The sequence below is a fragment of the Nicotiana tomentosiformis genome, chromosome 12 (assembly GCF_000390325.3).
Source record: "Nicotiana tomentosiformis chromosome 12, ASM39032v3, whole genome shotgun sequence".
Classification (NCBI taxonomy): domain Eukaryota; kingdom Viridiplantae; phylum Streptophyta; class Magnoliopsida; order Solanales; family Solanaceae; genus Nicotiana; species Nicotiana tomentosiformis.
Window position 1 is genome coordinate 119,256,190 of NC_090823.1, and position 72,089 is coordinate 119,328,278.

Sequence of the window (72,089 nt, forward strand, 5' to 3'; positions counted from 1 at the left end):
AGTAGAAGTATGTGAAAGAGTTGCTTAAAAGGTTTAAAATGGAAGATTCCAAAAAAATTGACACTCCTATAGCAACAGGCACAAAATTGGATGTAAATGAACCCGGTTTATCTATTGATTAGAAGTTGTATAGGGGAATGATTGGCTCCTTGTTATATCTCACTGCTAGCAGACCTGGCATTATTTTCAGTGTAGGCCTTTGTGCTAGATTTCAGGCAAATCCAAAGGAGTATCACTTAACTGCTGTCAAGAGGATATTGAGAAAGCTAAAAGGCACCACTAACTTTTGTCTATGGTATCCAAAAGCAAGTAATTTCAACTTAGTGGGATATGTTGATGCTGATTATGCAGGTTTTCTTGTGGATAGAAAAAATACCTCAGGTATGGAACATTTTCTTGGCTCATGTCTTGTGTCTTGGGCCACCAAAAGGCAAAATTCTGTGGCCTTATCTACTGCTGAAGTTGAGTATGTTGTTGTTGCCTCATGTTGTGCTCAATTGTTGTGGATCAAACAACAATTAATGGACTTTGGAATTAATGTAGGTTGTATCCCCATCTTTTGTGATAACACTAGTGCAATTAGTATGACCAAGAATTCGGTTCATCACAAAAGAACTAAGCACATAGATGTTAGGCACCATTTTTTGAGTGACAACTATGAAAAGGGTTTAATCACTATGGAATTATGCGCTACTGACAAGCAAATAGCTGATATCTTCACAAAAGCTCTAAGTAGATATCACTTTGAAAGGAACAAGTTAGAATTAGGGATGATTAAGATCACCTAAAAGGAACCAGTTCTAACTCAAAAATTGGTTAGAAAATTTGTGAATTTTATACAGAATTAGATTAAATTTTGCTCAGTATCATACTTTTACTAGTATACTCTTGTTCCATGTGCTAAAATGTATCATTAATATCTAATGATATTATCTTTATTTTCTTGGAAAATTCAGACTACACAAGAGATCTCTCAGTGAAGAACCTGGTTCATAGAGATTACATGGTACGTACTCTCCACTCTGCATATTTTGAAATAATTATATTTGAATTATGATCAAAAGGAAAGTCCCATTTAATCCTAACCTTCCTTGAGCTTATCCGTTATAAAATGAACCAGTTTCACCCAAAGAGAGTCCCAAAATCCAATACGTGCTTAGATTCTAGGGAGAGTCCTCAACGTCTTTTCAAACTGACTCCTAGTTTGATTAGACTTCTAAGCTTCTGAAAAATATGTCGTTATCCAATTAAATTCTTCCTCTTTATATTGATTTGGCCTTAGCTGTTTCTTCACTTCTAAATTTCCAGCCGCCAAATAATTCTCTCTATCTTCTCTCATATAAACTCAAATATACCCATCTTCTCTCATCCTCTAACCATCAATGGCTAGCATTTCTGAAAATCCCTCATCACCACCCAAAGAATCCACACCCACACCTTCAACCACACCCTCAACCACACCTATCTCTAAGAAAGGAAGATTCAAAATGTTTGCTCGCAAAGTAGTCGTTGTAAGAGAACAAATCAAGAAAATTAATGAGCAATTGAGGGCAAGTCAGGCAGAAGAACCCCAAAAATATAAAGATTCCTTCAAGTCTGCAATTGAGGGGGAAGAAACCATTTCATCTGCAATAGAGCAGGTAACATCTGGTCCAAAAATTACGTCTGAGACAATCTTTGAGGTTGTTAAAAATCTGAAAAATAAGTTTGTTTTGGTAGGAACTATGGTTGGAGTTGAAATAACTGATTCTGGAAAACTGGGTGGTAAAAATAAAAAGAAAAAAGAAAAAGAGAGTGTGGGTTCTCAAGGTGATGTGAGGGGAATGCGAAAAGGAGTGGCTGAATCTTTACACACTCCTATTGGTTTGACTGAAGAAACAGGAGCTATGGTAGTGCGGAGCGAGAAATTTGCTGGAGAGGAAGAAAGTTTGAGAGAAAAAAGGGGTAGTGGGTCTGGAAAAGCTGCTGAGGGGTTGGTTAGGTTGGGAAAGAATGTTCAAGAACCTGTTCCATCAGTACAGGAACCCCTCGAAGACCTACTGAAATACGTTTCTGATAGCTATAATCCAAAAAGGAAGAAGAGTTCGTTAAAATCCCTGAAACTTTAGGGCAAACAAGAAGAGAAAAACTGCATCTTCTATTGTAGAGAATCCTCCCTCAAGAGGAAGAGCTACAAGGAGTCAAAAGAAGCAGAGTGAGGCTGAACTTGAAAAGGCCTTGAAAGAAAGTAAAAGAGAAGTTGCTGCAAAGGGAAAGAAGAAAGTGAGTGAGCCTGTTGAGGTAGTTGAAATTGAGGAGATGGATCTGGTCCTTCATAATTAAGAGGAGGCAGAAGAAATGGAGGTTGTGACTCCAAAGGCAAAGAAAATAAAGACTTCCAAAAAAAAAGTCTTCTTCGAAGACAAAGTCTATAGAGCCTTCTACCTTGGCAAAAAGAACCAGCCAGGTCTGCCATGAAGTCTAGAAAAGTGAAAATAGCGGAGGAAGAAGAGAGTGAAGAAGAAGAGGAATCTGATGAAGAGTAGGACAAGATGGTTAAGTTTGGAAAAAGAACCATCTTGAAGGGTAGACTCCTCAGGGACTTGGAGGAGGAAGGCATAATGATGCTGTTGGAAAAACTACAACTGCAGGATTGGAAGGACATGGTCCTTCATATGGATGGAAAGCTTTCCAGAACTAAGATTGTGGAGTTCATGGAAAATTATAAGATAAAAAATGGCAGAGTCACCAGTGTGGTAAAGGGGGTGACTGTGAGCTTTGATGACAAGGAATTTGGAGAAATTATGGGAGTACCTGCTGAAGCGTACAATGATTACAAAAAGTTAAAATGGCCAAGCCTAGGAAACCTCTACACCTCATTTGCCATTACAAGGAAGTTTGCTGATAATGAGGAAGAGCTTCAGCCCAAGGCTATATACAAAAGTGATATAAAGTCACCCCACAAAGTGTTGTTTTAATTTGTTAACAAGGTTGTGCTGCCCAGGCAAGAAAGAAGGCACATTGCCACATTCATGGACCTGGTACTTATGGAATGCATGGATAGTGGGAGGCATATCAATTGGCCTGGGTTTATTATCCAACTTCTTGATAGGGTTCTAACTGGCACCAAAACTCATGCCATACCCTATGGTTTCATTCTCACGGCTGTATTTTCTCACTTCAAGGTACCCCTCAAGAAATGGGATGTTAGTACAAGCAACGATCATTTTGGAGCAAACACCTTGACTGTTTGTGACTATGAAGTCCATATTGCTGCCAAAGAACCTGGTTCATCCAAGAAGGTGCCTGTGAACAACAAAGTAAGAGCCTTGGTGCAAGAGAGTGGGGCTAAGGATGCTGAGATTGAGAGGCTGAAAAAGAGGCTGGCTGAAGTAGAAAGTGAGATGGATGCTCTCAGGGCTGAGCTTGCAAATGAGAAGGAGAAGAATGAAGGCATTCTTCATGATATGTTAAAGCTACTTCAGGCCAGAAACTAAGAACCTGGTCCTTCCCAGCCTTGAAACCTTTCTAGCCTAGTTAGACAAACCAGTGACCCAAATGGGATTTCTTTTTGTTCTTTTTGCTCATGATCCAGTATCTTTATTTTTCTTTATGCTTTGTGGATGAGTAGTATCAATGTTAATCAACTATTTTTGTGCTCTAACTGTTTGTTGATGCTTCTTAGATAGTTAATATCATTAGATTGATTATGATTCTTGACTCCATGATTGCATTTGAAGTAGCCTCAGTGGCTATGAGTAATATCTATTAAAATCTGGTTATCTAACATAATTATGCAACTTTTCGATGATGCCAAAAGGGGGAAGATAGGTTGTGCTTTTTACTTTGGACTGTGATGTTTATGACCTAATGAACCTGGTCCTTGATGATTTGTGACTTTAAAATGGAAAGTGTTCTAACATTGTGTTGATATTGAGCTGAGTTGAAACAAGGCTTATGCTTATGAAAAGTACAGAGTTTGTCATCATCAAAAAGGAGAAATTTGTTGGCCTAAGTGAAGAAGATACAAAGGAAATCAAGAATAAACCATGTCCATACATAGTATACACAGACACAGACAGATTCAAGCACAAGGCATGCACGTGAAGGAGATAAGCTTAAGTGATTATATCTGATATCTCCTGAACGAAAATGTTGCATAAGTGATAAGGAGAAGGACTCCTTACTCGAAGAGAATTCTATTCTAGATAAGGGAGGAGTTAGAAGTTGAAGATAACTAGAACTATTCCACCATGGAAGAGTATAACATTAGAACTCTAGCTATTTCCTATTCTACTAATTCTATATATTGCAGAATTGTCACGAAAAAAAATCCCACCACAGGCGTCGTGATGGCACTTAGTCTCTAAAACTAGATAAGCCGATTACAATTACAATTCATGCCATTTGTTTTTGAAATAGATAATCGAATACACGTGTCGAAACCAACAACGGAAATAATTCTAACAACCTCCCAAGACTGGTAATACTGAGTCACGAACTCTAACTGAATACATGCAATGATCTCAAGGATCGAATATACAATACTGTTCGAACAAGAGTTGATAGTACAATAAAATAGAAAGACTCCCAGGGACTGCGACGACCAAAAAACTCTACCTTAAATCCTTGCGATCACACTCTAACCTCTGTCCGAACCCGATATCTCCAATACCTGGCTCTGCACAAAAATGTACAGAAGTATAGTATGAGTACACCACAGTCGGTACCCAGTAAGTATCAAGACTAACCTCGGTGGAGTAGTGACGAGGTACAGTCAAGACACTCACTAGTCAAATAACCTGTGCAATATAGCTGAATACAATAGTACTGAAAAACAACTAGTAGTGATAGCAACAAAAATCAACCAGTGATATAAACAGCAAGGCAACAAGAACACCATAATTATTGCTCAAACAAATAATATACACAAGTACAACCAATTAATCAAGTCCTTCAAATATATATCTTTCACATATAACTCTTTCGAATAAATACCTTTCGAATATACTTCTTTCAAATAAATATCTTTCGAATATAAAATTCTTTCAAATCAATATCTTTCGAATATACTTCTTCCAAATAAATATCTTTCGAATATAAATTCTTTCAAATAAAAGTCACTCTGTGACACCTCATTTCATAATCATAAAATATGGGTCTCAGCCCACTATCATATTTTTATAACACGGGTCTCAGCCCACTTTCATGTTTTCGTAACACGGGTTCAACCCACTTTCATGTTTCCATGGCACCTCGTGCCCATATTTCTATCAAAACCGTACGGACAACTCACGTGTCAATTATAAAAATCATCATATTTTTTCCGGCACCTCGTGCCCATATTTCATATTTGTTGCGGCGTGCAACCCAATCCCATATAACATTAATCATACCTATTGCGGCGTGCAACCCGATCCCATGTAACATAATCCGCTCGGCACTAGCCACATGCTCACAATTTCAATATAGATCAGACTATCATCAAGTATTCAAGTTTACCGAAACAACAAGACAAGTTGCACAAGATATAAAAATAAACACAAGAAAAATCACAACATCACATGAAAATTACCAACACAATAACCCCACATTATCACATAAAAATTATCAACACAATAACCCCACATCATCACATATCATCCCTGACAATAGCCACCCTTGTCTCTCCTATAGCCACCCTTATCACTCCTATAATAGCCTCTCTTATCTCTCCGTCCTGACAATATCAATAGCTACCCTTATCGCTCCTATAGCCACCCTTATCGCTCATATAGCCAGCCTTATCGCTCCTATAGCCACCCTTATCGCTCCTATAATAGCCTCCCTTATCGCTCCGTTTAATAGTCTCCCTTATCACTCTGCCCAGACAATATTCCAACACACATAACAACAGTGAAATGTCATCCTTATGCCCACATAATGTCAACAATAGAATGCCACCCTTTTACGCCGTATAACAATAACCCAAATCACACAACAATTCATATAGAATATTATCACAACAGCACAACATCATCAACTCGTATTTACAAATTGCCCGTAGGCCACAACCATTCCAAAGGTACAACAAAATCAAGTAATTTCACAACAGATAGTCCACAACTCAACACAATGTATATAAAATCTCAAAAACAACCACAAGGATAGGAAAATAACTTATCATATGACAACGCCTTCTTTAATCCAAATTTTAGATAAATATATAAATGCCTCAATTTAAACTTATTTAATTAATTATTTGCAGATAAAAAAATCCATAATATGATTATTTTCAAGAAATATCAAATCAACAAACACACGGAATTCACATAAAAATTCAAGTAGCAATCACACCAAATTATCATATAAAATACAACCTCAACAAACAAGGAATGAGGCATGATAAATCAAGGATTTACTAAGTTCTAATAATTTTTCAATTTAATACATAAGGGCATCTACGAATTTCAATCGATATAATTTGCACATATAAACCAAGTGCGTACTCGTCACCTCGCGTACATGGTTTTCAATTACACAATTTCCACATAAGACTCAATGCCTAAGGGGTAATTCCCTCGCTCAAGGTTAGGCAAGATACTTACTTCGACGAAACTAAGTCAATACTTTAAATGATCTTCGCGAGTAAAGCCACTTTCGGATGGCTCAAATCTGAAATTCGCCCCTTAATAATACTACGATGATCCAGCACACTAAACAAATTTCAATCTACAACAATGCAACACAATTGCACCAATATTAGTAATCAAATTTCCAGATTTTTGGCCATTTAGGCATTTTATCAAACACCTAGAGTACATAGCATTTTACTACCTCTAGTAATGGTGTTTCTTCATCCAACAATTCCTCCTTCCCACCAACAAGAGATACTAAACCATTCTTTGTCTATAAACAACCTTCTTTAGCACCATTAAAATCATCAATGAACTCACATCCACCCAATTATTGGTAATAATTCATTACAAAATCTCTACAACACCCAATAATCTAGTTTAAGTATTTATGGCTCCCAATCACCATCCAATAAGTGTTAATACTTATTTATTGCTCACATACTCATAATAAATCCATACATGTAAGTCTAAGGGTAAAGGATTACCTTTTTGGAAGAAATCTTGCAAAACCCTCCTTTGAGTTCTTGAAGAATTTTCTTGAAAATCTAAGTATTTTATGTGTAGATTTCATCAATACTAGTGTAGAAATGATGGAATTTCATACTAAGATAATGGGGATTGCTTACCTTGAAGAAGAGAGGAGTTGATGGTCTTGAGAGAGTGGAGAAGAGCTCCAAAATCCGTCCAAGTAAAATGGGGAAATTAACCCCGAATTGGCTTAAAAAGAGCTGAAGCTATGGCGCGTCTACTCTAGCGAAGTGTGCACTTTGCTGTCCACTGCAGGTAAGGGAAGACAAGATCCGCGTCTGGTCTGGCGAAGCGAGCTTCGCTTCGCTGTCCGCCAAATTAACTAGGTGGTATAACTTTAGTAATTTGATCATAACTTTTAGTAGGAATGTCCAAATGACGAACGACTTGATGCGTTGGAAACTAGACTCAAAGGGCTACACTCTAGGTACAAAATTCATGGAAAGTATCTTTACATTATGAGAGTTATACCCGTTCAAACGTAAGTGTTGTATAAATTAAGATACTTTTTCCACTTAATATTTTCCAACTTTCACCAATTAGTGCCGAAACCTTAGACCTATCCAAATGCAAATCCGGGCATACGCCTAAGTCCAAAATCACTATCCGACACTAACGGAACCATCAAAATTCTGATCCGAGGTCGAATACTAAAAAAAATCAAATTTGGTCAACTCTTTCAACTTAAGAATTCAAACATGAAATTTATTCTTCTGAACTAATCCCGAAACACCTGAAAATCAAAACCGACGATTCACTCAAGTCATAATACATCATATGAAGTTATTCAAGACTTCAAATAGTTGGAAGGAGCGTAAATGTTCAAAACGACAAGTCGGGTCGTTACAAGAATGTTCTCATTGTACAGGTACGCACAAATGCTGAAGTTAAATGTGAGTTGAGAGCAAAATAACAAGGCATTTTGCAAGCAATTCTTGTGTGATTCAAGTGTGCGAACCTGAAGCTACATGAACCAGATAGAAAAACCAGTTACAAGTGTTTGTCTTTTATTCTAGTTTCATTGTAGTAGGGCTTTTGAGTTGTACCTTTTAGCTTTATCTAGAAGCAATTGTACTAGATACCCTGAATGTTGTATTCAAGTTAGAGTTAACTTGAAGTTGTCGCAACAACTAGAGGTTGGTTGCCACAAAGGGTTAGAGGTAATCCTTAGGTTTACAAAGAGCTTTGTAAATGTTATTTTTGGTTTAGTGATTTAGTGAAGTGTTGGGAAAAATCTTACTGGGTAGTAGGTTGTGATTTTTTTACCTTTTGAGCCAGGTGTTTTTCACGTAAAAATGTGTTCTTTACTTTTCACATTTATTATTCCGCAACAGTAGTATAAGAAACACATAGAAGAATCATGTTCTTCTATAATTTGTGCACACAAAAAATTAGACAACACACAAATTACTCGGATGTGGTATTGCAGTTCAAAACATCATGCACAAACTTTTAAAGCGATGAAGGTGCTTGCAAAAAGTTTACTTTGTACCAAAAACTGTGACTTATTTTATAAAAAACGAAAGCTTTTCTGATGCAGACGAAATGCTTTATATAATTCGATCTAAAGTAGCTGATTTTGTTTAACATTTTTGCAGGAGAGTTTTTTTCCAAAAAACGGAATCAAGTATTTTGCAAATACCGTTTTTAGCCAAACAACAAGAAAAGGTTTAAATAGTTTTCAATTTTAAATTTTTTTAAAATATTTAAACTGATTTTCTTTTCTTGTTTTTTTTCTTTTGGCAAAACATCTCCCTCATATTTTGGTACTGGTAGTTAAACTTTGATTACGACTACAATCTACCAGTGCTCCTCTGTTCAACATTTCGCACACAGAGCAAGTGAGAGGGGAGCTTCTAGTTGGATAAATCAGTTCCTCTCATACTCATACTTGAGATTTTCCAATTTATTTATTACATCAGTTCTGTTACCTTTTCCTCCAATTCATTTTCATATAATTAACAATTGCAATTCATCAAAGTTCCAGAAACTTCCACTAAGCATGATCTTCTCCACATGAGAATGCGTCCCAATATGTTGCTACTGAAGAGACAACCGTCGAATTCTTATAGCCGACTCCAACAATTGTTTGTGACTGAGACATAATAGTAGTCGATGTGTATCTTGTAAATTAGGTCGATGATAATCGTGGTTGCGTGAAGGATTTGAATTGAAGGAGGTCCGAAATGAGCACGGAAAGGCAGGCGGCGGTGACGGTTCGGGACCTGGTAGAGGAAGCTAAGAAGCGAGTTGTTTTTTTGATCATATGCGCCATTGGACTGTCCTATCTCATGTCTCGTAAGTGTTCATTCCCCCCAGCTCCTTTTTTTACCTTTCAGTTTGATCAATTTTCACTGACGAATTGCTGTTACTATTTCGTTTGCCGTAGTTCGTAATTGCTGTCATTTTGTTGTATTGAGCCGAGGACAACCTCTCTACCTTCATAGCTAGGGGTAACTGCCTATTGTTGTTGTTGATCATAGGTTTTTATTTACATGTCTAAATCAGCTATAAATTGAAATTGTCAAATTAACAATTGCTATGTGAATACGTGCCTCTAGCTGTACGAAGTGTATGTTTTGAATAAGGGCTTACCCATTTATGAAATGTTACCTCACTGATGGGGTGACTGGGCATATTTCTACAAAGAGTCTGCTTTTACGCCTTGTGACCATACTAATAACTATTCATAGTTCAACGATTTAGGGTTTTGGAATGTGGTTCAATGGTAAAACCAAGAGGAGGAAGGGACCTTTCCGGTCGTCACTTCACCTGGTAGTTATGATGCTCATCTCGGGGCCTACCTAATACAGATGTCCCTGAAATAGGTAAATGGTTGATTGCAGGGGCGGGATGTAGAGTGTAACATATGGGTTCAACAGGACCCAGTAGCTTTGGCTCAAACTCTGTATATGTATTAAGAAATTCACTAAATATGTACAAATATTAAATTCCCAACTCAATTATTAGCACTTGAGGTTGCTGTCCTAAAATCCCAAACTCATAAAGTTCAAATCCTGATTCCACCTCTAGTTGATTGGAAAGCTTAGGCAGTAGTAGGACATTCCATACAGATCTTTCTGAACCATGGTCCTCTCAAATCCCATATTTTCTTGGGTAGGTAGGGTGAATTCTAAGGTTCTGTGTTTCGGTCATAAACATAGTTTGATCATGTTCATAATGATGGATGCGGAAGTATGTAATTGAAGAGTGGCTCATTCACCTCCTCTCCTCTTGAATTTACTCGATCTCGCTGGTCATTCCCTGTATTTTGAACTATGTTTCAAGTATTTGACCTTGCAAATTCATTGCTTCCCATTGAACTACTCTGGTAAAAAGAGAGAAACGCAAGTCATGCGGTAGCTTGAATCTGCTAGAAATTGAGCTAGCGAAACTCTAAAAGCCCAAGTATCAGAGGGGTGACTGCTGAAACTAACTATGAAATGACAATTTAGGGTCACTTTAATGGAGAACTTCCTTGTGGCCTTTATAAACAAGCTTACTCATTATGAAGAATGAATTACTAAAATTTAAATGTTGCAAACTTGGAAAACCAAAAAAGGAGGGGGGAACAAATAAAAGAACTGCGCCTCAAGTATATTGATCTGTATCGGCTCGATATTGTTGGACTTTGAATTTGCTACTTGGTGTGAATTGGGGATGTTAAATGTTTCCTTCCAAGAGCACGTTGACAGGGGTGCACCAGTAAATGATCTGGTTTGATTCCTGACATGTGCACAAAGAAGGACTCGCAACATGATTACCTTTTTCTTGATCACACGGGTTTATTCATCCAAAATATGATCTTCTTTCCACTTTTGTTTGCTGTGCCCTGATTGTTGATTAAGATGAAGATGATTTCTATCTAAATATCCTGCATGCTGAGAAAAGTATTAGGTATCCCATGCATGTTGAGTCGTCGACAGAAAGAAACTTAAGGGTTCTTTCTTCACTATAAGGGCTACTGTGCCAAAAATGAAGTAGTTGGAAAAAGGTCCAGATCCCACATGTCATTCCCTTTCTAATTTGATTAATTTAGAAGTCTAATCTGTTTACAATGCAAGAACATCTAAGCCTACCAGATAGCGATCAAATTTATTTCTCTATTTCTCTCTCCCCTCCTTTAGGACGCACCACTGCTGATCATTTTCGCGATCATTTGGATAATGTGTGGAATCACTGACGGAGGACATTAGTTTATGAAATTCATTTTTCGTGGAGAGAAATATTCTGTGTTTCTCTAACATGCATTTTTAATAGAAAGAAGTCATTGTTCCTTTTCTTTCTTGATTTGCGACAGAACATTTATAAATACTGTTGATGGTTATCTTAAGATCTAGTGCTTCTCCCGTCAAATATTTTGACCCTTTGGAGAAAACAGAGATTGAGAAGATAAAAGTTAATAAAATGTATGGAGTTTGGTAAATTGCTTAAAAGATGTTATACTATAAAATTGTGCAAATATATATTTAAATAATTTATTTACACAATAATGTGAGGTCTGGGATGCTAGATATTGCCATTTCAGAAAAGGAATCAAATAGCTTTGGATGGAAAATGAAGAAAATAGGTCTAATTGATTCTTATTTTTAACAGGCGGTTAGATACTTCTGATCCACACAGCTAAAACTTTTCTTAACTAGATCTATACACCATCAGATTCACAAAATGTAGCAAACTGTCAGAAGAACTGCAAACATAGTTGCCAACTAAGGATTCAACACTAGAATTCAGAATCTCAACCTGACAAATCAAGAGTAGGAAAACTGTTTAGTACATTCTGAACAAGCTTGTAAATAATAGCATAATTAAGTTTTACATGAACTGGTTTCCGAATTTTTAAAGCTCATACAAGAACCCAAAAACCTTTTGGATATCAGCAAAGCAACCAATCAAAGCTTTAAACTCCAGGGCAAGTAGTTCATTGCAAATTAAGAAACATAGCAAATAATCAGTTAAAAATGAGCTTGAGAAAAAAACATACTCATTTCACCTCACATTGTTTCAATATGCCATTTGAATATGACTCTTGAGAGAAGAAAGCACCCTTCACCTGAATAAGAGTTTGGAGATAGAGAGGACGAAAGTTCTGAATAATAGACCACAAAGCAATGAGAAATTGACTCGAGACTGTGATAAGTCCCATTTATACAGGGCTGGATGTCCTAGAGAAAATTCACAAAGTTAGGTGAATAAAGGAAGAGGAAAACAAAAAACTATCAAGAAAAAGTTCCTAAGGACTGGAAATTAATTATATGAGTAATTATTCATGTGCCAATTTTGCATGACGCATAGGATTCACGATTCTCTTATAGTTTACTAGATTGGATACCATTTCTAGGTCCACATAACTCAACCAATAGATTGATGCAGGAAGGGTAGTGAAGCCAATCTGAATAAAGAATACACCCTATAATATTTATGAGTGCAAGACAGTAAAAGAAGTAAAAAATATTGCCTTAATCACATGGCATATTTCTTTGCAACTTCGCTGAATACTTAAAATATGAAGGGTCCAAGTTGAGAAGCTTCCATTTGGAGGAACTAGTACAGATAAAGTGCAGGTGAAAGTAGTCTCCTTTGATTTTTGACCGATGAATAACTACTTAATTAAGATTGTGAAACATGCATGACTGGTCAAGCGGTAAAGCCGTAAAGTCACCAGAGGCATGAAGATATGTTCTAATACCATGTGTATGCATTTTGCCCCGATTTAATTCTATATAAAATGTCTTTTATATTAGTATCTTTCTCTTGAAGTGAAATGCACGTTCAGTCTGGAAACAATTTCTTTCAATTTGCAGGAAGACTTTACCTAAGTCTACTGAAGGATTTGGATCCTTCTTCCGTGTGCTCAGAGAAACCATTTTTTAATATGGTTCGAGCATTTCGGTTGTTGTCATGGACATTCGTCTTGGGTATTGAGTATGATGAGTAATCTACTTTGTTGATGTAGTGGAACAATTGTTGATGCAATTTCTGCACTTAACTGCTTCAAATGTTTCCCAGTTATAAAGTTTCTTGTGTTGTGGCCACCCATGTAGGAGTTAAGTCTAAAAACCTACCGTTTTGTATTGCCGTCCTGACAAAGTTCTCTGTTTCTGTAATCATCTGCATGCATCTTGAGAGATATTCTCTTTTGTTTATTCTTATAACTGCAGTTTGACTAAGCCTGGGTGTTTGCAATCTGTTCAGTCCATTTCAAGTTAAAATTAAAGTTGGCCCTTCTTTAGAATTTACTATGACGGCATGCCTTATAGTCTGCCTTCTTCTCTCTATTTTCTCACCCTTGTCATGTTTCTATTGTTTTGCTTCGCAGTAACGAGCTCCTCAGTTTTTATCAACTTGCCTGCTGCTGCTCTCTTAATTGTTTTCCTTCGTTATCTGTCTCTTGATTTTGATGCGCGGATGAAAGCTGCTACATACAAAAGAAAGTCATCCGTATCAAACAACACTTCTCAGAGGAAACATATTGATGCTCCAAGAGCAGTTAATGAGAAGGTCAATTGGAGGAAGAAAGTAAATTCACCTGTTGTAGAAGAAGCAATAGATCACTTCACCGGACATATAGTTTCTGAGTGGGTCACAGATCTCTGGTACTCCCGCATAACTTCTGATAGACAGGGACCTGAGGAACTTGTGCAGATCATGAATGGTGTACTAGGGGAAATCTCATGTCGCATGAGAACTATTAATCTTATAGATCTTTTCACAAGGTTTAATATTTTAGTTCCTGGATGTTGCTGAAGATTTCCCTTTAGTTACTTATTATCTTAAGGAAGTCAGCAACTGAAAACATGCAGGGATATTATCAATCTAATTTGCACTCATTTGGAGCTGTTTCGTGCAAGCAAGATGAGGATTCAGAAGAAACGGCCAAGATCCTTGACAATTGAAGAGCTAGATGTGGAACTTAAACAGGTGTTGGCTGCAGACGACAAATTACATCCTGCTTTATTTTCTCCGGAGGCTGAGCACAAGGTAATTTCATTTTTTTAATCTCCTAACGACCGATAATCCATTGATATCAATCCCTTTTGGTTAGGATGGTTTTATTTATCTTATACTAATCTTATTCATCTGCAGGTTCTCCAGCATCTCATGGATGGTCTTATTTCATACACTTTTGAGACAGAGGAGGTGCAGTGCTCTTTATTCCGCTACATTGTCAGGGAGCTTCTTGCTTGTGTTGTAATACGACCAGTTTTAAATTTAGCTAATCCAAGGTAACTGCTTCCTAGATCTTGCTTGTTGTAGTCAAATTTTGTTTCTGTTCTTTATTTGTTCACAAACTTTTGTCAGGTTCATTAACGAGAGGATTGAGTCTCTAGTTGTTTCTCTAAAGAAGGCTGATAAAGGAACCACAGGAACAGAAACAGAACCACAGTCCACACCGGTTGGATCGGGTAAAATATCAGCAGATCATTTTTCTCAGGTTATAGATCCTTCTGCTAAGGGTGTAGAACTTGTACAATTGAAAAAAGACCAATCTAATAATACTGAGGAGCATGTCATGGACAGTGTGAATGTAACAGATTTGTCAAAGGACCCTTTACTTTCGATTGATCCTCGGTCTACTCAATCTTGGAGTTCTTTGCCATCAGAAATCGCTGCAGGTGACGGAAGAGGTATTCAAAGACACCACTCTGGAGGAGAGTGGGGTGAAATGCTAGATTTGCTTTCTCGTAGAAAGACCGAAGCCCTTGCTCCTGAAAATTTAGACAACATATGGGCAAAAGGCAGAAACTATAAACGGAAAGAAGAGGCCAATCTAGCATCTGATACACTCAAAAAGAGTTTATTGGTAAGTGCACCAAAACTTCTGGGACACTCAAAGGAAGCTAAAGAGAAAGTGAGTGAGAGAGAAAACAAGGTTGGAGCTAAGCATTATGTGAAGGACAATACTTCCTTGCAGGGTGATTTGAACAGACCAAGTTATCCTCCAGATTGCTTGTATCAAGAGGAAAATGAACATTACTCAGATGACCTTGAATCAGAGAGCAGTAGTTCTTACACTACTGAAGATGAAGAACCCAGCACTGTGACGGGTCTTGACTCTCCTGGCACTCAAGTGTGGGATGGGAAAAATATAAGGAATGTCAATCACATTCATCATCCACTTGAAAATAATGAAGGCCATAAGAGAAGAAAAGGAAAATTTAGTAAAGCACATATCCGTTCTAAACACTTAAATAGAGTACTGTCTGGGCGGAAAAGGTCTAAAGTAAGCATCCAAACAGGGCATGCGTGGCAAGAGATACAAAGAACCAGCTTCTTACTGGGGGATGGGCAAGATATATTAAATTCCAAAGAAAATGTGAAACCAGATGGCTTAAGTGATGACTCTGAGACAGAATTATTCAGTAGAATTTCTAGTGACACAACTTCATCTGCATCATCATCTGCCTTGTCGAGAAGCGTTTTGGAAAATCATAATATGGGTCCTCATTCTGCAAAAGGTTCTGTAATTGCTGATTCTTTTTTGAAATTAAGAAGTGAGGTATAGATTTGATTGCCATCCTTTTTCCCATGTTACTTGACTTTCTGGATAACTCGAAGGGTCTTGGATGTCTACTGAATTAGCCTTTTTTCGGTTGCAGGTCCTGAGTGCAAATATTGTAAGAAGTGGCTCCAAAACTTTTGCTGTTTATTCCATATCTGTTACAGATATGAACAATAATAGTTGGTCTATCAAAAGAAGGTAGAGTGATGTGAACTTTATGCTGTTAGGCATTGTGAAGATCGCTCTTTCGTATAGATTGTAATCTGAAGAGTCTCTAGCATCAAATTTAACTTTTGGCTGCTGGTTGCAGGTTTCGACATTTTGAGGAGCTACACTGGCTTCTTAAAGAGTTTCGGGAGTACAATCTTCATTTACCTCCTAAGCATTTCCTCTCTTCAAGTCTGGATGTTCTTGTCATTCGAGAACGGTGCAAATTCCTTGACATGTATTTGAAGGTGATACTTTAACAGATGGCATCTGAAAGTCCCTTTCTAAGCCAATCAATATTACGTTCTTCTCTAGATCAAAGTGCATCATGTTATACACATTTGCTATGATATCAAAATAAAGTTGAAATGTTATTCTCACTCTATTTTCCCCCTTTCATTATTGTTATACTTTTGCACTTTATCTTGATCTTAGTTCTTTAATAGTACTTGGACTTTTCATCTCTGCCAAGGAGTGTCTTTTGTTCCTGAAATCAATGAAATACCACCGGTTCTAGTACTATTTGGAAGTCATGGGTTGCCAAGAAAAGTTTAAGATTAATCAGGAAACTGGGTTTTGGTATATAATCCTCTAAAAGATCTTGTTCACATTAGTTTGCTATAGCTTTTATTTATTTTCTCTAATGTTGTCTTTATTTTTTATTTGGCTTCTCTTTCTGCTTTCCTCAGAAGCTTCTGCTGCTCCCAACTGTTTCCAATTCCATCGAAGTATGGGACTTCCTCAGTGTAGATTCCCAGGTTGAAAATATTTTCAGTTCACAGATTTCTTAGTCTTGATTGATTTTTGAACAAAGAGAGTTGATTTTACCTTCTTCTTTCTTTTTTCTTTTTTTGGTTATGCAGACATATAGCTTCTCAAACTCCTTGTCCATAATTGAAACATTACCAGGTGAGTAAATTGAGTTTGCATGATGAGGGGGAAACAGATGGGGCTTTGTCTTATGTGTTAGTCATAAATAGTTTATATGGATATTCGATTTCAGTTGACCTGGATGGCACTGTACGTCAAACGAGTAAAGAACCTCCACCTGGTATAAGCTCTCGAACCGATCTCTTATCCTCCAAGGGGGAGCGTTCTAATACTGAAAGCAAGAATCCAACTTTAAGGATGGAGCAAGATCATTCGGTACATGAATCAGGATTAAGGAAAAATTATGTCGCACTCTCTCCTCCAAAAAGACCTCTCAAAGAAACTTTTGAGGATTCAACTAGGGACCATAAGGTGCATACAAATAGAAAATCAACCCCAAACATGCAGACGTCATCAAAACCAGTTGAAACTAACTCACATGCATCACCTGAATCTCTCGTTGATGCTCTCATTGATCCCGCCTTTCCCAGTGAGGTAGTTACTAGCGACTTGTCTAATTTGCTAAGCATATATGTCCTTGCATTATTGAACTCTGAAGAATAGATTTCTTATGATTCGAATTGATTATGGAAAGATAAGAAAGTTATTTTATTTAAGGATACTCTTTATATTTGTTATATTTTCCTAGTAGTGAGTTGGAAGCAGTTTAGCCTGATAATTATCTAAATTTGCTCTAAACCTCATTTTTGTTTCACTGTAGTGGGTGCCACCAAATTTAAGCGTGCCTATATTAGATCTTGTTGACGTCATTTTTCAGCTCCAAGATGGTGGATGGATCAGGTATCATTTAGTCATTTACATATGCAACTAACAAATTAAGCTGTTGGACTTGATTATAAATGCACTTGTGTCATGGACTTCACTGGACCTGTTGACTTGTGTGTGTGTGTATTTTAGGAGGAAGGCGTTCTGGGTGGCTAAGCAGGTTTTACAATTGGGAATGGGTGATGCATTTGATGATTGGCTGATTGAGAAAATCCAGCGTCTGCGCAGGGGTTCAGTTGTTGCTGCAGGTATCAGACGTGTTGAACAGGTAATTTTCAAGTGTCATAACTTATTTGTTTATTTTTTCTGAAAGAGAGATGCTAATGACAATTCAATTTGCATGTGGACTAGTAATTATTGTAGCTCACTGGATAAGTACCATTAACTCTAGAATTCCTCCAACATTTCTTAGTTCGAGAAATTCTTTTGTCCTATTTTTATTCTTTTCTGATCGCGCTCTGTGTTCTTTATTCCCTTTTCTTGGAGTGGGGGTGGGGCATTTAGTATGCACAGCCATCAGTCATCCCTGAACTTTATTGCTGTATCTTGCACAAATGCCTTCAAACGAAAGAAGTGGTTCACGCTTCTTTAGAATCCTTTCAAAGCAGTTTTGGATGACTCTTGACGCCCAAGATTCTTTGAGACTAATATCCTACCAATGTCGGATTTAGTACTACCTATTTTAACTGTGCTCCATGTAGATTCTCTGGCCAGATGGTATATTCATTACAAAGCACCCGACTCGTCAACGTCCTGGACCCTCTCCATCCCCTAATTCTCCTCAAGGCCAACCTTCCACTTCATTAGGTTCACCTTCGCTAGAGGATTTACTGAAGCTGGATGAGATGCAACAGCAGGAAGCACAACGACGTGCAAAACTTGTTTATGAGCTAATGATTGGTGGGTTGTTTTAATTTACCATGTTCTGTTGGCTATACGCATTCCAACACTTGATCATAATCCATATCTCTACTCTGCAACTGTTTGACTCCTATATCATTTGCAGATAAGGCACCAGCTGCTATTGTAGGGCTTGTTGGTCACAAGGAATATGAACAATGTGCAAGGGATCTTTATTACTTCATCGAGGTGATTTTTCCCCCAGTGCATTTAGAACTACTTTTGAGATCATTTCTTTTTTCCTTTTGTGATTGATAGGCTTTTAAAGTCCCTTTTTTCATCTTTGTTTCTGTTTTTGCCCTCTTCTAGATAGTAACAACTAATTTATGTTTCTTGTACAGTCATCCGTGTGTATGAAGCAGTTAGTCCTTGATCTTCTTGAGTTACTACTGTTATCCGCATTCCCAGAGCTGACTTCTGTATTTAACGTATTGCACGAGGAGAAGGGCAAGTTTGGAGAACTCAAAATAGAATAGGTGGATCAACTTCCAAAATGTTGGTTATACAATGTTAAGGAAAACTGTAAACAAAGTTCTGATTTTTTTCTCTGTTATTTATTGTAAAGGTTTTGTTATGTATAAGATTCTTTTTTCTTCTTGAGCAGTCTCCTTGATGTGCATCTCAGAGACAGAAAATTATGATGGGTGTAGAATATTTCACTCATTATCCCGTTGCCAACAATGTTGGAATACTGTATTTGGAGAGAATCAATGAAGATAAGCTCAACTGAATCGTCATGCCAAAGCAGTGGCTCATTTTAAAAACATTGTTAAAAGTATTGAAATGAAATAAACACAAAGGAAGCAGAATGGATACAAAAAATTCACACTAGTGAAGTTAGATAGCTCGGAATAGAGGCATAACACATTGATTGACAAGATTCACTGTTTAAACTCTAACCCATAGAGAATGTGTTAACAGAAGTAATATCATTCTGTGTTGAGGTGGAGAATGACTTGGATTAACCCCTGAAGATACCCAGCTCAGCTCTCTATTTCCCAAGGAAGGCATCCCTCAGTTAATGCTTCAACCATAGCTTCATCTCGTCATCTTACAGTCTTTGTACACCCCGAGAAACTACTTATTCCTTTGATAGCTCTCAATCCATTTATGAATCTGACACCAAATCCTTATGCTGTGATTCCCTATGCGCATTTGACAAACTAAATGTAGATAGTTAAGTAGTTGACTTCCCTTATATTTTTCTTAGGAGTCCAAGACTGGGAGGGTTTTGGCCCTGTTGATCACAAATTCTCTAGCCAACCACACAATCCCTCCTGCACTATCAACCCATAATGATATATTGCAGACATCCCTAAAACACTACGATGCAAAAAACAAAGACTGATAGATGATCGAATCTAAAAACAGTGCACGAGACAATCTCAAATTTAAGACATGCAGAAACTTGTCAAATCCGCAGTAAAAATAATGGAATACCCAAGTTTCGTTCTTTCATCTTTTACTTTATTGGGGGTTATGAGGGAGGTCGGAATTATGTTAAGAGTGAGTCAGCATGTCACACAAAGATTAACGACTATATGAATTATTGATAGGGAAAGGCACCACAATACAAGTCATTATATTGGAAAGGAACAAGTCCCCCATACTATTTCATTCAGTCACCATAGAGACATCCCAAAAGTTAAGTTAACCGTAAAAGCTTAGAACACCAAATCTAGCCATGGGCGAGAAAAGAAGATCCCAATACTAGGAGGAAGAATATAACATTCTCATTTCTTTCCGCTCTTTTTCAGGCCAGTACCACCAATGGAGCCTTTCGCAGCCTTTGCCTTGAGCTCCTTTAGTGCCTGCAAAATCACAAAATAAAGGGTTAATGGAATCAGAATGATAGGTGTATCCCACAGGCTGCAAGCACTGGAAGAATGAGTTACCTTTTCCTCTTCCTTCTTCTTTGCAAGGAAAGCCTTGTCATTCTGCAGATAAATCAAACACGTACAAGTTAGAGAGAGCAGCAAACATCACATGGAAGCTCATACACCAGAGACAAATACTTACTACAGTGGATACCAAATTCTGAGCATGAAACATGACCAATAATAACAAATGTTTCATTATTAGTCATCTGCTCGCACTTCTTCGTAGCAGAGTTAGCAAATATTATCCTGACTAGTAGAGAATCTCTGAAGGTGACCATCTAAATATATATTCCTCAACACAGCCAAATAACTTGCATAACAATCTTCACTGGCTTCACTGACCTAGATATGTCAATGGAAAGCATATAGATATGGGTAGAACTATAGTGGACATTATCAACACTGGCTTGTGCCCATCAATCAACTACGACTCAACTTGAAACCAGTTGGGTCGACTATATGAATCTTTTAATTATTTCCACCAAACAAAAAGAAATCCTTTAATTACTCCGCTCACCCTACCCCACACCCACATCAACAAAAATAACGTTGTACCCTCTCTATACCACTTGCAACCCTACTGAGAAAACAACAAAACTCAAATGAATTCCCCATAAATTTGCTTCTTTTTTCCTTTGTTTCTTCAATGTTCCCTTTCCTCCTTAAATCTCTTTTCCATTTTCAAAGTGCCTCCAGAAACAATTAAGAACCTCTTTATGCAGCTACAAAGTATACCCGCATTACCTGCAAAATAGCTGTGCGACTCTAACAGGCATGTTTTCTGCATATAGACTGGATGCCTAACCCAACCTCCGCCTTGCTATCCGTAAGCCCGAGGCATAAGTAAAATTTTAAATTCTAAGACCGTAGCTTGCACACATATCTTGCTAAAATTGTCCAGCAGTATCTTAGTGCTGATTTTTGCCATCAATGAAATAATTCTGGTCGCTTATCCCCCCCAAAATAACTACTAAACAACAACTAAGCCTTCCAAAAATGTTGGGGTCGGCAATAAGAATCCTCACTGACCATGTTACTTCAAATAAGCTCACCTCAGGCCAATACTATTAAAAAAAAAGTACTAAAAGTTCTTTATATTTTCTAGGGATGTATAAATCTTTGAAAGGCTAAAACAGCTCCTATATAGCAGAGCATAGGATGTGAAGTAAAAATGTTAACATGACTAAAACCTTATCCCCAAACAAAGAAAGAGAGAAAAAATTCAGCTGATACGCAAACAAGGGCATATCAGTCAGCTAAGTCTCAATCCGGAATAAGTTGGGGATCGGGCATACAATCCTTTGTTCCAATTCAAAGGATGCATCACTCATAAGTACAGACTATATATCTACCCAAATTTGAGAGTTCAAATCACTATTACCTCTATTTGAATCAAAGTTTCTCAACACAAACTCAAGACATAAAATAAACAATATATTGGACAGACGGATTGTAATCAAAATACGAGATCTGCAAAATAAGTAAAAGGATGGACACAATAAAATAAAAACAAAATCTTTCCCTAATTACCTCGTCGTATTCCTTCTTTTCACTCTTTGGTGCCTTCAAAGGCTTTGCCTTTCCACCTGTTCCACAAAAAGAAAAAGCAGTTGTTAAATCAATTCAGTTCTTAGCCGTTCTTCTACCCTTTTTACAAAATCAATCAACCAAACACACCTCAACCCCAAATTAATTGGGCCAGATATATGTCAAAAATAATCAAAAATCAAATCTTTGAAAATCAATAATTATAGAAAAGGCGATTAAAAGTTAAAGAAGAGAAGAAAAGGGAGATTAAGGAGTGTACCTTGCTTAGAAGACATGGTTGATTTTCTAGGGTTAAGAGTTTGGATCTGATTATCGGTTAATTAGAGAATGGAAATACCTTCTCCCAACCCACACAGCTCTTTTGTAAAGTGGCGTTGGAATTTTTAGGACAGTCGCATAACTTTATAACATTGGTGGACAACCGTGGAATTATTGGGGTGGGAATAAAAGTTTTGGATTTACTGTTTTACCCTCTTTGGCTGAAGTGTCAATGGGAGTTTATGAGGGGGCTTTTAGGTATTTGAATAAAGGAATCAGCCTATTAGGAGTAGGGCTACCGCATCATTCCTTTAGCAACTTGCTTCTTTTCTTGTTCCTTTTTTTTTTCTTCGATATTTTTTTTTTGTGAAATTCTCAAAAAACAAATAAAACAATTAAGTGAAAATAACATCTATAGAGTTGTATTTGGACATGAATATAATTTGGAGCTGTTTATGAATTTTTGTAAGTAATTCGAAGTGAAAATTTCGAAAAATAACTTTTTGAAGTTTTTAAAATTTTTTGAAATTCAACTTCAAGTGAAATTTAAAATTTTTATGGCCAAACTGTCATGACCCAAAATCACGTGACCGACACCCGATATACTATTCCACCTAGGTGAACCAACCCGTACAAGAATGCTCATCTATATGCATAATAGATACATGCGGAAGCCTTTTTGAAAACACAATCATGTTAAATGATTAAAACCATACATGAAAGAAAATATTTAGATCCATCATTTTTTAATAACTAAAAAAAAATACTAAAGTATAACAATATTCCTTTCATGCATGTCATATGAATAACCCTCAATTACAACTCCATAATAATAATAATTGTCTATGGAATCTTTAAGATACAAGGGTGAAATAAATACTTGAGACAAACCCCAACCAAAAGTAAGATCGACATGAAGGCTACTACGAAATAGAAGTGGTGCCTTACTATATGCCTCGTAAAGAGAGTCATCCTAGCCTCATCCGCCCATCACGTATCACATCTCATCTTGAAAACATGTAAAGTAAGCGAGACCCCGGAAAGGGCCCTGGGGGCTGAGTACACCACCACGTTACTCAATAAGTGTCATAGACTCTCTCTAACTCAAGTTTCTAGGACAAGACTTTACAAAAATAATGTAACCAATATTTGATATAAAACGATAACAATTATATCAATTCATATTCTTTATCATTTCAAATGAAAAGAATTGAAAAATGTAAATCATGATACAAACTTTTAAAATAATTATATCGACCCATAATTCTAATAAGAATCATGCAAAATCATTTCAACTTCATTAAGTCATTGAAACCCCTTTCGGCTCTTTAGACCTAAACATAACAAATTTATTTTTGTAGGGAGTACTATACCATCACTGACACAAGAAGGTCAACTAGGTTATGTACCTAGCGGCAAGTATCATATACCTTACTTGTTCAGGTCATCTCATTGCAGTACCGTACGAATCGACTCAACCATGTTATTAATAACACAAAATAGCCCCCTCTTAAGGAGGATACTCTAACGTAGTCTATACCACAAAGTGTCCATCTACGCCTACACTGACACATGTAGTTTTATGACGACGAACACGATATACCGAAGCCAATCTCTGCGAATACAAGTAACTGCCAAAACAATTGATACCCAAAAATAGATTCATAGCAAATAGCCTCAAAACATCTATTTTATCAAAGCGTGATATTTATAGTCAATTCAAACTGTTTGAACTAAATAAAACAAAATCCTTTTTCATTTCATATTAAGCAATTAACAAAATGAGATTCCAATCCTTAAAGATTTGACAATTGGTACTTCAAAATATAAAGATTTTAGAAGTACTTATTATATTTCTCATTTTATAAAATAAAGGTAACAATAAAACTCAAATGTTTAATCCCTTTATCATCAACATAAGTTCTTTAATAAAACTTATAATGTTAGTCTCAAGTGTCATTTTACTAACCAATATTTAAAACAACGTTTTTAGAAAATAACATAACACTTCATATGCAATACAATATTTTAGTACATGGAGATATCCGCAACCGCCTGTCCCCACAAGTACGGACACACACATATATAAATAACTCATTCCTTAACCAAATCATGCTTTTAGAGAAAAGTCCCTCGAGAAAAGTAAGTTTAATCAACTTACTTCAATTCCAAACTCCAAATTGACTAGAATGCTCAAACATTGCCAAACAAGCCAATATCTAAATAATGAACTCAAATACATCAACGACACATTAAGACAAAACAAACTATGTCAACTAAGTGTCCAACACTTAGGTCCTACTTCACAAGTCTAGTAAAAATTCATATTCTCATCGTCGATACTTGAGTTGTTAATTCTAATTCTCTCATTTGAGGCCAACAACAATATTCAACAGTGTATTGCTCACAAGCTTATAAAGAACAGTATTTAACTCATTTTCACCAAATCAACAATATTCATCGTCTTCTTCGCTTAGCTCAACAATGGTGAAGAATTATATATTTTAGGTCTTGTTCAATCCATGGAATACTTTAGTATTTCCAACTAAGTAACACACCAAAAACCTTAACAAAATTCACAATTTCACTATTCGTCATCTTCCTCTTTCAGGAACCTAACTCACATTACCCATTTTCAAGACTCTTGTAATACTCCAAATAAATAGCATTTTCTAAACCACAATCACATCCGCATACTTAATCCATAATTATATGCAAGTATAGAGTAGTGAAATTATCTCTTATAGCTCAAACCCTAACTTGAACTCCTTTGAATGATTCTTGAAGATTGGAGGACTTCTTATGGATTTCGATCCATAATAATGTTAATATCAACATTTAATAGTATTAATCCACCATAATTATACCAAGAAACTCATCTTGGAGTGTGGGGAATGCCATGACCGAGGAACCTCAAAATCTTCAAAATCTTCTTTCTTTTCTCTCTCCCCAAAACTCCCTCTATTTATAGAACATGGGTCTGCGTGGGCCACGCATTTTGGCCACGTAGCATGCGTGGGCCACGTAACCTGGCCACGCAGCTTGAGCCCTCTTTTCTCCTCTTCCTCCCTTCTTCTGGAATAGGCCACATAGCCTGCATGTGCCACGCATCTTGGCCACGCAAGGCTTTAGTGATTTTTCTATCTTCTTTATTCAATTTTTCAAAGTTATTTCCTTAGACACTTAACTTAGGAATCTCCAACTCTCATGACTTTCATGTCCAAGTATTGTGATGATCTTGATACCCTTGTGTGGGCCCACCCATAGTTTGAGGTCTCACTAATTATTCTCTTAAGCTTGAATTAGGCTTAATTTTGTTAGAAATATTTTTAGGGCTTTATACAAACGGCGATACAAAAAAAAGTAAAAAATTTGTCCAAAAAAGTAAATTTCTTATGGCCAAACGGGCCCTTACTCACCCGTTTTATATTTTGAATTTTTTTTCCAAACCTATTTGTAGGAATACATGGGTTATGTTACTATTGTTGTATGGCACACTTTGTTATCTTTTGAAATATTAGATGATGTTTGACATATTTCATTTTTATACAACTTCTAAAAATTCACATATATAAAACTATTACTATTCAATTTTGTGTCTTTTAATATGATATTTTGTCAATCAAACTTTCTTTTCAATCATTATTTTGATATTTTTCTTCTTTTATCACTACTTTGGACCTGTATAAGAAGATTGAGCATATAAGCACTAAATGTGTATGCATTTAGAGTTATCGGTATATCCAAAATCTAGAAGAATAAAGAGCATGTATATTTAACATGTATGTATCCACTATTTAACATGTATCTATTTATTAATAAAAATTATCCATTGTTACCTTTTAAGGGTATAATAGAGAGGGTTGAGAAGGTGGATACTCATTTTGTAAAGACATAACGAGAGGCTGAATTCATACTGTCACGACCCCAATTCACCCTCCATAAGATGTCGTGATGGCACCTAATCTCTAAAACTAGGTAAGCCTAACAATTTGTAGAATACCATAATATAAAACTAAAGTCCAATTCTCAACACATGAAATAAATATAAAACTGCAAATCAATAATTACAACTCCCAAAATCTGGTGAAAATGAGTCACAAGCTTCTAAGAGTAAATACTAAGTATCTCTATACATCAGAGTCTAAAGAAAAATAAGGAAAACAACATAGTAATGATAGAGGAGGACTTCGAGGTCTGTGGACGCTGGTAGATATACCTTGAAGTCTCCACGTGCGGTCCAACTCACTGGTATCTGGTATGGTGAGAAGAACCTGGATCTGCAAAAAAAGATGTGCAGAAGTGTAGTATGAGAATTTAAACAATAAGAAGTTTCAGAAAATATCAGCACAGTAAATAGAAGTAAACAACATGGGTACTTCCGAGGTACCGCCTTGTAGTCACAATTGTAAAGATGCAAGGTGGGGGATCTCCCGAGTAAACGCCTCGTAGTCCCGATGTAAATAAGCAGTACATGGGGATCTCCCAAGTAAACGACTCGTAGTCCAAAAGTAAATATGCAGTACAGGGGGATCTCCCAAGTAAACGTCTCGTAGTCCCAAAGTAAATATGCAGTGCATGGGGATCTCCCAAGGAACTGCCTCGTAGTCCCAAAGTAAATATGCAGTGCAGGGGATCTCCCGAGGAACCGCCTCGTAGTTCCAAAGTAAATATGCAGCAGGTAACTAAAGGAATAATGAGTTTATGGAAAGAAAATTCACATTTATAGTTTTTACTTTAAATCAAGGGAAACATATAATTCAACTAAGCATGTTACACAAATTGCAAGTAAGAGTTAAGGCACGTAGACATGCGATGCTAGGCTAAACATGATCACTACATATGCTAAGGCAACTCACTTAATGTATTTTAAAAGAAGACAACCCAGTTAATGTATTTTAAAAGATGATAAATATGCAAGAATCAAATTTTTCATAATCAGCCTGTGTACGCACTCGTCACCTCGCGTACACGGCGTTCACATATCACAAATTATTACAACAGTACCAAATCTTAAGTGGATTTCCCCCACACAATGTTGGACAAGTCACTTACCTCAATTCTCGCTCAATCAATCGGTAAGAATGCCTTTCCCTCGACTTTCCAACTTCGAATGCCCCAAATTTAGCCAAAATCAATTACATATCATGAATACAACTACGAGAAACTAATTTAAATAATAAATCTATGACTTTAGCAAAGAATCGAAAATTCGACCCGGGTCCACGTCTCGGAATCGGGTAAAAGTCACAAATTATGAACACCCATTCGACCACGAGTTCACTCATACCAAAATTACTAAAATCTGACACCAAGTCGCCACTCAAATCCTCAAATTAAACTCTCCAAATCTCTAGCCTAAACTCCCAAATTCCACCTTAAACACACACAATCTAGGTGGAAAAAACAATGGGGAAATAAGATTATTGATAAAAAATAGGTACAAGGGACTTACCAAATCCCGCTTCTGCGGTGCGCATCTGCGCCCATACGTACGTTTCTGCGGACATGCCTCCCCAAGCACTCGTCCGCTTCTACGATCGATCTTCTGCGACCACTGGCCATATCCCATAGCCCCGCACCTGCGTCCCATTGCTCGCTTCTGCGGGCAACCTTGCGCAAGTGCGATTACACCAGAACCAGCCCAGCACTAGAAAATATTCTAAGTCCAAAAATAACCCGTTAACCATCCGAAACTCACCTGAGGCCCCCAGGACATCAACCAAACTTACCAACAAGTCCTAAAACATCATACAGACTTAGTCGAGCCTTTAAATCATATCAAACAATGCTAAAAATATGAATTGCACATCAATTCAAGCCTAATAAACTTTAAAACTTCAAACTTCTACACCCGATGCTGAAACATATCAAATCAAGTCCGATTGACCTCAAATTTTGCACACAAGTCATAATCGACACTACGGACCTACTCCAACTTCAAGAATCAGAATCTGACCTCGATATCAAAAAGTCCACTTCCGGTCAAACTTTCCAAAATTCATCAAATTTTCAACTTTCGCCAATTGACGTTAAAATGACCTATGGACCTCCGATTCAACATCCGAACAAGCTCTTAAGACCAAATCACCCTACGGAGATATAGGAACCGTCAAAATGCCATTCTAGAGTCCTCTTCACATAGTTCGAACTATGGTCAATTCCTACGACTTAAACTTCTATTTCAGGGACTATGTATCCCATTTCACTCCGAAAGCAAAGACAAATCCTCCCGGCAAGTCACAAAACCCAAAGATGAAATGAAAGGAGCAATAAATAAGGGTTCGGGGGTACTACTCTCAAATCGAACGGCCGGGTCGTTACATCTTCCCCCTCTTAAAACATACGTTCGTTATATAGAGACATACCTGAAGTGGTGAAAAGACGAGGATAACAGCTACGCATATCCTGTTCGTTCTCCCAAGTCGCCTCCTCGACCGGATGACCCCTCCATTGAACCTTCACAGAAGCGATGCTGTTCGACCTCAACTTTCGAACCTGCCTATCCAAAATGGACACTGGCTCCTCAGCATAAGATAGATCCTTGTCCAACTGGACTGAACTGAAGTCTAACACATGAGATGGATCGTCGTGATACTTCCAAAGCATGGAAACATGGAATACTGGATGAACTGCAGAGAGACTAGGTGGCAGTGCAACTCTGTAAGCCACTTCTCCAACCCTATATAAAATCTCAAAAGGCCCGATATACCTAGGGCTTAGCTTGACCTTCTTCCCGAACCTCATAACACACTTCATGGGCAAAACCCGGAGCAAGACCCGCTCCCCAACCATGAATGCAACGTCGCAAACCTTTCGATCCACATAACCTTTCTGCCTGAACTGGGATGTACAAAGTCGATCCTGAATCAATTTAACTTTCTCCAAGGCATCCTGAACTAAGTCTGTACCTAATAGGCTAGCCTCACCGGCTCGAACCAACCCACTGGAGACCGGCACTATCTACCATACAAAGCCTCATACGACGCCATCTAAATGCTCGACTGATAACTATTGTTGTAGGCAAACTCCGCAAGTGGTAAGAACCGATCCCAAGCTCCCCTAAAATCAACCACACACGCACGAAGCATATCCTCTAATATCTGAATAGTGTGCTCAGACCGTTCGTCCGTCTGAGGGTGAAATATTATACTCAACTCTACATGAGTACCCAACTCACACTGTACGGATCTCCAGAATCGTGATGTAAACTACGTACCCCGGTCAGAGATGATAGATAACGGTACGCCATGAAGCCTGACAATCTCGCAGATGTAAACCTGAGCTAGCTGCTCCGAAGAGTAAGTAGTAACCACATGAATGAAATGAGCTGACTTGGTCAATCTATCCACAATCACCCAAACTGTATCGAGCTTCCTCTGAGTCCGTGGGAGCCAAACAACAAAATCCATAGTGATCCGCTCCCATTTCCACTCTGGAATCTCTATCTTCTAAAGCAACCCACCCGGTCGCTGATGCTCATACTTCACCTACTGACAATTTAGGAAACGAGCTACATATTCCACTATGTTCTTCTTCATCCGCCTCCACCAATAGTGCTGCCTCAAATCCTGATACATCTTCACGACACCTGGGTGAATGGAGTACCGTGAACTGTAAGCCTCCTGGAGGATCAACTCACACAAAACATCTACATTAGGCACACATAGCTTTCCCTGCATCCGTAATACACTGTCATCTCTTATAGTGACTTCCTTGGCATCACCGTGCTGAATAGTGTCCTTGAGGACAAACAGATAGGGGTCATCATACTGACACTCCCTGATATGATCATAGAGAGAAGACCGAGAAACCACACAAGCCAAAACTCTGCTCGGCTCGGAAACATCCAATTTGGCAAACTGGCCACGGCCTGAACTTCCAAGGGTAAAGGCCTCTCTGCTACTGGTAGATATGCTAAACTGCCCAAACTCTCCGCCTTGCGATTCAAGGCATCAACCACCACATTGGCCTTCCTGGGATGATAGAGAATGGTGATATCATAATCCTTAAGGAACTCCAACCATCTTCGCTGCCGCAAGTTAAGATCCTTTTGTTTAAACAGATGTTGTAGACTCCGTTGATCGGTGAAAACCTCACAAGGAACACCATACAAGTAGTGTCGCCAGATCTTCAAGACATGAACAATAGCTGCTAACTCAAGGTCGTGGACATGATAATTCTTCTCATGCACCTTCAACTGTCTGGACGCGTAGGCAATCACCCTACCATCCTACATCAACACCGCGCCGAGACCAACACACGACATATCACAATACACCGTATAGGACCCCAATCCAGTAGGCAACACTAACATTGGGGCTGTAGTCAAAACAGTCTTGAGTTTTTGAAAGCTCCCCTCACACTCCTCGGTCCACCTGAATGTAGCACCCTTCTAGGTCAATCTGGTCATAGGTGATGCAATAGACGAGAAACTCTCTACAAATCGATGGTAATACCTCGCCAAGCCAAGAAAACTCCGGATCTCCGTAGCTGAGGATGGTCTAGGCCAAATCTGCACTGCTTCAATTTTTTTCGGATCCACCTTGATCCCCTCACTCGATACTAAATGACCCAGAAATGCCACTGTCCTCAGGTGCTGCTCATGATCCTCCCGAGTTCGGGAGTACACCAGAATGTTGTCAATAAACACAATGACGTAGGAGTCAAGATAAGGCTGCATTACATTGTTCATCAAGTGCATGAATATTGTTGGGGCATTGGTCAGTCCAAAAGACATCACAAGGAACTCGTAATGACCATACCGAGTCCTGAAAGTAGTCTTCGGGATATCTGGCTCCCGAATCTTCAACTGATGATAACTTGAATGCAAGTCGATCTTAGAGAACACTCTGGCACCCTGAAGATGATCAGATAGGTCATCAATGCATGGCAATGGATACGTGTTCTTTACTGTAACCTTGTTCAACTGGCGATAATCGATACACATTCGCATAGAACTATCCTTCTTCTTCACAAACAAGACAGGGGTACCCCAAGGCGACACACTGGGCCGAATGAAGCCCTTTTCGAGCAACTCTAATAGCTGTTCCTTTACTCTTTCAACTCTACTAGGGCCATCCGATAAGGTTTAATAGAAATGGGCTGAGTGCCCGGTATTAAATCAATGCCAAAGTTAATATCTTTGTCGGGCGGCATGCCCGGAAGATTTGCTGAAAATACGTCTGCAAAATCCTTTACTACCAAAACTGACTCGATGGTAGGAGTATCAACACTAATATCTCTCACCTAGGCCAGATACGCATCACACGCTTTATCAACCATTCGTTGAGCTTTAAGAAATGAAATAACCCTACTAGGAACATGATCCAAGGTACCTCTTCACTCTAGTCGCGGTAGACCTGGCATAGCCAACGTCATCATCTTGGAGTGACAATCAAGGATAGCATGATAGGGCGACAACCAATCCATGCCCAAAATAACATCGAAATCTACCATACTGAGCAATAATAAATCATCTTTGGTCTCAAAACCACTAAGAACAATCAAACACGACCGATACACACGGTCAAAAATAATGGAATCACTCACGAGTGTAGATACATAAATAGGTGAACTCAGAGAATCACGGGATACACCTAAATACGAAGCAAAATAAGATGAAACATAAGAATAAGTGGAGCATGGATCAAATAAAACTGATGCATCTCTCTGATAGACTAGAACAATACCTGTGATAATAGAATCTGATGCAACTGCCTCGGTCCTAGTAGGAAGGGCATAATATCTGGCCTGGCCTCCCCCTCTAGGGCGACCTCTACCTGTCCAACCTCCACCTCTAGCTGGTTGTGCAGGTGGGGTGGTAGCTGGTGCTGCAATCATATCCTGAGGACCCAGTGGAGCGCGCGGTGCCTGAGATAACTATGGAGGTGCACCCCTTCTGAATCCAGGGCAATCCCTCACCAAATGACGAGTGTCGCCATACTCAAAATAAGATCTCGGAGGACGTGGCTGCTACAACTGGCTTGGGCCTGATCGACTGGACTGACCACTGGAAGCACCCTGTACAGGAGGCACACTAGACACTGGTGGTGCACAATAAGGATCTTAGGGCCTAGTAGTGGCCGGAGCACCGCTGGCGGCTGGAAGTATTGAGTGAACATGGCGACCCATATAACCCTTACCATGATGAGTTAATACTGGGGAACGAGTACCACTGTAAGTGCCAGACTCTCGAGACCTCTTGGCCTCTCTCTCCTCTCTATCCCGAGTCAACATGCCCTCTAACCTCCTAGCAATCCCCACTACCTGCTGATATGCAATATCCATTTCCAACTCTTAGTCCATGCTCAATATGATGCTGGAGTTGAGCCCCTCAATAAACCAATGAACCCGCTCTCGAATAGTAGCAACCAAGGTTAGTGCATGCCTGGCCAAATCACTAAATCAGACCGTATACTCTGACACGGTCATAGAACCCTGGCGCAACTGCTCAAACTCTGTGCACCAAGCATCTCTGAGACTCTGGGGAACATACTCCCTCATGAACATATCTGAGAACTGAGTCCAAGTAAGTGAGGCTGCCTTAGCCGGACTATCCAACTCGTATGCACGCCACCACTGATAGGCCGCTTCTCTAAGCTGGAATGTAGTAAAAGAAACCCCACTAGTATCTGCAACACCTATAGTATGGAGGATACAATGACACTCATCTTGAAAACCCTGGGCATACTCTAACGCCAAGCTACTGAAAGAAGGTGGGTGGTATATCTTGTACCTCTCGAGCCTGAGCTGCTCTTCCTCAGAAGCTGCTGCCCTAACCTCGGGCTGAACTGGAGCTACTAGTTGTATCGGTATGATCTCTAGATCCTGGTCTACCTGAAGACGCTGCTCTGGGATACCGACTACAGGAGTATGTGCTCCTCCCCCGACCTGAGATGTGGCAGGAGCAAGAGGTATCAATCCTGCATGAGCCATGGTCCTGAACATGCTAAAACACTAGGCTAGAGTTTCCTGGAGACCTGGTGTAGTAACAAGCATCTCAGTGTATGCTCTCCAAGCTACTGGTGGCTCCTCTGTAGCAGCTCGTGCGGGGGATCTGGTTGCACCACGTGGGCATTGGCCTCTACCCCGGCCGCGGCCTCTCGCGGCTCTAGCATGGGGTGTGGGTGTCTGATCATCCGATCCAGCTGTACATGTCCTTACAATCTGTGAAAGAATAGAAAGAGAGAATTTTAGAGTTCGAAGTCAAAATCTCGCACGATAAGGAATCAAAGAAAGTGAAACTTTTTCTAACAGTTCCATAGCCTCCCGAAGATAAGTACAGACATCTCCTTACCGATCCGCGAGATCTACCAAACCTGCTTGTGACTCATAACACCTATGAACCTAGAGCTCTGATACCAACTTTTCACGACCCCAATTCACCCTCCGTAGGATGTCGTGATGGCACCTAGTCTCTAATACTAGGTAAGCCGAACAATTTGCGGAATACCATAATATAAAACTGAAGTCCAATTCTCAACACATGAAATAAATATAAAACTGCAAATCAATAATTACAACTCCTAATACCCGGTGGAAATGAGTCACAACCTTCTAAGAGTAAATACTAAGTGTCTTTATACATCAAAGTCTAAAGAAAAATAAGGAAAACAAGATAGTAAGGATAGAGAAGGACTCGGAGGTCTGCAGATGCTGGCAGATATACCTTGAAGTCTCCACGTGCGGTCCAACTCAGTGGTATCTGGTATGGTGGGAAGAACCTGGATCTGCAAAAAAAGATGTGCAGAAGTGTAGTATGAGTACATCACAATGGTACCCAGTAAATACCAAGCCTAACCTAGGTAGAGTAGTGACGAGGTCAGGTTAGGGCCCTATTGGTTTAAAAGAAAAGTAAGGCAGAAAATGTAATAATATTTTGAAATAACTGAGAATTTAAACAATAAGAAGTTTCAGAAAATATCATCACAGTAAATAGAAGTAAACAACAGGGGCACTTCCGAGGTACCGCCTCATAGTCACAAATGTAAAGATGCAAGGCGGGGGATCTCTCGAGTAAACGCCTCGTAGTCCCAAAGTAAATATGCTGTATATAGGGATCTCCCGAGTAAACGCCTCGTAGTCCTAAAGTAAATATGCAGTACAAGGGGATCTCCCGAGAAACCTCCTCGTAGTCCCAAAGTAAATATGCAATATAGGGGATCTCCCGAGGAGCCACCCGAGGAGCCACCCGAGGAGCCGCCTCGTAGTCCCAAAGTAAATATGCAGTGCAGGGGGAACTTCCGAGGAACCGCCTCGTAGTCCCAAAGTAAATATGCAGCAGGTAACCGAAGGAACAATGAATTTATGGTAAGAAAACTCACATTTAAAGTTTTTACTTTAAATAAAGGGAAACAAGTAATTCAACTGAGCATGTCGCACAAATTACAAGTAAGAGTTAAGGCACGTAGGCATGCGATGCTAGGCTAACCGTGATCACTACATATGCTAAGGCAACTCAGTTAATGTATTTTAAAAGATGATAAATCTGCAAGAACCGAATCATCCCATGTACACACTCGTCACCTCGCGTACACGGCACTCACATATCACAAATTATTACAACAGTACCAAATCCTAAGGTGATTCCCCCCCCCCCCCCCCCCCCCACAAGGTTAGACAAGTCACTTATCTCAAATCTCGCTCAACCAATCGGTAAGAATGCCTTTCCCTCGACTTTCCAACTCTGAATGACCCAAATCTAGCCAAAAGCAATTACATATCATGAATAATACTACGAGAAACTAATTGAAATAATAAATCTACAAATTTAGCAAAGATTCAAAAATTCATCCCAAAAAGTCAACCCGGGCCCACATCTCGGAATCGGGTAAAATTCACAAATTACGAACACCCATTCGACTACGAGTTCACTCATACCAAAATTACTAAAATCTGACATCAAGTCGCCACTCAAATCCTCAAATTAAACTCTCCAAATCCCTAGCCTCAACTCCCAAATTCCACCCTAAACACACACAATCTAGGTGGAAAAACAATAGGGAAACAAGATTATTAATCAAAAATAAGCACAAGGTACTTACCTCAAGAAATCCCTCGAAAATGCTCTCAAGAAATCGCCAAACCCGATCTCAAAATGTTAAAATGAGGAAAAATCACGAACCCTTGCATTCAAGTGTTTTGTCCAGCATTTCCGCTTCTGCGGGCACTTAGCCGCATCTGCAGCGTCGCAGAAGCGACAACATACTCCCATATGTGGTTTTCTCGCTCCTGCGGTCGACTCTTCCGCACCAGCGGCACTTACGCTTCTGCGGGTGCGCATCTACTCATATACGTCCGCTTCTGTGGACATGCCTCCCCAAGCACTCGTCCACTTCTGCGATCGATTTTCCGCAGAAGCGACTCCGCTTCTGCGGCCCTCACACTGCGCCTGCGAACACTGGCTATTTCCCCTAGCCCCGCACCTGCGTCCCATTGCTCGCTTCTGCGGGCTCGCACCTGTGGTAAACCTTGTGCAGGTGCGATTACAGCAGAACTAGCCCAGCACCAGAAAATCTTCTAAGTTCAAAAATGACCCGTTAACCATCTGAAACTCACTCGAGGCCCCTGGGATATCAACCAAACTTACCAACAAGTTCTAAAATATCATACGGACTTAGGCAAGCCTTTAAATCACATCAAACAACGCTAAAAACACTAATTGCACATCGATTCAAGCTTAATGAACTTTAAAACTTCAAACTTTTACACCCGACGCCGAAACCTATCAAATCAAGTCCGATTGACCTAAAATTTTGCACACAAGTTATAATTGACATTACGAACCTACTCCAACTTCCGGAATCTGAACCCGATATCAAAAAGTCCACTCCTGGTCAAACTTTTTAAAATTTATCAAATTTTTAACTTTCGCCAATTCAAAACTATGGAGCTATAAGAACCTTCAAAACTCCATTCCAGAGTCGTCTTCACACAATTCAAACTACGATCAATTCCTTTGACTTAAAATTCTATTTTAGGGACTATATGTCGCGCATTTCACTCCGAAACCAAAGACAAATCCTGCAGAAAAGTCACAAAACACAAAGATGAAATGGAGGGAGTATTAAATAGGGGTTCGTGACTACTACTCTCAAAACGACCGCCTAGGTCGTTACACATACACACACCAAATAAACAAAAGTCCTACAAACATCTATAGAGCGTAGCAAGGAACTTTGGCTTTATCTCTCATCACCTCACTCAATCCTATAGTGAACACTCGAGTCGAGGCGCTGCAAGCGAGCAAAGAAGTACTTCTTATAACCAAAAAACTACCACGAATCAGCAAAGGCTTGTTCTGGACCATGCATATAATACATCCACTATCATTACATGTTAGATTCTATCTCTATTGGTAGGTAGTTAATACTTAAATTTATTTTACATGTGTGTATTATTTTTACTCATTCTCTTTTTTCATCCAATATCACTCTAATGACACAATTTTAAAATAGAAAATTTGAATTGTTCCTAATGCATTTCAGCATTTGATATTTATGACGTTGTATCTTCAACCTATGCCTGACATCCTAAATGCCCAACTCAAAGAAGAAATGTCCGAGAACTGCAAACAGCACTTGCTGAAAATAAATTCAAGCCCAATCCAAAAATCTTTTAGGGATTTTTCCGTTCCTATACACTATTTGAAACTTTATTACCAGAAATATTCTAGTTTTGGTATTTACCCGACCTAAACACGTTTTAGCTACAAAAAAAAAATATTTGTTTAAACCAGACTCATTTCTGCGGTAATCTTCCTTATTTAGACGCGAAATTTTGGCATCGCTTATATTTCAGTTAGAGATTTTACTAATGAAATCATCGCACCATAATCAAGGTAACATATTTGTAGAATCCTTCTATTATGCAGATTTTTTGTCTTTATCATCACACCATAATCAAGGCAACATATCTATAGTATCCTTATATTTTCTAGTTTCTCTGGTTTCCTCTGGTTTTCCATAAACAAAGGTTTTGAAAAAAATAATTGCAAACAATTAGCTACAATTGAATTGAATTTCATAACATAATATCAAAATTAGCGATTATGCTTAAGCTCAATGGTCGGTGGGATAGCGTTGGGAGATACAACGCAAAAATCATCGAAATCAAATACATTGTCAATGAACGTTGTCCTCCAATGGAAATTCGAAACGATATGGGAGTTCGAGTGTATATGGAGACGAAAAAGGAAAAACAAAAACTTAGGAATGTATCCTCTATGTATAACAGTGCGTGATTTCAATTTGGAATTGTAAGCACGTAATTTTTGATCCGGCACGTTTTTGAGCTATTTTAGTGTTTAAAATATTTATTTAACTTAACTTTAATTTTTATAGAGTTTTAATCAATTTTTACTTCAAATTACAATTTAAAAAAAACTCAAAAATATTTTCATTTTTAGTTTAAGGTCAGTTAGTATATTTATGTTTATAGTATTTTAATTTTACCATGACTTTAGCCTATTTTCTCTATTTTTACTTTATTATAATATTTAAAAATATTAAAATATAGTTTTACTTTTAATATTTAATTTTATTTTAGTAGTTTATTAGGAGTGATTTTTATAAATACAGTACATTATTTTAGTCTTCTTAGCCCAAAATTAAAACCCAACAAGACATGGACCCAACCCAATTTTCTAAATCCAAGCCCAATCCCTTAACCCTAAGCCCCTTCTCCCTACCTAAAGATAAATACACACTCATTTGCTTGACCACAAAAAAGCCCTATCTCTAAGCGACAGCCGCAAGAAATCAAAGAAGAAACAAAAAGAGAAAAACGGCCATCTCCCTTTAGGGCAAGGAATCAGCCACACACAAAAGAGAAAGGGATGAACAAACAAGAAAAGAAAAAAATGGCAAAAAACAATAACATATAATAGAGAGGGGACGGAATAGTAAAGAGGAAAACATAACAAGATTTTGGGGTTTTTTCTTCCTTTTGATTTGAGTTTCAGAAAAGAAAAAAATAATACAAAAATATTTTTATTCCCTCTTTCCAACTTCGACTTTGATTCTTAATTATGGAGTTTGGTTGATTCGAGTTTGTCGCGGTTCAAATTCTCTATTCGAGGTGTCCATTTCCGGTCGATGTTCGTGTTGAAGCTCAAATTCCAGCACCTATTTTCTTCCTTTCAAGTTCGTTCTTAAGTTTTCTCATGCTTGTATTCACTTTCAGCATTAATCCAAAGTTTTGCGCATTTAGGTTCATCTCTTTAATCCTTATTTTATTAACGGAAGATGTTTGCGAGCTAGTTTATATACTAGTTTGTGATGCAATTTTCTCGTGAGTTTGATAAGTTTTGGTGGTGGTTGAAGGTAAAGACATTTTTCTTCTATACTTGATGAGATGATTGTTATGAAGCTAAGTGTAGACATTATTATATTTTTGTGCCTCTCCTCTTTTTGCTTGGGGATGTTTTGCTGATGAAAATAGATAGTCAATGTGAAATCTTTAGTTTCATTTGTTTGAATCTCTACAGGCAGGAAAACAAAGCAAAGGAAAACTTATTCTCTGCTCTTGCATGAATGTTTACAAAATATTGATTAAAAAATCTAAAAAGAAACTTGATATCGAATTGCAGATCATTTTGGTTTTTTTTGTGGTATTTATTCTTTCTTTTCTATTATTTCTGGTAAGAGTAAATGTGGAGGATTTGGTTTAGGATAGAACTGCTAGACTGATCACACCTTTCGTTTAAGATAATTAGTCAGTTTGATTTAATTAGTATATTGACTACCAAAAATTATTTTCATAATTCTTAAATCTTCATGCTTGATCTCAAACTTAGGAAATTAATAATTTTGAACATCGTAGTTTTGCTTTAGGTGCGATTAATAATGAATCATCGTGGGCATGGGTACGTTTCTTGTGGCATGGTCACGATACGTAAATCCCATTCGAGTGTGCGTTTCACGTGACTCGACCATAACTTCGAATAATAATAAAAAACCAACATGTCATAAATCGCGGGTGCGTTTCACGTGGCGCGGTTCACAACGTGTACCAAAATGACAAGTGTAAGACATCATGACTTTTTCAAGAAATAATTCCATAAATAATAAAAGCGATTAAAAGTTAAAAAATGCACAATAAGCTTCAAATATGTATTAAATCAGATAATTAGGCCAATTATTAATAATTGGGCGACCGTGCTAAAACCACGGAACTCGGGAGTGCCTCACACCTTCTCCCGGGTTAACAGAATTCCTTACCCGGTCTTCTGTGTTCGCAGACCATAAATAGAGTCAAATTTCCTCGATCTGGGATTTTAAAATAAACCGGTGACTTGGGACACCATAAATTATTCCAAGTGGCAACTCTGATAAATAAATAATCCCATTTCGAACAATGTCACTTAAATTGGAAAAACTCCCCTATCCCCCCCAATCGGGAAAAGGAAGGTGTGACAGCTCTGGCGACTCTGCTGGGGAACTCGAACCCAGAATCTCTGGTTCAGGGTTCAGAATTCGAGCTTAGAATAGCTCTTATGATTGGCTTTCATGATTGTCTGATTTTTACGTGTTTGAGCCTAATGTGCTAAATGTCATTTTTTTACCGCTTTGATATTGTGTGAATTGTATATAAATTGCTACGAAACCTTTCTTCTCTCTGAGTCTTCTAAATCTTCTGGGAAGAGTGTGTTTCGCGTGTCTTCTTTTCTGTCAGAGTCATATCCTAATTTTAGAACGAGGTTCGGACAAGTTGCAAAACCGGTGAAGCTTCTGTATTCCCGATACGCTGCCCCCCGGCTCGAGTTGTCCGCTCGGGTAAGCCAGGTCTAGAACAATACACCCAGGATTTAAACTTAGAATAACATAGCCTCATACCGGATCCCTAGTAGGAACGTTTGTTTGCATCACGTGCATTTGACTTTGGGACTCAACACAGGGGTTGGGTCTGTCTAGGACAGGTGTACCCAAATTAAAAGACCGTCGTGATGCATTTTACGTGCTACTTGTGTATTCATTTGTTTCGGCTTGCATGTTGACTGGCTGCTTAGAATATGGAAAGAAAATAAAAAAAGAGAGGAAAAAGAAAATGAAAAAGAAAAAAAAAAACAAGAGTGAGGTAGGATAGAAAAATGCCCGGTTTTGATAATCTCGATATTCAAATAGTCTCGTTACTCTGCCAAAGTTTCAAAAAAAAAAAAAAAAAAGAAAATCTTTTCAAAACAAATCATATCTTTCTGTGCATCAAAATTGGCAGAACTACGCGGGTCTGATTCTCACCGGATGTGAGATACGTAGGCAAACCTCATCGGTTCCGACCCACAATTTTCAAAAAAAAAAAATCGAAAAATATTTTCCTTTACTTCCTTCTTTAGAAAGTCATTCTTTTAGGCCCCAATGTTTTTAAAAAAAATATACAAAACATTTTTTTTTAATTTCTTCTCAAAATCCAAAAATATTTTCATTCTTCTTTCGAAAATTGAAAAGAAAATTCAAGACTCAAAAATATTTTCTTTTTTTTTCTTTAGAAGTATTTCTTTCATAAATTCAAAATAAAAGTCCATAAATCCAAAAATATTTCCTTTTTCTTTTTTTAGAAGTTTTTCTTTCGAAATTCCGAAAAAAAAAATCAAAATTCAAAAAAAATATTTTCTTTCTTCTTTAGAAGTCTTTCTTTTCAAAAATTTTAAAAAAAAACAGAAACAAATCGAAATCCAAAAATATTTTCTTTCTTTTTTATAAGTCTTTCTTTCGGAAATTAGAAAAAAATAGTTAGCTTATTTCCTTTAATCTTGATCTTCTCGAACTACGCACGATCTGATTCATGTTCCCACTGATACGTAGGCAACCCACATCAGGTTCGATCGACCATAAAAATAAAGTGTTAAAACAATGATGATGATAATAATAAGGATCGACTGAGTCCATTCTAACGTGTCTCTTGTTTTGAATCATAGAAGAAAGTTTGAGGTGGTCGGTTTGTGGTAAGCTATCAACACAAGATCTAAAGGAAAGATGTCATTGACAACTGACATTAGAGCTGTTACGAGTGGTCAAGAGACTCAGGGTCAGAGGGTTCAACAAGAGTTTACTATGGTTGAGGAAAATAGAATACTGAAACAACAAATGACTGAAATGTGTCGAGCATCGGCCAATGGTCAAGGACCACCCCTTTCTTATGTTTTCCCAAAATTCACACCCATCTCGACTACTACCACTCATGTCTCATTGTCTAATCGATCCTATCCATTTGGGTTCAGTCTTTATCCCAACTGTACGATTACAGCTGAAACTTCTGTTGCGCGCTCCCAAAGTGTGCCATTGACCACCAATCAGACAATCACTGCTGTTATGCCCGTTTTCACTATCCCACAACTAACCGTGGTACAAAAGAAAAGTCACGAGTCACAATTTGCTACCCATCAAGAATAATACCATTCTCCTGAGTACCACTCGTATCTATTTGATCTTCCTTCAAAGATTGAGAAGCCTACCCGAAAGATGACACAAGAAGAAATGACCCAAAGAGTGAAAAGCTTAGAACAAAAGTTGAAAAACCTGCAAGGGTCGACGTGTCAGAAGAGTATTGCCTTTAAGGATCTATGTATGTTCCCCGGTGTTCGTTTGCCACTTGGTTTCAAGACTCCCAAATTTGAAAAGTATGATGGACACGGAGACCCCATAGCCCATCTGAAAAGGTATTGCAATCAACTAAGAGGTGTGGAGGGAAAAGAAAAACTAGCAATGGCTTATTTCGGGGAAAGCATGACAGGGGTAGCCTCTGAATGGTTTATGGATCAAGAAACCTCTCATTGGCATGTCTGGGATGACATGGCCCAGGCCTTTGTCAAACAGTTCCAATATAACATCGATATCGCCCCAGACCGCAATTCCCTTTCAAACCTGAAGAAGAAACCGACTGAAAGTTTTAAGGAATATGCCATTAAATGGAGGGAGCAAGCAGCTAGAGTTAAGCCACCCATGGATGACCACGAGCTAATTACTGTCTTCCTTCAGGCTCAAGAGCCAGATTATTTTCAAAACATGATGTCTGCAGTGGGCAAATCCTTCTCGAAAGCAATCAAAATTGGGGAAATGGTTGAGAATGGCCTTAAGACAGGCAAAATTATAAGTCAAGCAGTTCTCAAAGCTGCAACTAAAGCTGTCCAGATTGAATCTGATAATTTTAGTGACACGAATGAGAAGGATGAAGAAACCGTGATGACAATAAGGTCGAGAAGAGGTCCTAGGAGAACATCTCGAAGGTATGAACAGCCTCATCAGGTTTTCGATGATTCCCCTGAGCACTACTATCCACCTCAGAACCCACAATGCCCTATTGCTCCACTTCAGTATGTTGTCCAGCCACCAAGACACCCCAGAAGGCAAGCACCAGCATCGCAAAATCTCCACCAGCCTTCACAAAATTTTCAAGTGCCCTATAACCCACATCCAAGCCAATGGTATAGAGGGGAACAAAGGTTGAAAGATAATTTTACACCAATAGGAGAGTCCTATGCAAGTATGTTTGAGAAATTAAAGCATTATGACATGATTGCACCTATTCCTCCAAATCATGTCGACCCACGTGCGAGAAGCTTTGACCCTTCTAAAAGGTGTGAATACCATTCCAATGCCCAGGGGAACAATGTTGAAAGTTGTCAGGATTTGAAAAGAGAAATAGAAAGGATGATCCAGGAAAAACTGATTGTGATCCAAGATAATGACACCCAGAATATCACGTAGAATCCTTTACATGCACATGATGATGCACACTTTGTGGGGATGATGTGTGGTGACATGGAGTATGAGAATCCTCTCGGGAACTTGCCGGTTGAAATTGGAGAAGGCCATGGTGATTCTGATGAGCAAATTTGTGGCTAAATGTCAAGCTTAGTAATTGAAAAGTCATTCCCTCCTTACTAGGAAGGAATCTTGGTAGCTTGTTTTGATGTTTTTTCTATTATCTGGGTTATTTCAGGGTGTGATCCAGATTTTATTTGTTTTATTGAGTCAAACCCTTCTATCCCTCTATTTTATTTGTGTGAGTCTTGTCTGTCCGTTTTGTTGCTATTTTCATTAGCCGGGTTATTTTAGGGTTGTAACTCGAATTTTAGGTTGTTTGTCTTGTTGTTTACTCAATGAAATATAGTTTGTCCTTTTGTGTCATTCCATGCTTAGTTCTTTTTCCGCTAGTTTTAGTGATATGACATGCATGTGGAATTTTTGGCTAGGTCTTAGAAAATTGATTTGAGCTTGAATTGGATAAATGAGAAAAAGGAACTGTTGAGGATGAATAAAGAGTTGAAACACTTTGGAATTAAGCTCGAATAAAATTACCCTTAGAGGTTAATGATCTTTACCTTCAAATCATTGTGAAGGTCGGATTTGAGGAAGAATCAATTGAAGTTTATTGGAAAGTTTGACATTAATGGATGAAAAGTGTCTTCCGACCACGACACACCAAGAAGACAGACGTGCTCATCAATGCTGTGTCGCGAAAGGAAATCATGATTGGCACTCTAGAGGCTAGGAGGCCTTTGTTCTGCTACCCAAACAGTTTATATCCTTAGTTACACCTTTTGAGCTTGTGTTATTTTCTTTGATCACCTTCTTTTGGAATCAAGTTTAGAGTTAAAAGTTAAAAAATGAAAAAAAAAATGAAAAGAAAAGTCCATGCTCCCAAAGTACAAACCGGCAACTCTTAGAAAGTTCAAGTGAAAAAGAAAAAGAAAAAAAAACATTCAAAGGTCCATGCCCTTAGAAAATAGAAGCTGGGGCAGTTTGTTTTGAAAACAAAAAAAAAAAAAAAAGGAAAAAATGAGAAAAAAAGAAAAAGAAAGAAAGATGAAAAAAATAGTTAGGTCAGATGTTTGAACTACATTAGACCTGATTCCTTAAAAAAAGGATATGTTGGCAGCCTTACACGGTTCGGTCCAACCAAATAAGAATTCAAAAAAAATCCAAAAATCCCCAATATCTGAAACTGGGGCAAAGATTTTATATCACTTTTGAAAGAGTCGATTCCAAGAGTTGTAAGTCTACAACCCCTTATTTTGAGTCTACTTTGAGCCTTCATGACGTCCCTCTTTTCCAACCCTATCCAAAATCCTTCCAAATAAAAACCTCCCGATATGCCTTCAAGAATGTCAAGAGAAGCATACAATGAGCAACGGTTGTCACGCGACATAGAACACTGTCAAGTTGCTCACACAAGAAAGCAAAAGAAAAAGAAAAAAAGAAGAAAAATGAGAGAGTCTTACTAGTGAAAACCCTCACAGGCACTGTAAGGCGACGGTAAGCAGAGATGAATAAAGAAGAGAGACTTGTTGGTGAAAACTCCTCGAGGCACCATTAGTCGATAGTGAGTCGTGAAGCTGATGCAAAAGATTGGCATGAACAAGCCCGACTTCAAAGGTCATAAGAATGGTAAAAGGGAAGATTGGATCAGTTTGATAGATCAGGCCGTTAAGTCCAAAATGCATGTCATGATCATTAAGGCTAGTTACCGCAAAATAAAAAAAATAAAAAATAAAAAACTCTTCCTACTGTACTAGCTTTTCAGTTGCACAAAGTTAATTTGGCCAGCACAATCAGGTGTCACAGTCAACATGCCTTGAGGATTTATGCAAAGGCTTCCCCCCAAAATACCCTTGTCAGCCTACTTGGCTAAAGCAAGAAAAGATAACCTCGAGTTTAATCAGGGGCTCGGGCTCTCTGTAGTACTAAACAAGAACTATGAAGTGTGCACATCATGCAAAAGACACTTACCAGTTGTGATTCTCCCTGAGAGACAAAATTTCTCCAAAAGCAAAAGCCATTCAAGATATCTGAAAAGGTTATCCAAGAAAAGAAATCTCTTTTTTTGAGATAAGGCTGATTGAGCCACAAAACACAAATGGCATTGGGAGCGAAACAATCAGGGTTGATACAAAAAGTAAAGGTCTCTTGTAAGGAACAACAGAGTCTCCCAGCAGTGCAGCCAACTACCGATGCAGTCAGTCTTCCAAAAGTTGGATGATCACAAAGTCAAGCCACCCAAGACTCAAGGCCGCAAACCGACCACCACTTTTAAAGCTGACAAAATTTTCTTTGTTTAAAACAGGAACAAAGCAGTGCAAGGAATTTGGATTTCCAAAAAAAAAAAAAAAAGAAAGGAAAGAAAAAGAAAAAGAAGAAGAGAAGAGCCGACATAAGGAAGTTTCTCAAATCTTTGCCTTTATTTGTCTTGCTAGTGTGCATAAAATATTGCCATTGCTCTTCACATTTTTCCTCCTGGAATCGAAATCTTAGTCTGATGAATCTTTCTCCTAAGATAATAAGACCTAGTCTGATGAAGTTTCTCCTAGGATAAACGTCTTAGTTTGATGAATCTTTCTCCTAAGATAATAAAAAAGAGACCTAGTCTGATGAATTTTCTCCTAGGACCGAAATCTTAGTCTGATGAATCTTTCTCCTAAGAATGAAGACCTAGTCTGATGAACTTTCTCCTAGGATAGAAATCTTAATCTGATGAATCTTTCTCCTAAGATTGAAGACCTAGTCTAATGAACTTTCTCCTAGGATAGAAATCTTAGTTTGATGAATCTTTCTCCTAAGATAACAAAAAAGGATCTAGTCTGATGAACTTTCTCCTAGGATCAAAATCTTAGTCTGATGAATCTTTCTCCTAAGATAGAAAACCTAGTCTGATGAACTTTCTCCTAGGATAGAAATCTTAGTCTGATGAATCTTTCTCCTAAGATACCCAAAAAAAAGACCTAGTCTGATGAATTTTCTCCTAGGATAATAAGTTTTAAAAAAGGGAAGTTTGAAAAAAAAAAGGTCAATTTTTAGTTTTCTTAAGTTATCAATCTTTAGTTTTCTTGAAATAAAGGGTCTCGCCTGGAGAATAGGGTTAGTTTTTAGTTTAGTCAAGCTTAGTTTATAGTTTTCTGCAAGCTCAATCTCAAATTTAGGAGATGCACTTCCTAGTTTGGGTTTTTCAGATTTTTATTTCTTTAGGAGACGCACATCCTAGTCGAGTTTTCAATTTTGCTCTCATCATTGCATCCTTCATCAATAGCATAGGTAATTTATAGTTCTGCTAATAACTCACAAATCTTCCTAGTGTAAACTGGGGCAGAAAAAATTTCTTTTGTTGTTTCCATTTTGTTGTAGTTGCAGGCGCCCACCTAGAGAACGAGGGAATTCATTTCAGTTTTAAGTCATCAGGCACCCACCTGGAAAACGAGGGAATTTATTTCAAGTTTTTAAGTCAGCAGGCACCCACCTGGAGAATGAGGGAATTTATTTCAAGTTTTAAGTCATGAGGCGCCCACCTGGAGAATGAGGGAATTCATTTCAAGTGTAAGTCATCAGGCGCCCACCTGGAGAACGAAAAAATTCATTTCAGGTTTTAAGTCAGCATCAGGCGTCAAGTTTTTAAGTCAGCAGGTGCCCACCTGGAGAATGAGGGAATTTATTTCAAGTTTTTAAAGTCAGCAGGCGCCCACCTGGAGAATGAGGGAATTTCTTTCAAGTTTTAAGTCATCAAGCACCCACCTGGAGAATGAGGGAATTTATTTCGAGTTTTAAGTCATCAGGCGCCCATCTGGAGAATGAGGGAAGTCATTTAAGAATTCAATTCAAGTTAGAAGTAGCAGAAGCTCGCCTCAAAAATGCGAGCTAACAGTCCGAGATGACCAAAGGAAGAAGTCTTAATCCAGAAAAAAAGAAAAAAGAAAAAAGAGAAGTGAATCCAAAATGCATAAGCCGATAAAAGACATGAATTGCTCAAGACATGGCTGAATACACGAGCACTGCATGCCCGGTCTTGATCCGAAGAACCTGTAGAAGAATGAATCGGCACCTGCAGTTAGCAAGCAGCAAGGTTTAAATCAAAAGTCTGCATGAAGAACCATTCAAGCCTCAAGATCAAGCTTCAGAAGACTTATAGATAGGAATCTTGTAACTCATAGCTGGCAGGCTTAGTTAGTCTTTTTTTATTTTTTGATTTTGATGTAATAACAGGACCGCGGACCGGAACCTCAACGGAACGATATCTCACTCGACTTTGTCATCCTCTCCACACACTCCATTACTTCATTCACCTCTGAACTACACGTGACCTGATTCCTTTAAAGCCAAGGATATGTAGGTAGCTCAGATACCTGGGCTCGGTCACAATCTTTTGTCCGTCTTTGTTTCGCTTTGAATAAGCGTCGGGTCATAAATCAATTACATTGCTTATTGTTCTTTGCTCCGAAAGCTCTTTTTGTTTTCAAGCAAAGAGGGGCAGCTGTAAGCACGTAATTTTTGATCCGGCACGTTCTTGAGCTATTTTAGTGTTTAAAATATTTATTTAACTTAACTTTAATTTTTATAGAGTTTCAATCAATTTTTACTTCAAATTACAATTTAAAAAAAAAAACTCAAAAATATTTTCATTTTTAGTTTAAGGTCAGTTAGTATATTTATGTTTATAGTATTTAATTTTACCATGACTTTAGCCTATTTTCTCTATTTTTACTTTATTATAACATTTAAAAATATAAAAATGTAGTTTTACTTTTAATATTTAATTTTATTTTAGTACTTTATTAGGAGTGATTTTTATAAATACAGTACATTATTTTAGTCTTCTTAGCCAAAATTAAAGCCCAACAAGACATGGACCCAACACAATTTCCTAAATCCAAGCCCAATCCCTTAACCCTAAGCCCCTTCTCCCTACCTAAAGATAAATACACACTCATTTGCTTGATCACAAAAAAGCCCTATCTCTAAGCGACAGCCGCAAGAAATCAAAGAAGAAACAAAAAGAGAAAAACGGCCATTTCCCTTGAGGGCAAGGAATCAGCCACACACAAAAGAGAAAGGGATGAACAAACAAGAAAAGAAAAAAACGGCAAAAAACAGTAACATACAATAGAGAGGGGACGGAACAGTAGAGAGGAAAACATAACAAGATTTTGGGGGTTTTTCTTCCTTTTGATTTGAGTTTCAGAAAAAGAAAAAAATAATACAAAAATATTTTTATTCCCTCTTTCCAACTTCGATTTTGATTCTTAATTATGGAGTTTGGTTGATTCGAGTTTGTCGCGGTTCAAATTCTCCATTCGAGGTGTCCATTTCCGGTCGATGTTCCTGTTGAAGCTCAAATTTCAGCACCTGTTTTCTTCCTTTCAAGTTCGTTCTTAAGTTTTCTCATGCTTGTATTCACTTTCAGCATTAATCCAAAGTTTTGCGCATTCAGGTTCATCTCTTTAATCCTTATTTTATTAACGGAAGATGTTTGCGAGCTAGTTTATATACTAGTTTGTGATGCAATTTTCTCGTGAATTTGATAAGTTTTGGTGGTGGTTGAAGGTAAAGACATTTTTCTTCTATACTTGATGAGATGATTGTTATGAAGCTAAGTGTAAACATTATTATGTTTTTGTGCCTCTCCTATTTTTGCTTGGGGATATTTTGCTGATGAAAATAGATAGTCAATGTGAAATCTTTAGTTTCATTTGTTTGAATCTCTACATGCAGGAAAACAAAGCAAAGGAAAACGTATTCTCTGCTCTTGCATGAATGTTTACGAAATATTGATAAAAAAATCTAAAAAGAAACTTGATATCGAATTACAGATCATTTTGGTTTTTTTTGTGGTATTTATTCTTTCTTTTCTATTGTTTCTGGTAAGAGTAAATGTGGAGGATTTGGTTTAGGATAGAACTGCTAGACTGATCACAACTTTCGTTTAAGATAATTAGTCAGTTTGATTTAATTAGTATATTGACTACCAAAAATTATTTTCATAATTCTTAAATCTTCATGCTTGATCTCAAACTTAGGAAATTAATAATTTTGAACATCGTAGTTTTGCTTTAGGTGCGATTAATAATGAATCATCGTGGGCATGGGTACGTTTCTTGTGGCATGGTCACGATACGTAAATCCCATTCGAGTGTGCGTTTCACGTGACTCGACCATAACTTCGAATAATAATAAAAAACTAACATGTCGTAAATCGCGGGTGCATTTCACGTGGCGCGGTTCACAACGTGTATTAAAATGACAAGTGTAAGACATCATGACTTGTTCAAGAAATAATTTCATAAATACTAAAAGCAATTAAAAGTTAAAAAATGCACAATAAGCTTCAAATATGTATTAAATCAGATAATTAGGCCAATTATTAATAATTGGGCGACCGTGCTAAAACCACGGAACTCGGGAGTGCCTCACACCTTCTCCCGGGTTAACAGAATTTCTTACCCGATCTTCTGTGTTCGCAGACCATAAATAGAGTCAAATTTCCTCGATTTGGGATTTTAAAATAAACAGGTGACTTGGGACACCATAAATTATTCCAAGTGGCGACTCTGATAAATAAATAATCTCATTTCGAACAATGTCACTTAAATTGGAAAAACTCCCCTATCCCCCCCAATCGGGAAAAAGGAGGTGTGACAGGAATGAAGTATGTTGAATGCAAGCACAATTGCAGGTTTGCTCTGTTTTTCCAGTGCTGATATTTTTTCAATTTCAAGTGTTCTATAATTTTACTACAAATTATCTACAATAATACTACATAACAAATGAAGTTCAAATGTTATGTCTCTACAAGTATTCTGTCAAATACTAAACACATGAATATACAGAGGTCTGAATTACTATACTTTTAATTGAGTGCATGTTGTTCTGATTATCAAAATACTAACGTGGTACAATTGTCAAGCAATTGTAACACAATTGGAGAAGTATCAGAAACGATGAAGTTGATTGACATGCAAACATCTCTGACAATTGTGGAATATGGAAGTATCATCATAACAGAACATATGCCAAATGTAATTGAAGTATGCCAAGTTTACCAAGACAAGCAAATAATTGTCAGTGCATTGAAGCACTATTCTATCATGACTAAGTTTCAATTTAGGGTGAAAAGGTCTAGTGCACGAAGGTAGGAACATTTTATTTGTCAAATTCATATTGTGTATAAGTTGTAGTTTTTTGTATATAAATTATTTAAAATAAGTTGTTGTGCATAAACATTTTTTGAATTGTTTTTATTCTATAGCTACTGCCTCGTATGTGTTGGGGACAATTGTACGTGGTACTTCAAGTCCACCAAATAAATGAATCAACATTGTTCAAGGTTCGAAAATTCAACAGCCTGCACACATGCTCTTTGATGGACAACACATATATACAACGCAAACCTACTTCTATGATAGTTGGTAGTATGGTGATGCCAAAATATGCGGATCCTAAGACAATATACACACCAAAAGACATACAAACTGACATGTTGTCGGATCGTGGTGTGAACTTAACATACATGCAAGCTTGGAGAGCAAAGGAAAAGGCTTTGGAAGTTTTGAGAGGTCATCCTACTGATTCCTATAGTTGCTTGCCGAGTTATTTGTATATTCTGGAGAAGACTTATCCGGGTTCGGTAGTGAAATTGCAGAAGACTGAAGATGACTGTTTCTTGTATGCATTTGTTGCACTTAGTATGTCTATCAAGGGTTGGGAGCATTGTAGGCCAGTTTTAGTAGTTGATGGCACCTTCTTGAAGTCGGCATATAGGGGAATCATGCTAACAACTAGTACAATGGATGCAATAGGTAATGTAGATTAGTTATAAAAAAAATTATTATAAAGTTATTTTTGACACTGTATTTTTTATATTTTCAAGTTTTATTACTGAAATTGAATTTTTTTTGCTACCTATGTGATAGGTAGCATATTACCACTAGCATACGCCGTTGTTGATTTAGAAAATGACACATCATGGAAGTGGTTTTTTGTGCAATTCAAACAAGCATATGATAAAAAACCAAATATGTGTGTTGTTTCGGATCAGAATGAGAGTATATTGAAGGCAACATCTACTGTTTATACCGGCATGCCACATTATGCTTGAATGTGGCATATTTGGTCAAATGTAAAGTCAAAGTTCAAGAAAGGTCATCTAAAGTTAAGCGAATTGTACTTTGCCACAACACGATCATACACGCTTGATGAATTTAATGAAAGAATGTCAAATATTGAAGAGATCTACACACATGTTAAAGCATACCTATACGATATTGGCTATCATAGATGGTCTCGGGTACATGCTACGGTGAACAGAACATGGACGATGATATATAACATTGCAGAGTCCTTGAATGCGGTAACCAAAGATGCAAGAGAGCTACCCGTAGTAGAACTATTATAGTACATGAGGACTCTTCTTGAACGTTGTACTAATGAAAAGTTATTTAATGCAAAGGGTACGTTCACATACCTTGGGAAACAATACAATAAAGAGTTGGAGAACAACAAGACATTATCGCAGAAGATGAGAGTAAGTTATGGCCAATAACATCAGATCATTGATTTTATCAATCTAAATATATACTGATAATTGTAGAAATGTTGTTATATAATTGTAGTTATTTTGTTTTATATCTGTTGCTGACAACTTGTTATGTGTTTGTAATAAAATTGTAGGTGAGGTGCTTAAAAGATTACATCCATACTGTGATAGATGGTGTGAAACGCTTCATTGTTTTCCTTCAAAATAAGAAATGTATTTGTGGACAATACCAACTTGATGAACTTCCTTGTCCACATGCTTTGGCGGCTTTGAGATACAGGAACGAGTCTTATGAAAACTATTGTTCTCCTTATTACATGAGGGAGAGCCTTCTGTAGACTTATGAAATACTAGTAAACCCCCTCCCTGATGAAAGCAAATGGAATGTACCATAATATATAGCTGAAGAAGTTGTAATGCCACCTACTGGGAAAAGGCAATTAGGGAGACCTCAAAAATAAAGATACAAACCATATGATGAAGTAAATGCAAAGAAGTACAAGGTTTCACATAGCAACTGCGGACTAGAAGGCCATAACAAAAGATCTTGTAGGAATGCTCTTAAAAGGAAATAAAAATTAATATAGTGTAACGACCCGACCGGTCATTTTGAGCCCTAGTATGTCGTTCGACATTTTGAGGCCTTGATTAGCTTCACTTCATATTTTATGACTTGTACGCGGAGTCGGAATAGAATTTCAGGAAGTTCAAAGTTGATTCAGATGGGAAATTCTAATTTAGGAAGCTTCAAGTCGTGGGAACTGACCGTAGGTTGAATTGTGTGAAGATGACTCCATAATGGAGTTTAGATGGTTCCAATATCTCCATAGGGTGATTTTGGTCTCAGGAGCGTGTCCGGATATTGATTTGGAGGTCCGTAGGTCATTTTGGCGTTAATTGGCAAAAGTTGGAAATTGGATGATTTTGGGAAGTTTGACAGGGAGTGGACTTTTTGGTATCGGGGTCGGATTCTGATTCTGGAAGATGGAGTAGGTCCATAATATCAATTATGATTTGTGTGTAAAATTTGAGGTCAATCAGAATTGATTCGATAGGTTTCGGTGTCGAATGTAGAAGTTTGAAGTTTTAAAGTTCATTAGGTTTGAAACGATGCACAATTCGTATTTTTAGCATTGTTTGATATGATTTAAAGGCTCGACTAAGTTCGTATGATGTTTTAGGACTGATTGGTATATTTGGTCGAGGTACCGGGGGCCTCGGGTGGATTCCGGATGGTTAACGGATCAAATTTTGGACTAAGGGAATGGTGGGATTTTCTAGTTGCCGGTGCGATTGCTCTGGTGGATTCCGGATGGTTAACGGTTTCATTATATTGTCTCCTATAATGAATGTTTTCTAAACATATTTCAACTCTTAATGCAATTGGCATGTAGTTGTTTTGTTCAAATACTGGGTTTATTTATTACTTTTTAGCCTTTCCTAACAACACTGCTAAAATTGAATAGATTATGTATTTTTGTATAGTAGTTGTATACATTGTTGTAGTTATGCTGTAAAGAAATTATATAGTACCAATATCGAGATCAAGTACTAACAACTTTCAACCAAAAAAATGCCACAAATATTTTCTATTCTAAGTAGTAGAATTCTGGACAAAATAACAAAACAAAAGGTAAAACAACTGTAGCACGAATCTGCTACAAATAAATTGTAGCTTACTTATTCTTAATAAACAATTTTCCTTTAACTTTACAACAATCCAGCTACAACTAAACACTTTAACTACAATTTTTCTACTGAAAAGGGCAACTAATTCTTTTTGTTCCGGACTCGTATTCTCTCCTTCACAGCTGGTGCACCTTTTCTTCTTGCTAATCTGCCAGTCACCTCACTTTCACTAATTACACCAAGCTCTTGCTTTTTCCTAGCATAATCTCAAAGGAGCTCTCCATAGCGTCTACGGTGTTGATCAATATCAGAAAGGTCTTCCTTTGAAATCGATAACTCTTCAATGCTGACATATTCTGCAAATGCTGCCACGTATACACCACAGTCGCTGCAAAAATAATAGGGGAAAATATTTAGCATTCAATGTAAAATATAATTGGTTAAATAGAAGGAAAAGCAACACATAGAGTTGTAACAACCCAATTCTATTATAGGTCGTGAGCGCGCCCAGTGCCGCCGCTAGGCAAGCCAACAATGAACTAACCACAAGATTTCTCTTTTTAATAAATTTCCAAGTAACTAAACTTTCCTTAGTTTATAATATTTAAGAAATACATATTTAAAATAAATAAAATAAAAGCAATTGAGTGCAATCATAACGATAGAATGAACCAAACCACAAGTCTACTAGTGTGTGCCAAGACCTAGTGTCACAAGAGTATGGGCTACTAGTAAAATATACAAAAGGTTACTACTCTACTATCTGAAATGAAATAGATAGAACGATAATAAAAGAAAGACTCCGGCTGCTGCAGAACGGCTCGGAAGGCAGCTCACCGTGTAGTCTCGTAACAGGGATCAAGCGTGCGCGCCGGACTGATACCCAGATGCACCAGCCTTAGATCTTGTACATTAAGTGCAGAAGTATAGCGTGAGTACATAAACAACATGTACCCAGTAAGTATCTAGTCTAACCTCGAAGAAGTTATGACGAGGGGTTGACTTTGACACTTAATATGGGCTAACAATAATATGAAAAATTTATAATTCAAGCATGGATTACATGAAAAATACTGAAAACTCAATAACAGGAAATAGTAAACAACCCTTTCACAAATATTAAGTCCCGAATTTATTTTCATCATTTAACAATTTACATCTCGAGTCTATGTTGGCAACATCAATTATAAATAGTCCCAAAGATTTATCATGCGCAATTTATGCCGAGGTCGTACGACCCAATCCAACATAAAATATTTAAACGGTGCACTGCCGAGGGTCGAACGACACGAACCATAGATGCATATATCTTCTACCGAGGCTTCGGCCCGCTCCAAAAAAGAAAATACTTTAAAGAAATACAAATTCTCAATAACAGTCAAGTGTCCCATTCACAACTTGAAGTGACTGAAATTTAACCTTTTAAAATTCTTTTATCAAATTTCAATATGACTTAAGCAATTAAGTTATCACGCGAGGGCAAACATTGTAGGTATATGATGATATGGGTCCTAGACTACTCGGACAATAGCATAACTAGTAGCTACGTACGGACTCTCGTCACCTCGTGCGTACGTAGCCCTCACAAGTAGGAGCACATATTAATCAATTCACCTATGGGGTTAATTCCCTCTTACAAGGTTAGAAAAGAGACTTACCTCGTCTCAAAGCCTACATTCCGGTCCAAGATTGTGCTCAAACCCTCAATTCGGTGCTAAATGACTTGAAACTAGTCAAATATTATATAAAATGATCAATACATGTTCAAAAGTTCACATCCTAACTATCAAAGTGATTTCCCAAACCTATTTGAAGAATCCCTAAAATTTACCCCCGGACCCACGTGCCCGGATTCCATAAAGTTTTGAAGTTGTTACGCATAACCTCGTGAACTCAAATATATGATTTTTACTAAATTCCATAACCAAATTTCATGGTTAAATCCCGTTTTTATCAAAAACCTAGGTTTTCACCTAAACCCATGATTTCCACTAATTTACATGTTATAATCTACCCATTAGCTATGTATTTAACTCACATTTGGTAGGAATTACTCACCTCAATTAGTTGATGAAAATCCCTTTTTAACCAGCTCCAAAATCGCCCCCAAGAAGTGTAAGAAATGAGCAAAAATGCCTAAATCCCGTATTAAATAAAGTGGTCTGCCTTTAACGATATTCGCACCTGCGGTGCCACTGCCGCACATGCGATTCCGCTTATGCGTACAAAATCGCGCAGGTGCGGACCAAGTCCAGGCTTCCCCCTCTCACTTTTGCGCCCAGGAGATCGCACCTACGGATACGCACCATCGACAAAAAGAGTGCACCTGCGACACTGCCCGCTCATGCAATGCCTGCCTTCGCACCTATGCCTTCGCAGGTGCGGTCCTTCTTCCGCTTCTGCGATGGCGGGACAGCCCATGCTGGGATGCTTTTGCGGTCATGGTCTCGCACCTGCAGCTGGCCAAGCGCAGGTGCGATTACACTAGCAGATGGGAGCTTCAGCTGTTGCTCCCAAGTCCCAACTTGGTCCGAGTCTCGCCGATTAACACCTGGGACCCCCGAGGCCCTGCCCGAACATACAAACAAGTTTGGAATCATAAAACCGACCCGCTCAAAATCTTAGAACCCCCAAAACAACATCAAGACTAAGAATCACATCCCAAACGAATTGAATCAGAAATATGAACTTTAAGTTCTTCAATCTACTCCCAATGCGCCGAAACGTACCTAAACTACTTGGAATGACACCAAATTTTGTGTGCAAGTCTTAAATCACCATACAGAACTATTCACGGTCTCGAAATCCCATTTGGACCTCGTTATCACCAAAACCTACTCCAAACAAAATTTGAAGAACTTCAAAACCTTCAAAGAACCAACTTTCACTATTAGGCGCCGAAACGCTCCCGGGTCATCCAAAATCCGATACGGACATACACCCAAGTCCGAAATCATCATACGAATCTATTGGAACCGTCAAATCCTAATTCCGAGGCCGTCTACTCAAAATGTTGACCGAAGTCAAACTTAGCCTTTTTAGCCAACCTTAAGGAACCAAATGTTTCGATTTCAACCCGAACCCTTCCAAATCCCGAACTAACCATCCCCGCAAGTCATAAAACAGTAAAAGCTCATACGGGGAGTCTTATTTAGGGGAACGTGGTTCTAAAAAGCAAAACGATCGGTCGGGTCATTACATTCTCCACCTCTTAAACAAACGTTCGTCCTCGAACGGGGCTAGAATCATACTTGGAGTTCTGAATAAGTGTGGATATCTTCTCCGCATGTCCTCCTCGGACTCCCAAGTCGACTCCTCGACTGGTTGGACCCCCCACTGAACCTTTACCGCGAAATCCTCTTGTACCTCAACTGGCGAACCTGCCTATCAATAATGGCAACTAGCTTCTCCTCATAACCCATGCTCTCATCTAACTGAATCGTGTTGAAGTATAAAACATGTGGCAAGTCTGCATTGAACCTCTGGAGCATAGACACGTGAAAAATTGGATGAACTCCCGATAGACTGGGAGGCAAAGCAAGCTCATAAGCAACCTCCCCAACTCATCTCAACACCTCAAATGGGCCTATAAACCTTGGGCTCAACTAGCCCTTCTTCCTGAATCTCATAATCCCTTTCATCGACGAGACTTTCAAGAGAACCTTCTCGCCCACCATAATGTCTGGACTGTGTGGTGCAAAGTCACTCCTGAATCAACTTTACCTTTTCCAAGACATCCTTCACCAAATTAGCACCATATAACTTAGCCTCGCCGGGCTCAAACCACCCGATGGGAGAACGACATCGCCGACCATATAAAGCCTCAAATGGAGTCATCTCGATGCTGGACTGATAATTATTATTGTAAGAAAACTCGTCCAAGGGAAAGAATCGATCCCACTGCCCTCCAAAGTCAATCACATATGCTCTGAGCATGTCCTCCAAGATCTGAATTGTCCACTCCGACTGCCCGTTGGTCTGTGGATGAAATGTTGTGCTGAGCTCTATATGGGTCCCCAACTCACTCTGTACTGCTCTCCAGAAATGAGAAGTGAATTGAGGGCCTCTATCTGATATGATGAAAACATGCATACCATGCAACTGAACTATCTCTTGAATATAAATCTGGGCCAACCTCTCTAAAGTATACGTAGTCACAACTGGAATGAAGTGTGCCGACTTGGTCAACCTGTCGACAATGACCCAAACTGCATCAAATTTCCACAAAGTCTGCGGCAACCCAACTACGAAGTCCATAGTGATGCACTCCCACTTCCACTCAGGTATAGTCATCTGCTGGAATAGGCCACATGGCCTATGGTGCTCATACTTAACTTGCTGGCAATTTAGGCATCTAGCTACATACTTAACTATGTCTTTCTTCATCCTCCACCGCCAATAATGCTGCCTCAGGTCGCGATACATCTTCGTAGCACCTGGATGAATGGAATATCGAGAACTGTGCGCCTCCTCTAGAATCCTCTCCCTCAAACCGTCAACATTAGGAACACATAAACAGCCCTGGAGTCGCAGAACACCATCTTCGCCGATAGAAACCTCCTTGGCACCACCCTGTAGTATCGTTTCTCTAAGGACCAACAAGTGTGGATCATCAAGTTGTCGAGCCTTGATCTGCTCTAACAGTGAAGACTGGGCAACGACACATGCAAGAACTCGGCTGGGCTCTGAAATGTCCAACCTCACAAGTCTTTTAGCCAATGACTAAATGTCCAAAGCTAGTGGCCTCTCCTTTGCTAAAATGAATGCCAAGCTACCTATACTCCCTGCCTTTCTGCTCAAGGCATCCGCGACCACATTTGGCTTGCCCGGATGATAAAGAATGGTGATGTCATAATCCTTCAGTAACTCAAACCATCTGCGTTGCCTCAAATAGAGATCCCTTTGCTTGAACAAATGCTGTAAGCTGCGGTGATCAGTGTAAACCTCACATGACACCCCAAAAAGGTAATGCCTCCAGATCTTAAGAGCATGAACAATCGCGGCCAACTCCAAATCATTCACAGGATAATTCTTCTCATGGGGCTTCAGCTGACATGAAGCATATGCAATAACTCGCCCCTCCTGCATCAATACACAACCCAAACCAACGTGTGAAGCATCACAATACACAGTATACATCCCAGAGCCGGAAGGTAACACTATAACTGGTGTTGTAGTCAAAGCTGTCTTGAGTTTCTGAAAGCTCGCCTCACAATCATCGGACCAATGGAATGGAGCACCCTTCTGGGTCAATCTAGTCAAAGGTGCTGCAATAGATGAGAAGCCCTCCAGAAACCAGCGATAATAGCCTACAAACCCCAAGAAGCTCCTGATCTCAGTCGCCGTATTACGACGATGCCAACTCTGAACTACCTCAATCTTCTTGGGATCCACCTTAATACCCTCGCCTGATAAAACATTCCCCAACAATGCTACAGAATCTAGCCAAAACTCACACTTGGAGAACTTAACATATAGCTTCTGTTCCCGCAAGGTCTGAAGCACCACTCTCAAACGCTGCTCGTGCTCCTCCATGCTATGCGAGTAGATTAAAATATGATCAATGAAGACAATGACAAACGAATCAATGTAGGCATGAACACCATGTTCATCAAATCCATAAATGTCGCTGGGGCATTAGTCAAGCCGTAGGACATCACTAAAAACTCATAATGACCATATCTAGTACGGAAAGCAGTCTTCGGAACATCTGAGTCCTGAATCTTCAACTGATGGTACCCCGATCTCAAGTCGATCTTAGAGAACACCCTAGAACCTTGTAACCGGTCAAACAGATCATCAATACGCGGAAACGGGTACTTGTTCTTAATGGTGACTTTGTTCAACTGGCGGTAATCAATGCACATTCGCATAGTCACATCTTTCTTCTTCACAAATGACACTGGTGCACCCCAAGGTGATACACTCGGCCTGACAAACCCCTTTGCTAGCAACTCCTCAAGCTGTCCTTCAACTCCTTCAACTCTTTCGGAGCCATTCGGTACGGTGGGATAGATATAGGCTGGGTACCTGTAGCCAAGTCAATTTAGAAATTGATATCACGATCTTGTGGCATGCCTGGAAGATCAGAAGGAAACACATCAAAGAACTCCCAGACTACTATTACTGAATCAATCACCAGAGTCCCTGCGGTAGTATCCTGAACATAGGCTAGATAAGCCAAATAACCCTTCTCAACCATGTGTCGAGCCTTCATAAAAAAGATGATCCGACTAGGTGTGCTGACATATGAACCATTCCACTCCAATCTAGGCAACTCTGGCATCGCCAAGGTAACAGTCTTGGCATGGCAATAAAGGATGGTGTGATATGGAGTTAACCAGTTCATGCCCAGAATAACCTCAAAGTCGGTCATATCGATCAACAGAAGATCTGCTCTAGTCTGATAACTACAGAATATGGCCACACATGACCGATAGATTCGATCCACAACAATGGAATCGCCCACATGAGTGGACACATAAACAAGAGTGCCCAAGGACTCCCAAGGAACATCCAGGAAATGAGAAAACAGAGATGACACATAAGATTAGGTAGACCATGGATCAAATAATACCGAAGCATCCCTACCACAGACAGAAATAGTACATGTGATCATGGCATCTGAGGATACTGCATCTGGTCTGGCTGGAAAAGCATAGAACCTAGCTAGAGCGTCGATTGGCTGGCCTCCGCCCGTCTGAACTGTAACTGGCTAACCTCCCCTTGCTTGTCCTCCACCTCTAGGACGACCCTTACCCGCCTGCCCTTCGCCTCTAGGCGGCCGGACAGCTGGTGCTATAATCATGGGCCGATGACCCTGCTGTACTGCCTTGCCCCGAAGCCTGGGACAGAACCTCCATACATGATTGGGATCCCCGTACTCGAAACAACCTCTCAGTGCAATGATCTGTTGTCCTGAAGTCTGACCCTGATAGCCTGAATACCCACTGGAAGAACCCTGAATGGCTGGTGGGCGGTAAGAACTCTCCGGCATGGCACTGAAATAGGGTCGCACTGGAGCACCCTGAGGAGGCGGCGGTGCTGGATATATGGGCCTGCTGGGCTGACCCCTCATGAAGTGACCTCTGTCCCCAGCCGGGGCACCTCTAAACTCCCGAGAATAACGGACCGTCTTGTCCCGTTGCATCTTCTCTCTGCCCCTCTGACGGTAACCCTCAATCCTGCGAGCTATTTCTACCACTAGCAGATAAGAAGTCCCCATCTCAACCTCCCGAGCCATGGTAGCCTGAATACCTGAGTGCAATCCCGCAACAAACCTCCGCACTCGCTCTGCCTCAGTAGGAAGTATCATAAGTACATGGCGAGACAACTCAGAGAATCTCGCCTCATAATTGGTCACTAACATCTGACCCTGCTGGAACTGCTCAAACTAAAACGACAGCTCTTCCCTTTGGGAGGGTAGAATATACTTGTCCAAGAATAGGCATGTAAACTGGTCCCAATTCATAGGAGGAGAACCTGCTAGTTTGCCGATAAGATGAGACTTCCACCACCTACGGGCCCTGCCCTCCAACTGGAAAGTAGTGAAATCCACTCCATGGGACTCTAATATACTCATGTTGTGCAGTCTATCCCTGCACCTATCAATGAAGTCCTGGGGGTCCTCATGTCTCTCACCTCCGAAGACATGAGGGTGAAGCCTAGTCCATCTATACAATAGCTTATGCGGCTCACCGATCGCAGCTAGTCTAGGCTCAGGTGCAGCTGCTGAAACTGGCTGGGCTCTACCTATAGGTAGTGCACTCGGGGTCTGATATACGACAACTGTATGTCTCGGAACTTGGGCAGTAGGGGTCTGTGCTCCCCCTTCCGCCTGAGATGTGGCTGGGTCTGCTGGAAATAAACCAGCATGGGTTATAGTATCCATGAACCGTAGCATACGGCCCATGACCTCCTGAAAGCCCGGTGCTGACATGAAATCTACCAGGACTGGCTCTGCTGCGGGCACCTCACCCTGCTCCTCAACAATGGGATCCTCTACAGGATCCGTTGGTGGTATGGCTGGGGTAATTCTAGGACCTCCTCGCCGCTACCTCAGGCTGGTGCCCTTCCCCGGCCTCTGCCTCGGCCTTTAGCAACAGGGGGAGCAGCTCCTCCCGAGTCTAGAACATCCGATGTGCTCGTTCTCACCATCTGTGAGAGAATAATAGAAATAGACTTAGTACACCATCAACTGCATGATAGGATATGAAGAAAGAGTAGTTTCCTAACACCCTATAGCCTCTCGAAAATAAGTACGGGCATCTCCGCACCGATCCGCAAGAATCTATTAGGCCTTCCCATAACTTGTGAGACCTACGTGAACCTAGGGCTCTAATACCATGTTGTCACGACCCAATTCTATTATAGGTCGTGAGGGCGCCCAGCGCCGCTAGGCAAGCCTACAGTGAACTAACCATGAGATTTCTCTTTTTAATAAATTTTCAAGTAATTAAACTTTCCTTAATTTAAAAATTTTAAGAAATACAAATTTAAAATAAATAAAACGGAAGCAACTGAGTGTAATCATAACCATATAATGAATCAAAACAACAAGTCTACGAGTGTGTGCCAAGATATGGTGTCACAAGAGTATGGGCTACTAGTAGAATATACAAAAGGTTAATACTCTACTGTCTGAAATGAAATAGATAGAACGATAACAAAAGAAAGATTCGGCTGCTACATAACGGCTCGGAAGGTAGCTCACCGTGTTGTCTCGTAACAGGGATCAAGCGTGTGCGCCAGACTGATACCCAGATGCACCTGCCTCAGATCCTGTACTAGAGGTGGCATGTGGGCTGGGCCCGGTCCTAAGTGGGCTTCGCGGGCCCGGTCCTAAGTGGGCCGGTCCTAGGCGGGCCGGTCCTAAGCGGTCCCGGGCTTCGCGTGCTTCTTGTTGGAACCGGTCCGGGACAACTAACGGTCCCGTGTTAAGTGGGCCGGTCCCGGGCCCAAACGGGCCCAACGGATACTTTCTATTTTTAAATTATTTTTATACAAGTTAGAGAAAATAAATAGTAATAAAAATATCTAAGGCAATTCCTAGTAAACTATATTATAGAATTGTCACCTAAATTTTTTAATTCAAATTTAAAGACAAAAATATTGTAAAGAGATATTCAAAGCAATGCGTTATAATATATATATATATATATATATATATATATATATATATATATATATATATATATACTCTCTCTCTCTCTCTCTCTCTCTCTCTCTCTCTCTCTCTCTCTCTCTATATATATATATATATATATATATATATATATATATATATATATATATATATATATATATATATATATATATATATATATATATATATATGTATATATAAAAGCTATATTCGATATATATATTTTATATACTATCCATATATATATATATATAAAAGCTATATTCGATATATATATTTATATACTATCGAATATGGCATATATATATATATATATATATATATATATATATATATATATATTATACTATATGTATAGCTTAAGATATATAAAAAGACAATATATATAATATACATATATACTATATATATACTATACTATATATACATCTTACTATATTAAGATATATATATAGTATATCGTAAGATGTATACTATCGAATATGGCCTATATACTATCGAATATGGCTTTTATATATATATATATATATGGATAGTATATAAAATATATATATCGAATATAGCATTTTATATATATATATATATATATATATATATATATATATATATATATATATATATATATATATAGTATATACTATATTATACTATATGTATAGCTTAAGATATATAAAAAGACAATATATATAATATACATATATACTATATATATACTATACTATATATACATCTTACTATATTAAGATATATATATAGTATATCGTAAGATGTATACTATCGAATATGGCCTATATACAATGTATATAGTAAGATATATATTTATATATATATATATATATATATATATAGTATAGTATAGTATATACTATATTATACTATATGTATAGCTTAAGATATATAAAAAGACAAAAATATTGTAAAGAGATATTCAAAGCAATGCGTTATATTTTTATTATAGCATTAAAAAATCATGACAATATCTTTCTTAGTCTTCCTACCCCCCTATGGAATGAGCACAACAAGGTGCTAATACCACCATTGAGAAGAAAAATAAACTAATCAAGATGTGCCAAAATATAAGTTACATATTAATTTACATGGTATCTCTTACAAATTTCATAAATCCTTCAAGGTCCGGAGGAATTTCCGTTGGTGGTGGCGGAAATGAAGCTTGGTCATCACCGCTTCTAGGCGAAGCATCATCCTCCGCATGTTCAGCTAGTATTTCTTCGTAAGCTTCGTCTACCTCTGGTTGTGATTCAGCAAGTCCAAAATTTCTTCTTTTCGAACGGATCCAATCTCTGAAAAGTACTGATTTTTCCAAGCTCACCCTCATAGACGCTCTATAATCACCGAGTTGAAGTCTTGCTTGATTGAAAGCGCTCTCTAATGCCACTGTTGAAGCTTGAATAGTTAAAATGTCTCGGGCCATCCTTGAAAGAATCGAAAAGAGTTTTTCTTTGTCCTTCCACCATTCCAAAATATTAAAGGAGCCGTCGGGATTCACTTTCTCAATTCCCTGTGATAAATAAACTTCAAACTCATTTAGTTGTGAAAAATCACTAGTACTAGAACCTTGAGAACCCCTAAACCCTGCCCAAGCACTAAGTGTTCTTACTCCCGCAGTTCTTTTAGATGATTGTGAACTAGAAGAAGAAGGAGTTGGAACATTTGGTCTAGCATGATCTAATGCAACTTGATAAGCATTATAAATAGTTTGAACATTTATTTTAATTGAGGCTATTGCATCCGCAAGTGTAGACAACTCCTCATCTTCAAGTGCTAAACCATTATAAACAGTTTCATACCAAAATTGAGGACCTCCTAATTTCATAGTAGGATTTAACAATGCAGCAACACCATAAATAGGGGGAATAGGGAAAAAATATTTTTTAAATTTTTTTCTCATGGAATCAATAGCAAGTTGATAAATTTTTCCACCCTCTGAAAAATGATCAAACAAATTTGCAAGTTCTGCAATATAAACTAAACAGTTAGAAATAGTAGGATAATATTGCCCAGAAAATTCATTTGTAGCAATATGAAATTTTTCTAAAAAATCTACAAGCATTTTAACATTAGCCCAATCCGCATTTGTAAGATGCTCATCATCATCACTTACATGAGCATTTAACGTTGAGTTTATGAGGGTTCTATATTCATATGCAACAACTAAACTTTCAGTTGGACAAGGTTTAGGAACCTTTCTTTCTCTTAGGCCAAATTCATCGCATCTTTTAAAATATTCTCTAAGTCTACTTCTACAGTTTGAATAAAAAAGCCAATTAAGAGCCATTTTAACCTTTTTAATTTCAACATTTAAAATTCGCATACCATCACCCACAATTAAATGGTAAATATGACAAATACATTTAATATGAAAATGTTACTAAATGCAGGATTTAGTGTAGTGGTAAGCAAGGCTACATCATTTGTGTTACTAGTAGCATTATTCATTGAAACTGGCATTATTTTATCACTAATGCAAAAATATCTACAAATATCCGTAATCATGCTAGAAATAAACTGCCTTGTGTGACATGAATTAATTATTCTATAAGCAATAATGCGCTTTTGCATTATCCAATCCTCATCAATCCAATGACTGGTACCCGTAAGGTAATCACAGTCATTACCACTTCTACCAATATCAGTTGTAATAGCAACACGATAATTTATATGAGTAAATAAATAGCGCAAATATTGTTCATATTTATGTTTATATTTATAAATATCACTCTTTACGGTTGTGCGAGGAAAATCTTTATAAGTAGTATTATAAACTTTTCTAATATAATGCACAAAGTGAGGGTCAGAAGGAAAACTATAGGGTAAGCACATAACAGTAACCATTTTTGCCAATTCTTTCCGATCTTTTTTTGGATCATAATATAAATACCACCGGTAACAGTGTTAATTCCCGGTTGAAATTGATTTGACCTGGTACTAAAGTCAGCCTGACTAGGTGCACTTGTCCCCTCGGCCAAAGCTTTCATACAAAAATATCTAGCTTTATCTTGAGGGTGTAGCAATATGTGTCTAGTCAAACCTCCCGTCCCTCCCCGACTTCCAACATATTTAAAAACTAACTCTTTGCCACAAGTTTTACACTTAGCCCTATTGTTTTCTCTTAGTTGAGTAAAAAATGGTCAAACAAGAGATGTTTCTGCTCGTTTAGAAGGTTGTCTAGAAAAAGTAGGGGCAGTAACAGGAGGGTCAGACATGGGATCATTTAGATTATTATTAGTTGGGTTAACTTCAGGAGCAAGACTAATAGGTGTATCGTCATCCGGTTGCGTTTCATCAAAATCTATTTCTTCATCATCATTTTCATCAATAGTTAGATTACCATAAAGAGCATTCATATATTCATGGTTTAATTATTCACCGGGTGCGATATTATGGCAAAATTGACTCTCGGTAAATTGTAATAAACTATTATCGCTATCAAGAATAGGAGGTGTAGGACGGGTAACAGGTTTGGGCCGGGGAGCCGGGGAAAGTGGAGGAGGAACAGATTGGCCATTAGATTCACCACTCTTGGATTTTCCCTTATTTTTACTAAATATTTTTTTAAGGAATAAGCCATCTTAATTAATCAAGCAAAGTAAATAAAATAAACAAAACTATAATATTAAAACTTAAGAGTTGGAATGAGTTTACCGAATTGACGAACAACTTGTTGAAAAATAATTATCGTTGAAGACTTGAAGACTTCAATTCACCAATTTCACAATTTTGCACAAATTGTAACAATTAAGTAAGCAATTATAGAAGAATATTAGAGAGAGATTGATGATTTTGTGAGAAAAATGAAAGAATGAGGGGGTATTTATAGTTGAAAATAGGGAAAAGTATAATCATAAAAAGTTTGGGGTTAAAACAAAATTTGGGGGGTTAAATGGCTATTTTGCAAATAGCTAATGGCTATTTTGGCAGACCAAACAGCTAGTTTTTAAATGGACAAACAGTCAAATTTGTTTTTTTTAAAATTATCCATTGGGCCCGGATAGGACCGTTTAGGACCGCTTGAACCGGCCCACTTCTCAGCCGGTCCCGGTCCCAAACGGTCCCGGTCTCGTGGGCCTCGCCTATGAGACCGGCCCACTACCCGGCCCACCATCCCACGGTCCCGGTCCTATCCGGTTAGGACCGTTTAGGCCCACCTCCCATGTGGGCTTACGGTCCTGGGCCGGTCCCGGTCCTAACCGGCCCACATGCCACCCTTATCCTATATATTAAGTTCAGAAGTGTAGCGTGAGTACATAAACAACATGTACCCAGTAAATATCCAGGCTAACCTCGAAGAAGTAGTGGCGAGGGGTCGACTTTGACACTTATTATGGGCTAAGAATAATATGAAAAATTTATAATTTAAGCATGGATTACATGAAAAATACTGAAAACTCAATAACAGGAAATAGTAAACAACCCTTTCACAAATATTAAGTCCCGAATTTCTTTTCATCATTTAGCAATTTACATCTCGAGTCAATGTTGGCAACATCAATTATAAATAGTCCCAAAGATTTATCATGCGCAATTTATGCCGAGGTCGTACGGCCCGATCTAATATAAAAATATTTAAACTGTGCACTGTCAAGGGTCGAACGACACGAACCATAAATGTATCTATATGCTACTGAGGTGTTCGACCCACTCCATAAAAGAAAATACTTTAAAGAAACACAAATTCTTAATAACAGTCAAGTGTCCCGTTCACAACTTCAAGAGAGTCAAATTTAACCTTTTAAAATTCTTTTATCAAATTTCAATATGACTTAAGCAATTAAGTTATCACGTGGGGGCAAACATTATAGGTATAGCATGATATGGGTCCTAGACTACCCGGACAATAGCATAACTAGTAGCTACGTACGGACTCTCGTCACCTCGTGCGTATGTAGCCCCCACAAGTAGGAGTACATATTAATCAATTCACCTATGAGGTTATTTCCCTCTTACAAGGTTAGAAAAGAGACTTACCTCGTCTCAAAGTTGTAAGGCCCCGAAAAAGTTTTCCTAAAAACCGGGATTTTCGTGATGCCAAAATAGGCGTAGAGGTTAATAGTAGTAACTTTTTTTTTTTGCAGCATAGCCATTTCTGCGGCTGCAAAATCATTCTGCGGGCCGACGAATGGCCGCAGAGTGAAGCAGCCTTTTTGGCCAATTTTGAGGTAAATTTCGCGGCCAATTATGCGACCGCATAACCGTTTCGTGGGTCGCACTTTGGCCGCATAATCGTCCTTGGACTTTCGCGATGGGAGGTTCTGCGGCGCATTATGTGACCGCAGAATAGGTCTGTAGGCCGCATAACGGCCGCGGAGTGAAGCAGGCCAGCCCAGTTCCCAAGGCCACTTTTCGCGGTCATTTCGTGGATCGCATAACCATTATGCGGTCGCATATTCGATCGCAAAATCTGTTCCGGAGCTTCATTTTTGGGGTTTTTAAACCCGACACTTATTCGTTAATACATGTACCATAACTCATTTTGAGCACATTTCTGATATCCTAGAGTGAGAGAGAGAGTTCTTAGAGTGAGGGAGCAACCTTCAACCTATTATCCATCAATTCTTGCTCAACCATTGAGGATTAACAAAGGAAGTCTTCACCCTAAAGGTAAGAATCTATGTCCTAGCTCTCAATTTCGAAATTTTACAAAAATGGATTATAATAAAGAGACAAATATTGGGTGTGGGGGTTGTTGTCTTGCATGCATCTATCCTTGAAGTATGTGGGAAGGTTGTGAGCTAAAAATGGTAGAGAATGGGTTGGGAAATGGTGGAATCTTCCACAAAAGGGCCTTAAAACATTGATGCACACTAGTGTTTGATAATATGCTCAAATGAGCTAAAACCATGATAATCTTCCTAATTTTAGTCCAACTTGTTATATTTCTAAAATAGATCGAAGTTGCTAAGAATTTCGGATTGTGGTAAAGTTTAAGGAAGCTCAATTGAGGTATGTTGGCTAAAACCCCTTCTTCTTAGAATCGAATTCCCCCTGGTGTTCATGTAATTAGTGTAAGTCCTTGATCATTATTGAGTGGGCTATTCCTAACATGTTTGTGTTGAAGTATGTATGTTTAATGTTTATTCTAAATGCTTCATCATGTCATCTTGTCATTTGAGGATGTGTTCAAAATGTGGAATATGTGTTAGAAATGTTAAGACTTCATGTCAAAATCGAAATAAAGATTGTTATGCCAAATTGTATGAAAAGCCTCTATATGCCTAAGATTTTCCCAAATTGCTCATATGTAAATTTAATGTCTTGAATGGGAAGCCCTATTATTGTTGATAATGATAATGATATTTGAATGTGGAAAAGGGAACTGGAACTATGAAATACGTCCAAGTGCCAAGAATGACTTTGTAATCGTGATCACTAGTGCTAATGAATTGAAAAGATATGAAAGAAGTATGATGTGAATTGATTGACTGAAAAAGGTAACGTCTTAGGTGAGACGGCCTAGCCGATCGGGCCGTGATCGGACGCCATGCCGCACACATGGTGGTGACTATGCTGAAAAATGATAATTGAAATTGTGGTTATGGTTGATGTCTCAAATGGGATGACCTAGCTGATCGGGTCGAGATCGGACTCCGTGTAAGAATAAGGTGGTATTGTGAATTGTGAAATATCTGCACTAAAGATCACCTAACCTAATAACATGGAAATTGACTTGAAAACTTATATGATCCTCATTTGATGTTTTAGTATTATTTGAAGCCCTTATTGAACTCATGACTGTTTTCCCCTTGTATTATTATTCATTCTATTGAGATGGTGTTTAGCTTTACATACTAGTACTATTCAATAGTACTGACATCCATTTTGCCGAGGGAGCTGTATCTTTAAATAGATGCAGGTGGTTCCATAACAAACAGTGTTGATCAGCGATAGTAGTCCACCTTCCTCCTAGCAGTCTTGGTGAGCCCCACCTCATTCCGGGGTCATGTATCTTTTGTATATTTTGTTATCACGTTTCGAGGTATAGCCGGGGCCTTGTTGTCAGCACTATCATAACTCTCTTTTGTATCTCTTAGAGGCTCCGTAGACACTATGTGGGTTGTACATGGGTACTAGAAAAGTCAAATAGATTATGTTGTGTTTTTGATTTCTTGTTCCACTTTAGACTATAAAGAGGTGTGTATTTTGAGATATTAAAGATGAAGAAACTAATAGAAAGGTTTTGGTATTGTATGTATATGATCTCCATACTGTCTAATTAATGAAATCATGCATCCTCTTGATCATGGGTGAGTTGGGTAGAAAGTGTCTAACAGGCTTGCTCGACCGGGTTCACTCGGTTGAGTGTCGGTCGCGCTCCCCGAGTTTGGGGCATGACAAAAGCCTACTTCCCGATTCAAGATTATGCTAAAATCCTCAATTCGGTGCCAAACGAATCGAAACTAGTCAAATATTTTATAAAATGATCAATACATATTCAAAAGTTCATATCCTAACTATCAAAGTGATTTCCCAAGCCTATTTGAAGAATCCCTAAAATTCACCCCTCGGGCCCACGTGCCCGGATTCCAGAAAATGTTTGAAGAAAGTTGTTACCCATAACCTAGTGAACTTAAATATATAATTTTTACAAAATTCCATAACCAAATTTCGTGGTTAAATCCCATTTTTATCAAAAACCTAGGTTTTCACCTAAACCCATGATTTCCACTAATTTACATGTTATAATCTACCCATAAGCTATGTATTTAACTCACATTTGGTAGGAATTACTCACCTTAATTAGTTGATGAAAATCCCTCTCTAACCAGCTCCAAAATTGCCCCCAACAGCAAAAATGCCTAAATCCCGTATTTAATAAAGTGGTCTGTCCTCAGCGATATTTGCACCTGCGGTTCCACTGCCGCACTTGCGATTCCACTTCTGCGGACAAAATCGCACAGGTGCGGACCAAGGCCAGGCTTCCCCCTCTCGCTTTTGCGCCCAGTTGATTGCACCTGCAGACTCGCACCAACGACAAAAAGAGCGCACCTACGACACTGCCCGCTCCTGCGATGTCTGCCTTCGCAGGTGCGGTCCTTATTCTGCTTCTGTGATGGCGGAGTAGCCCATGCTGGGACGCTTCTGCGGTCAGGGGCTCGCACCTGCGGCTGGCCAAGCGCAGGTGCGATTACACCAGTAGCTGGGAGCTTCAGCTGTTGCTCCCAAGTCCCAACTTGGCCCGAGCCTCGCCGATTAACACCTGGGACCCCGCCTGAACATACCAACAAGTTTGGAATCATAAAACGGACCCGCTCGAACTCTTGGAATGCCCAAAACAACATCAAAACTAAGAATCACATCCCAAATTGAATCAGAAATATGAACTTTAAGTTCTTCAATCTACTCCCAATGCGTCGAAACGTACCTAAACTACTCGGAATGACACTAAATTTTGCGTGCAAGTCTTAAATCACCATAAGGAACTACTCCGGGTCTCGGAATCCCATTTAGACCTCGATATCACCAAAACCTACTCCAAACCAAATTTGAAGAACTTCAAAACCTTCAAAGAACCAACTTTCACTATTAAGCGCCGAAATGCTCCCGGGTCATCCAAAACCCGATACGGACATACGCCTAAGTCCGAAATTATCATGCGAATCTATTGGAACCGTCAAATCTCGATTCCAATGTCGTTTCGTCAAAACATTGACCTAAGTCAAACTTATCCTTTTTAGCCAACCTTAAGGAACCAAGTGTTCTGATTTCAATTCGAACCCTTCTAAATCCCGAACTAACTATCCCCGCAAATCATAAAATAGTAGAAACACGTATAGGGAGTCTTATGTAGGGGAACGTGTGTGATACCCCAAAAGGTCATCTTATGTTTTAGAACTCGAATCTGCGCTCTTAAGCCTTAAAAATCTCATTTTTACCCTCCTCGATTTGCCTGCGCAGTCCGGGTAGGTTTTCGAAAAGCTTTTATGTTGAAAACTAATGAAAATAAGAATTTTTGCCTTAAAGGTTTATTTTAGTTTGTAAACGGGCCCGAATTCATGCTTTGACGGTTCCGATAGGTTCGTATCGAATTATGGGACCTGGTCGTATGCCCGGAATCGAATTCGAAGGTCCCTATTTTGAGTTATGATTTTTTGATGAAAATTAAAAGTTTGGAAATTATTTATTTTTAAGAATTGATTGATATTTGACATTGTTAGTATCGGGTCCGTATTTTGGTTTCGGAACCCGGTACAGTTTCGTTATGATATTTAAGACATGTTGTGAAATTTGGTGAGAAACAGAGCTGATTTGACGTGATTCAGACGTCCAGTTGAGAAAATAGAAATTTTAAAGTGTTCTTGGGAATTACATTTGATTTGGTGCTAAATTCGTAGTTCTAGGTGTTATTTTGACGATTTGATTGTGCGAGCAAGTTCGTATGATATTTTTTGACTTGTGTGCATGTTTGGTTTGGAGCCTCGAGGACTCGGGTGAGTTTCGGATAGGCCACGAGATGTTTTGGACTTGGGAAAAATTTGATTTTCTGCAGATTCTGGTGTCTGGCATATCCTTCTTCGCATTCGCGAAGGTCCTCTCGCGAACGCGAAGAGTAAATTGATGAGGCAAGGATTTCTTCTTCACGAACGCGAAGGCTTGATCGCAAACGCGAAGCGATGGCGGTGTAACCCTTCGCGAACGCGACAAGCCCATCGCGAACGCGTAGTGTTAGGCATTGGGGAGGGGGAGTCAGTCGTTCCTTCATCGCAAATGCGAGCAATGCCTCGCGAACGCGAAGGTCAGGGGGGAGTAACCATCGCGAACGTGAAGGCTTGGTAGCCAGTACCCTTCGCGAATGTGACAGTGGCCTCGCGAACGTGATGCACACTATCGCCTAGTCCATAAAACAAAATCAAACACGGGCTTAAGCCATTTCTTCAACATTTTTCAAGAACCAAACGGGTAGAGGCGATTTTCAAGAGTCATTT

The 72,089-nt window shown here is 38.6% G+C and overlaps 5 protein-coding genes and 1 long non-coding RNA gene across 8 annotated transcripts; 4 read left to right on the plus strand and 2 right to left on the minus strand.

The window, feature by feature from the left end:
- The first annotated feature begins 8,903 nt into the window (after positions 1 to 8,903).
- Positions 8,904 to 18,987, plus strand: LOC104088184 (uncharacterized). 3 transcript variants are annotated; one of them, XM_009592827.4, is made up of 15 exons: positions 8,907 to 9,422; positions 13,444 to 13,840; positions 13,928 to 14,105; positions 14,211 to 14,350; positions 14,427 to 15,624; positions 15,725 to 15,825; positions 15,938 to 16,082; positions 16,524 to 16,592; positions 16,698 to 16,743; positions 16,838 to 17,199; positions 17,426 to 17,505; positions 17,623 to 17,758; positions 18,192 to 18,390; positions 18,497 to 18,579; positions 18,732 to 18,987. In XM_009592827.4, exons 1-15 carry the CDS (start codon positions 9,311 to 9,313, stop codon positions 18,864 to 18,866), a joined length of 3,381 nt encoding a protein of 1,126 aa, XP_009591122.1. In that variant the 5' UTR covers positions 8,907 to 9,310; the 3' UTR covers positions 18,867 to 18,987. The 3 variants fall into 3 exon arrangements, 2 of the variants coding, with proteins under 2 accessions (XP_033509859.1, XP_009591122.1); XR_684494.4 differs by lacking the exon at positions 18,192 to 18,390 and having other exon boundaries at positions 8,905 to 9,422; XM_033653968.2 differs by lacking the exons at positions 16,838 to 17,199; positions 18,192 to 18,390; positions 18,497 to 18,579; positions 18,732 to 18,987 and having other exon boundaries at positions 8,904 to 9,422.
- Positions 18,988 to 19,909: 922 nt separating this feature from the next.
- LOC104088186 (uncharacterized) lies at positions 19,910 to 22,305 on the minus strand. The gene is made up of 4 exons (XR_684495.4): positions 22,078 to 22,305; positions 21,801 to 21,856; positions 20,286 to 20,327; positions 19,910 to 20,201 (listed from the first exon to the last, which is right to left on the minus strand). It is a non-coding gene; the product is annotated as an uncharacterized lncRNA (long non-coding RNA).
- A 19,231-nt stretch (positions 22,306 to 41,536) lies between these two features.
- LOC117280744 (uncharacterized) lies at positions 41,537 to 42,781 on the plus strand. The gene has a single exon (XM_070191240.1). The coding sequence runs from the start codon at positions 41,537 to 41,539 to the stop codon at positions 42,779 to 42,781; it is 1,245 nt and encodes a 414-aa protein (XP_070047341.1).
- A 7,534-nt stretch (positions 42,782 to 50,315) lies between these two features.
- Positions 50,316 to 50,936, plus strand: LOC138903296 (protein FAR1-RELATED SEQUENCE 3-like). Its single transcript, XM_070191241.1, has 2 exons — positions 50,316 to 50,637; positions 50,752 to 50,936. The coding sequence occupies exons 1-2, from the start codon at positions 50,316 to 50,318 to the stop codon at positions 50,934 to 50,936; spliced, it is 507 nt and encodes a 168-aa protein (XP_070047342.1).
- Positions 50,937 to 51,236: 300 nt separating this feature from the next.
- Positions 51,237 to 51,712, plus strand: LOC138903297 (uncharacterized). Its single transcript, XM_070191242.1, has 2 exons — positions 51,237 to 51,362; positions 51,509 to 51,712. Exons 1-2 carry the CDS (start codon positions 51,237 to 51,239, stop codon positions 51,710 to 51,712), a joined length of 330 nt encoding a protein of 109 aa, XP_070047343.1.
- Positions 51,713 to 57,725: 6,013 nt separating this feature from the next.
- Positions 57,726 to 58,538, minus strand: LOC138903298 (uncharacterized mitochondrial protein AtMg00860-like). Its single transcript, XM_070191243.1, has 2 exons — positions 58,228 to 58,538; positions 57,726 to 57,927 (listed from the first exon to the last, which is right to left on the minus strand). Exons 1-2 carry the CDS (start codon positions 58,536 to 58,538, stop codon positions 57,726 to 57,728), a joined length of 513 nt encoding a protein of 170 aa, XP_070047344.1.
- Between the last annotated feature and the right edge of the window lie 13,551 nt (positions 58,539 to 72,089).

Bases quoted from the DNA above. Each gene is read 5' to 3' on its own strand.
- LOC138903298 (XM_070191243.1), bottom strand. From the start codon at position 58,538: ATGGAGGAGCACGAGCAGCGTTTGAGAGTGGTGCTTCAGACCTTGCGG. The intron at 57,928-58,227 runs GTCCGATGATTG...TGATCACCGCAG, and splicing joins AAGGGTGCTCCATTCCATTG to CTTACAGCATTTGTTCAAGC.
- LOC138903297 (XM_070191242.1), top strand. From the start codon at position 51,237: ATGAGGACTCTTCTTGAACGTTGTACTAATGAAAAGTTATTTAATGCA. The intron at 51,363-51,508 runs GTAAGTTATGGC...ATAAAATTGTAG, and splicing joins CATTATCGCAGAAGATGAGA to GTGAGGTGCTTAAAAGATTA.
- LOC117280744 (XM_070191240.1), top strand. From the start codon at position 41,537: ATGACACAAGAAGAAATGACCCAAAGAGTGAAAAGCTTAGAACAAAAG.
- LOC138903296 (XM_070191241.1), top strand. From the start codon at position 50,316: ATGTTGTCGGATCGTGGTGTGAACTTAACATACATGCAAGCTTGGAGA. The intron at 50,638-50,751 runs GTAATGTAGATT...CCTATGTGATAG, and splicing joins TAGTACAATGGATGCAATAG to GTAGCATATTACCACTAGCA.
- LOC104088184 (XM_009592827.4), top strand. From the start codon at position 9,311: ATGAGCACGGAAAGGCAGGCGGCGGTGACGGTTCGGGACCTGGTAGAG. The intron at 9,423-13,443 runs GTAAGTGTTCAT...TTTGCTTCGCAG, and splicing joins ACTGTCCTATCTCATGTCTC to TAACGAGCTCCTCAGTTTTT. The intron at 13,841-13,927 runs GTTTAATATTTT...GAAAACATGCAG, and splicing joins CTTATAGATCTTTTCACAAG to GGATATTATCAATCTAATTT.